Consider the following 72,089-nt stretch of genomic DNA (forward strand, 5'->3'; position numbering starts at 1 on the left):
ACAGACATTTGTAGTAATAAAATGCATTGCATTTGTCATTCCAACAGATGGCACTTCACAAACATTGATACTATTTTTAGGAAAACCATACCAAATGAGGTATAACAGAGACACATGCATTGCATTTGTCATTCCAACAAACGGCGCATCACAAACATTTGTAGTAATAACAGGAATTGCATTTTTCATTCCAACAGATGGCGCATCACAAGCATTAACACTGCTTTTATGGACACCAGGTCCAAATGACATATAACAGAGATATATGATTGTATTTGTCATTCTAACTGATGTAGCATCACAAACATTTGTAGTAATACAATGCAATGCATTTGTCATTTCCACAGATGGTGCATCACAAACATTAACTCTGATTTTATGAATACTGTAGCAAATGGCATATAATAGAGATGCATGCATTGGAATTGTCTTTCCTACAGATGGTGCAACACAGACATTTGTAATAATAAAATGCATTGCATTTGTATTTCCAAGAGATGGCACATAACAAACATTAATACTATTTTTAGGAATACCATACTAAATGAAGTATAACAGAGAAGTATTCATTGTAATTTGTCATTCCAACAGATGGCACATCACAAACATTAATACTATTTTTAGGAAAACCATACCAGATGAGGTATAACAGAGACGTATGCATTGCATTTGTCATTCCAACAGATGGCGCATCACAAACATTTGTAGTAATAATAGGAGTTGCATTTTTCATTCTAACAGATGGCTCATCACAAACATTAACACTGCTTTTACAAACACCAATACCAAATGGTGTATAACAGAGACATATGAGTGTATTTGTCATACCAACTGATGGTGCATCACAAACATTTGTAATAATAAAATGCATTGAATTTGTCATTCCAACAAATAGCGCATCACAAACATTGACACTGCTTTTTCAAATCCCATACCAAATGAGTCGCGTATCTCTGCAGCCCAGAGCTCCAAGTAGGCGGAGTTAACTTACTCAACAGTGCTTGGCATTATTTGAGCCAGATGACCTTCCTCCCAAAACCCTAATGTTAACCATAGTATAACTGAATGGCGTGCTGGAGGTCTGCAGCTAGTCAACTCCACCTATTTGGGCCTCCCATTGGAGTAAACTCCACCTACTTGGGGCTCCAAGCTGCAGAGAAATATGCTTGTACCAAATGGCATATTACAGAGACATATGCATTGTTTTTGTCATTCCGACAGATGGTGTATCAGAAACACATGTAGTAATGCATTTTCTTACTACAAATGTTTGTGAAGCGCCATCTGTAGGAATGACAAATGAAATGCATTTTATTACTTCATGCATTACAAAATACATTCTAATAAATGGTGCAAACTGATTATTTAGATTTCAACCCATCTTAGACGGGTGTGAAGCAAAGGTGACTTGAAGTTCTTGTGGAGAATCCTGAATTGGATGGGCTGCATGGCCTGTTCTCATGTCAATGATCCTAATGGGCTGATATCCCACAGGCTCATGAAAGTTCGACGTTTACCCGTCGACGTGAACGACATTCTGCCATTCATGTCCAATTGTGAACGTCACTCACCCTCCCCTGATCTTTAAATTTTGTGAGCAGTTTAGAACAAACTGTCTGAGTCAGAAGGAGAGGTGTAGCCATTAAAGAGGACCTGCACCTCGAGGGTTCCCACCTGTCATGGTTTTCAAGGACAATGAATGTGGGGCAGAGACCTGCTTGAGGGGTCTGGTCTAAAAATGACAGAAACACCTTTTAGATCTGCAGTGGATTTGAAGTATATGTTTAGGGGGTCTCATGTAGTGCCTTTTAGAGTGGTCACAATGCCAATCATGACGTCCATTCATTCTCTACAGTAGTCTGGTAGCTGGCACCTTAGCCCTCAGTACTGGGCACACCAAAAACAATCGTTCATCATATAGGCTACAACATTATTGTGAATATCGGCTCTCAGCTAAATTAACAGCAGTGAGTAATAGCCTTCCCAAAAAGTTGTTTTGTTATTTAAAACGTATTCAGCATGAGCCTTGGCCGAGCGCCTTGGGAAAGCCATTTCATTTCATGTAAATAATTCAGTGACTGGAGTCGGTTAGGACCCGCTAAACTCGTAGAGATCGATGTCTCCTGTCTATCCACCTGCCTTCAAGATGTAATTTGCTGTAAGCGTTACACGAGGCTTCAATAAATGATGGGCCTTACTGAAACACGGAGGGGAGCTGGGCCCCCACATCGAGAGGAACAGAAGTGAAATACAGCGGCCGGACCACCTCACTCACACGTATGTACTCTGTTTGTGTTGCGGTCACTTCTGGCACTTGGACCCCTCGGAAACCACAATTTGTGTTCATAAACCCTTCGAGAAAGGATCGAGGAAGCATTCAGAGCCCTTCTGTATCCAATAATGAAACATAACCCTTTGTTAATTGTGATTTGTGAGCCTGATTGTGTTAGCGGGTGATTTAAGGACAGTCCTTTCAGGCAGGGACTTCAGTTCATTAACAAAGGCCTGACCCGTCACTTTCTGGCTGTAGCCGTGAGAGATTAGAGAAGCTTCACTGGGCACAGATAGGGAAGAAGATGCTATTTGGGTCTTAGAGGTGCACAGAACATACGGTACATATAACCATAACTGGTAAGTTTAATAAACAGTTCACTGAATATACAAGACGTGTGGGTATTTATAATGGCGAGGGACCTTTTAGAAGCCGTCTGCAAGAAGAATGGTGGCAGCACTCCGCCGAGCCGGACGTACACTCGTCAGCATTCGCCACTGAAGAACTGGGTGATAGATAGATAGATAGATAGATAGATAGATAGATAGATAGATAGATAGATAGATAGATAGATAGATAGATATGTGAAAGGCATTATATAATAGATGGGCGGCATGGTGGCGCAGTGGGTAGCGCTGCTGCCTCGCAGTTGGGACACCTAGGGACCTGTGTTCGCTTCCTGGGTCCTCCCTGCGTGGAGTTTGCATGTTCTCCCCATGTCTGCGTGGGTTTCCTCCAGGCGCTCCGGTTTCCTCCCACATTCCAAAGACATGCACGTTAGGTGGATTGGCGATTCTAAATTGGCCCTAGTGTGTGCTTGGTGTGTGGGTGTGTTTGTGTGTGTCCTGTGGTGGGTTGGCACCCTGCCCAGGATTGGTTCCTGCCTTGTGCCCTGTGTTGGCTGGGATTGGCTCCAGCAGACCCCCGTGACCCTGTCTTCGGATTCAGCGGGTTGGACAATGGATGGATGGATTATATAATAGATAGATAGATAGATAGATAGATAGATAGATAGATAGATAGATAGATAGATAGATAGATAGATAGATAGATAGATAGATACTTTATTAATCCCAATGGGAAATTCACATTCTTCAGCAGCAGCATACTGATACAATAAATAATATTAAGTTAAAGAATGATAATAATGCAGATGAAAAACAGACAGTAACTATGTATAATGTTAAATGTTAACGTTTACCCCCCCCCCCCCCCCGGGTGGAATTAAAGAGTCGCATAGTTTGGGGGAGGAACAATCTCCTCAGTGTGCCAGTGGAGCAGGACGGTGACAACAGTCTGTCACTGAAGCTGCTCTTCTGTCTGGAGATGATCCTGTTCAGTGGATGCAGTGGATTCTCCATGATTGACAGGAGTCTGCTCAGCACCCGTCGCTCTGCCACAAATGTCAGACTGTCCAGCTCCATGCATACAATAGAGCCTGCCTTCCTCACCAGTTTGTCCAGGCGTGAGGCGTCTTTCCTCTTAATGCTGCCTCCCCAGCACACCACCGTGTAGAAGAGGGCGCTCGCCACAACCGTCTGATAGAACATCTGCAGCATCTTATTGCAGATGTTGAAGGACGCCAGCCTTCTAAGGAAGTATAGTCGGCTCTGTCCTTTCTTGCACAGAACATCAGTATTGGCAGTCCAGTCTAATTTATCATCCAGCTGCACTCCCAGATATTTATAGGTCTGCACCATCTGCACACAGTCACCTTTGATGATCACTGGGTCCATGAGGGGTCTGGGCCTCCTAAAATCCACCACCAGCTCCTTGGTTTTGCTGGTGTTCAGGTGTAGGTGGTTTGAGTCGCACCATTTAACAAAGTCATTGATTAGGTCCCTATACTCCTCCTCCTGCCCATTCCTGATGCAGCCCATGATAGCAGTGTCATCAGCGAATTTTTGCACATGGCAGGACTCCGAGTTGTTTTGGAAGTCTGATGTATATAGGCTGAACAGGACCGGAGAAAGTACAGTCCCCTGTGCTGCTGACCACAATGTCAGACCTGCAGTTCCCGAGACGCACATACTGAGGTCTGTCTTTAAAATAGTCCACGATCCATGCCACTAGGTATGAATCTAATCCCATCTCTGTCAGCTTGTCCCTAAGGAGCAGAGGTTGGATGGTGTTGAAGGCGCTAGAGAAGTCTAGAAACATAATTCTTACTGCACCACTGCCTCTGTCCAAGTGAGAGAGGGATCGGTGTAGCATATAGATGATGGCTCAAGTGTTTCGACTAAATGGCATACTGGGAGTGAAAGCTGCACTTTAAAGCACGTTATGTACGAGGTGTGATCAACAAGTACGGTGAATGTTGATGCAGAGCCCATCCAAGAGCAACGCCAAACAATTCAATGCCGGTTCTGAAAGGTCCATCCTAGAGCGGAGTTTGTGACCAGTGTCATCTCAGTTTCACCAGTGTGTCCATGGAAATGCTTCACAATATCTTAAAGAACTCCTTATATTACAATCCACTACAACACTGTCGGGCAACCGGTGCGCGCCGTGGAATTTTGTAGGGGCGCCGCGAAAATTTTTGTAAAATATTTTAAATTGCTAGTGTTTTTGACCTTTTGGTTGATTAAAAAGATAATGTTTAAAAATATATATTTTATGTTGGAAAAACAGATAACGGTTAATCAGATTGTTGAATAAACGAATGTATTTATTTTGAATGCAAGTTAAAATTTTCGCTGTTCAACATTCATCATAATATCAACACCAGCGGTGTCAAAAACACATCTCGTGAGACTTAAGAAGTCTCGTTGTTAGAAGATCTCGCTCACTGTACGGATAGAAGAAGGCGGAGCAAATATAGAACGAGAAAATACGAGCGCTACGTTTCGGCTGTTGCCGACGAGAGAGTACCGCTGTAGCTGCAGCTCTCACCACTTAATCGTCTAAGTATTACTATGGAAAAGTTAACCTTATTTTCGCTCTGACACCGCTGATCAACACAGTAAACTTTGTAAACTCAGTGACCTTTTCCAGTTTACCATTTGGAAGCTCTTATCTCTGTGAGCAAGGTTTTTCAACACTTATGGAAATGAAGTCTAAGAAATGCGAGAGACTTCAAACGATCGACAAGGAAATGCGCGCCTGTCTTTCGAAAATTGTTTTTCAGCACATATGAGATTGATGCGAGGATCAATCTCAACGTTCACATTGATTAAATTTAAGATTTATCCTTTGATTCCTTTATTAATAAAATGTCTTTCAAACTTGTAAAAGTAACTGTTTTTATTGGCGATTGTCCGTATATTGTGTTGTCACGACTTTATTTATGGGCAGCCCCTCAGGTGCGCCGATAAAGAAAAGTTTTGGACTTAGTGCGCCGCAACTCGAAAAAGGTTGCCTTTCGCTGCACTACAAGAAACCTCCGTTTTACAAATACCTACCGCCTTCACCCCCCTGTGACCAAACTTCATACAATGGGTGACCGCTGCTCCACGGCTCTGGAATGTCCTACCAGAGAGCCTGAGAACACAGCAGATTGTGGGCTGTTTTAAAAAACAGCTAAAGACTTTTCTGTTTAGGGTTATGCTATAATTATTGTTGCTTCATCTCTGTTTTTATTTTGCCTTACCTTTGTTTAATGTTTTTATGTTGCACTTTGAAATTTACTGCTAATGTAAAGTGCCCCTATAAATAAAGTGCATTATTATTATCTCGTTTGATTCTGTCAGTCGTTTGTGAGCCACTGTTGAGTTCAAGTTTGTCGTTAATAACGGATATCGAGCAACGCATTAACATGAAATTTTGTTTCAAATCGCAAAAAAAGTGCTCAGGAAACCCATCAGATGTTAAAATCGGTTTGCACCGACAGTTAAAACTGTTTACAAGTGGTTTGACCGATTTCGTAATGGATCTGACTCGGTTGAAGACGAGAAAAGATCAGCGCGCCCTTCAACTTCAATAACCGAGGGAAATGTTGAAACGGTTTCATTCTTCATCGCGACATCGCTCCTTGTCACACATCCCTTCCAGTACGACAATTTCTGTCGAATAAAAAAAACATTACGCTGTGTCCTCATCCACCTTATTCGCCGGATCTGTCACCGTGTGACTTCTGGCTGTTCCCTAAATTGAAAAATGACCATGAAAGGCAAACGATTTCAATCCACTGAGGCAGGCCCGGTTCTGCCGGTCGTGCAAAGGGTGCATGCACTAAGGCGGCCGAACAACAAAACGCAGGCCCGGCACGGGGCTCGTCTTTTCCCGTCAAATGTCAGTAAGTTGCTTCAAAGAAAAACTGACAAGTCACAACACGTGAATGGTGGCAGCTCAAGTACGCAGCACGTCAATCAAAAGTTTTTGTAGTGTTAATCGGAATTTTACTGATGAATTAATTAAACTTGTCGCCGATTCGTTAAATACGTAAGTCAAGTTTTATTCTACCTACGAAGAAATTTTCTTTAATTTTTTTTGGCATTAAGGAAATTGCGAATTTTTTAAATTTTAAATACACTGGTATAAAAAACGAGTGAAGGTATTATAGGGTGAGGGGGCGGCTGAAATTAAATGGCACGATGGCGGCTTCGCCTCTAGAACCGGGCCTGCACTGAGGACATCCAGGCAGCCACGACAGCCCAACTAAAGACACTCTCGAAAGAAAACTTCCAGAACGGCTTCGCAAAGTGACAGGAGCGTTGGGAGAAGTGGAGGAGAGTATTCTGAGGGCGACTAATAGTTGGACATCTTTTACCGCAATAAACGATTCTTTTTTAAAACATTCACCGTATTTTTTGATCACACCTCGTATACTGTCACTGAACCGGGGTGCCCTTCGGGTGTACATACTGCGAAATTTAAGGAGTGCGCAACCCCTTCACTTTTATAAACTAAAGTCCTTTGGCTGGCAGCATGTGGGCAGTATTATTAGACTTTGATGACCAAGGTGAGGGTGGTTCCCCCTTGGTGGCCTTTCAGCAACATACCACAAAACCTCAAAATTCACCAAGTGTGCGCCCCTTCCTTAGCATAAACTGGCCCCTCAGGTGATGGCACGTGGACAGTATTACTAGGTTTCGACAACCGTGGTTGAGGTGGTTCCCCCACTGTGTCAAGAGTGTCTGCCCCTTTAGCAACATAGCACTGAATGTATGGAGTTTGTGCCCCTTCACTTTCATAAATTGAGCCACTCAGGTGATGGTGCAAAGTTTATTATTAAACTTCCAAGACCAGGGTTCAGGCTGTTCTCCCTCAGAGGCAGAAGAGTGCGCCCTTCCGAGCACATACTGCCCACTTTATGGAGTGCGTGCCCTTTTACTTTCCTATTTGTTGGTTTGGCCGCCCCTCTGTGTACATACTGCATACTACATGCAGGGGCGCGTGGGCAGTATTATTAGACTATGATGACCAGGGTGGGGGTGGTTCCCCCCTCAGTGTCAGGGGCACGTGGCCTTTTAGCAACATACCACCATATTTATGGAGTGTGCACTCCTTCATTTTCATAAACTGTGCCCCACCCCAGGTGATGGCATGTGGACAGTTTCTTAGACTTCGATAACCAGAGTTGGGGTGGTTCCCCCACTGTGTCCGGAGTGTGTGCCCCATCAGCAACATACCACCATATTTATGGAGTGTACACTCCTTCACTTTCATAAACTGTGCCCCCCCCCCCCCCCAGGTGATGGCATGTGGACAGTATTATTAGACTATGATGACCAGGGTGGGGGTGGTTCCCCCCTCGGTGTCAGGGGCGCGTGGCCTTTCAGCAACATACCACCATATTAATGGAGTGTGCACTCCTTCACTTTCATAGACTGTGCCCCCCCCCCCCCCAGGTGGTTCTATTCAATAAGAGCACGCACAAAAAGGCGAGCTTCACAAGGGCGACCTCAATTGGGCGCGGTGAATAAGGCAAACGCAACTATGTGCAATGCCACGTAGATATTTTATTATTATCTATCTATTATTATCTAAATTATCTACGAACGCCTTTATTCGCCACGCCCAACTGAGGTCGCCCTTTTGAAGCTCGCCTTTTTGTGCGCGCCCTTATTGAAGGATACCCCCCCAGGTGATGGCATGTGGACAGTATTATTAGACTATGATGACCAGGGTGGGGGTGGTTCCCCCCTTGGTGTCAGGGGCACGTGGCCTTTTAGCAAACATACCACCATATTTATGGAGTGTGCACTCCTTCACTTTCATAAACTGTGCCCCCCCCCAGGTGATGGCATGTGGACAGTATTGTTAGACTTTGATGACCAGGGTGGGGGTGGTTCCCCCCTTGGTGTCAGGGGCTGTGGCCTTTCAGCAATATACTGCATAACCACGAAACTTATGGAGTGCACGCCCCTTTGTTTTCATAAATGGTGCCCCTCAGATGATGGCACGCACACAGTATTGTTAGACTTTCATGACTGTGGTGGGGGCAGGCCCCCCCCCCCTCAGTGTCAGGAGACCACCCCTCTGTGTATATACAGCTTACTTAATTTAATTCTCTGTTTTGTTTTGGTTTTTTTTTTGATTCAGGTGCCCTTTACCATCTCTGACAAGATGCCGCCCTGGATGGTTGCCCACGTCAACCATAACTAAATTTACCACTGCAAACCCACTGAACCAATGCCAGCATTTTCTTTTTCTTTTTAACTAAACTGACCTGATAATTTATTTCAATTTGTGCGGCCTTCAGAGTTTTTGGCTGAGCTTTTTTCTTTATCACATCAGCCAATCGATAAAGCACATAGGCGTAACGCTAACTAGGCTACTTTTATAAAGTTTAAATAAAGTCTGTATGATAAACGGGGCGGCACGGTGGCGCAGTGGGTAGTGCTGCTGCCTCACAGTTGGGAGATCTGGGGACCTGGGTTCGCTTCCTGGGTCCTCCCTGCGTGGAGTTTGCATGTTCTCCCCGTGTCTGCGTGGGTTTCCTCCCACAGTCCAAAGACATGCAGGTTAGGTGGATTGGCGATTCTAAATTGGCCCGGGTGTGTGTGCTTGGTGTGTGGGTGTGTTTGTGTGTGTCCTGCGGTGGGTTGGCACCCTGCCCAGGATTGGTTCCTGTGTTGGCTGGGATTGGCTCCAGCAGACCCCCGTGACCCTGTGTTCGGATTCAGCGGGTTGGAAAATGGATGGATGGATGTATGATAAACTTTATTTAAACATTACACAAAAATTTGAAACAAATATGTATTTCGAGCGGCACGGTGGCGCAGTGGGTAGCGCTGCTGCCTCACAGTTAGGAGACCTGAGGTTCGCTTCCCGGGTCCTCCCTGTGTGGAGTCTGCATGTTCTCCCCGTGTCTGCGTGGGTTTCCTCCCACAGTCCAAAGACATGCCGGTTAGGTGGATTGGAGATTCTAAATTGGCCCTAGTGTGTTGGGTGTGTGTGTGTGTGACCTGCGGTGGGTTGGCACCCTGCCCGGGATTGGTTGCTGCCCTGTGCCCTGTGTTGGCTGGGATTGGCTCCAGCAGACCCCCGTGACCCTGTGTTCGGATTCAGTGGGTTGGAAAATGGATGGATGTATTTCGAGGTCCCGGAATGCAGGGGGGTGGGGGTGGGGTGCTCAAAATCTGAGGTAGCGGAGCAACTCCGGTACAAGTTTAGTGCTGGGCATCAGTGGCATAAGGTGGTCTGGTGTCCCACCCTGGCTTGGCTCCTGCCTTACACTCGGTGCTTGATGAACCAGTGATGGAATTCAGATATTGGGAGGTCTCAAGGACTTTAATGACGGGCACACAAGTGGCCTCCTTCGGTAATAAACTGAAGAGACGTGCGGGGCGCTCGTCTCACTCTCGCCATGCTAATTGCTTATTGAAAAAGAAGTCTGAATCGATGCGCTATTTCCTGCAGTCAATTTAACTCCGACACTAAGGGAGCCTAACTTAATTAAGCTCTTTTGTTTTGCGTGCCCTTTTACTTTCCTATTTGTTGGTTTGGCCACCCCTCTGTATACATACTGCATACTACATGCGGGGGCGCGTGGGCAGTATTATTAGACTATGATGACCAGGGTGGGGGTGGTTCCCCCCTCGTTTTTTTTTTTTTTTTTTTTAGCATTGAAAACAGAATATTTGCGGATGGATTATTGGAATTTTGGTCCAAAACGAGCAAAGCCAAACACATTGAAGGCACCTAAGGAGGCCTTGATAATCATGTAGTTTACAGGCTGATAGGTGACAAATGGCATTGCAGATCACGAAATGGTGGGGAGAGACTTGCCAGCTCTCCGTCCCTCTGCCTGTAATTTCCTGATCGCTCCATCAAGGACGATTTACTGGTCCTACCCTCAGCTGTGGTGAAGAGCTATTGATGGTGCAGAAAGCAGATTAGGCAGCACGGGCACCCTCAGCCCCAAAGAAGGCACTCGGAGTCTCAGGACAGGCAGCAGAATCAGGCCTTACTGTCCAGCGCCACAGACAGACTCAATTCAGATGATCGGAGCGATTAGCAGATACGGCGATCTCGTATTTATTACAATTCTTATCACATGTTTCACCTCAATCAACACTCCTATCAGACTCCAATGGCTGAACCAGCTGAAAGTTCAGTTCACACCGATTAAAATGAATAAAATTTGAACTCGTTCCTGTCTAGCTCAGTCAATGCTCCCCATTTGTGTTACAACTTCCATCATTTCTGCTCAGAGTGCGCCCATCACACTACTGCAAGGTGAGGAAAGGCTGGAGGCCTGATTTTATGGTCGATTTTTCGGGTTTCAAGACCCAACTTATACCGCGAGCATATTCGGTAACTCATTCCCAGGGAGCGAGCGCCCCCTAGTGGCCACAGTGTCTCAGCTTCTCTTGGCCGTCGTCTCCTCTCTCGGTTGTGTTCCTGTAAAATCGGCTTCTCAGACTCTTGTCATGTTGAGCCACGTTGCTCGGCATCTGTCTGATTTTTGACTACCAGCAAATGTTAGATGGGCCCCCATTACCTGCTGTGAAAACATCTTCTATATTCTTGCAGCTACCGTCTACGTTTGAAGGTGACTCTCAGCGTTCCTCCTACGGTATCCTCGTGTGTTTCAACCTGCCTCGTCTGGCGCTTCTTGTTTTGATCTCATTTGACCAAGGAAACCAACCAATCAAACCAAAGCCGAACTGACCAATCGGATTGTTTGGTAGTACTGGACACACAGACGCACACAAACAGACATTAGTGTTTTATTATATAGATTGTGGCGAGTGGCTGGGGGTGGTACCCACCCGGGACGCCCAGGAGGACCAGAAGAGGGACTACACCTCTTCCGGACCATGAGAGGGCAGCCGCCCTGGATGATATGAGGCCTGTGGTCACCGCCAGGGGGCGCCCGGATGCCTGAAGAGCCCTGGCCTTCAGCACTTCTGCCACACCCGGAAGTGCTGGGGGCAAGAAGACCAGGGACACCCAGAGTGCTTCAGGGTGCGCAGCCGGCACTTCCGCCACACTGGGGAGTGCCGGCGAAAAGCTTATCAGGAGGCACCTGGAGCACATCAGGGTGGGGATAAAAGAGCTGGAGTCGGAGTGCAGAGGACAAAGTCTTGGTAGAGAGGAGTGGAGGCGGCCTAAAGTAGGAAGAGGCATTGTGCGAGGGCCTGGACTTTTGGGGGTTGTTTACACCTTGTAAATAGAGTATGGAGAATAAACGTGCGTTGGTGTTTGTACCATCGGTGTCCGCCTGTCTGTGTCCGGGCAAGATATTGAATTACAGGGAATGATACAGTACATCCAGAAAGTATTCACAGCGTGTCACTTTTTCCACATTTTGTTATGTTACAGCCTTATTCCAAAATGGATTAAATTCATTTTTTTCCTCAGAATTCTGCACACAACACCCCATAATGACAACGTGAAAAAAGTTTACTTGAGATTTTTGCAAATTTATTAAAAATAAAAAAACTGAGAAATCCCATGTCCATAAGTATTCACAGCCTTTGCTCAATACTTTGTCGATGCCCCTTTGGCAGCAATTCCAGCCTCAAGTCTTTTTGAATATGATGCCACAAGCTTGGCACACCTATCCTTGGCCAGTTTCGCCCATTCCTCTTTGCAGCACCTCTCAAGCTCCATCAGGTTGGATGGGAAGCGTCGGTGCACAGCCATCTTAAGATCTCTCCAGAGATGTTCAATCGGATTCAAGTCTGGGCTCTGGCTGGGCCACTCAAGGACAATCACAGAGTTGTCCTGAAGCCACTCCTTTGATATCTTGGCTGTGTGCTTAGGGTCGTTGTCCTGCTGAAAGACGAACCGTCGCCCCAGTCTGAGGTCAAGAGCGCTCTGGAGCAGGTTTTCATCCAGGATGTCTCTGTACATTGCTGCAGTCATCTTTCCCTTTATCCTGACTAGTCTCCCAGTCCCTCCCATCCCCACAGCATGATGCTGCCACCACCATGCTTCACTGTAGGGATGGTATTGGCCTGGTGATGAGCGGTGCCTGGTTTCCTCCAAACGTGACGCCTGGCATTCACACCAAAGAGTTCAATCTTTGTCTCATCAGACCAGAGAATTTTCTTTCTCATGGTCTGAGAGTCCTTCAGATGCCTTTTGGCAAACTCCAGGCGGGCTGCCATGTGCCTTTTACTAAGGAGTGGCTTCTGTCTGGTCACTCTACCATACAGGCCTGATTGGTGGATTGCTGCAGAGATGGTTGTCCTTCTGGAAGGTTCTCCTCTCTCCACAGAGGACCTCTGGAACTCTGACAGAGTGACCATCGGGTTCTTGGTCACCTCCCTGACTAAGGCCCTTCTCCCCCGATCGCTCAGTTTAGATGGCCGGCCAGCTCTAGGTAGAGTCCAGGTGGTTTCGAACTTCTTCCACTTACGGATGATGGAGGCCACTGTGCTCATTGGGACCTTCAAAGCAGCAGTAATTTTTCTGTAACCTTCCCCAGATTTGTGCCTCGAGACAATCCTGTCTCGGAGGTCTACAGACAATTCCTTTGACTTCATGCTTGGTTTGTGCTCTGACATGAACTGTCAACTGTGGGACCTTCTATAGACAGGTGTGTGCCTTTCCAAATCAGGTCCAGTCAACTGAATTTTTCACAGGTGGACTCCAATGAAGCTGCAGAAACATCTCAAGGATGATCAGGGGAAACAGGAGGCACCTGAGCTCAATTTAGAGCTTCATGGCAAAGGCTGTGAATACTTATGTACATGTGCTTTCTCAATTTTTTTATTTTTAATAAATTTGCAAAAATCTCAAGTAAACTTTTTTCACATTGTCATTATGGGGTGTTGTGTGTAGAATTCTGAGGAAAGAAATGAATTTAATCCATTTTGGAATAAGGCTGTAACATAACAAAATGTGGAAAAAGTGATGTGCTGTGAATACTTTCCGGATGCACTGTATGTCATTAATAGAGACCAGAGAGGGTAGGACTTCAATCAGAAAGCGGCAGGCATCTGAAGGAAATCAGAAGTCAAACTGAGGTGGGCTTGCAGGACACGAAAAGTTCAGGCGTTGCTGAATCAGAATCCAGCGGGCAGGAGTTCAGACGACTGATTTGTAGAATGCTGTGAGTGAAGAAGCCTTACTAAAGTGGCTTAGACTTCAGTCGTAAAGCCCCCCCACATGCTCACCGGTTTGATGGCAGTTGTTGTGCAATTACCGAGCAAGGGGCAGGTGGCTGGAAGGTGTAAGCAACAGCTGATCATAAAAATCAGAGGAAACCGGACTCAATAAAGGAAACATCCGCAATGGAAGCTGCTGACAAGGCGGCATCGAGTCAACGTCGCTTAACTTTATGGCTTCAATTTGCTGCTGATTACATGGCAAAGATGCAATTACAATACATTTTTAAAGTTACTGTACCGGTAAGGCAGAAGGCCCCTCCACGCCCCCACAGCCTTTTACAGAGATGCTTGATAAGCACAAACAAGGAAATCACGACCGAGGATTTTTAGGGCTTCACGGTTAGGGTTAGGGTTAGGGTGTCCTTTCAAGGCCCACGTACCCTGCTGGAGCTTAACGGTTAGTAGCCGGCGAACAAATATGAAAAAGTTAAAATGTTCCAGCGTTCTAAATTTCCAGTGAAGTGTTTTGCAGGGAAAGTATGACTGACGTCATCCCTGCTCACCATTTTGTGGGTTGCGAGGTGATCGCTGCGTCTCCAGAATGAGGGATTTTAACTGTGGTGATCAGAGTACTGAAGAGAAGGTGACATCAGTGTTGTGAGCGCAGATTCTCCACACCTGTGTTGTCTTTGCCTTGTCCTGTTAGGAGGTGAAACCTTCGGCCAAGTGTGAGGTCTGAGTCTTTGTTAAGGAGATCTCTGTAGTTCACTCCGTGTCTGCTTTCCCTCAACTCTGTCTAGTCCACCAATCACTGATACCGCCGCCACCATGCTTCACCACTGGAATGGTATTGTGTAGGTGAAGAACATTCCATGGTTTCCCAGAACTGAGGTCAAACAGTTCGATCTTGGAGTCATCAGACCAGAAAGTCTTATTTGTCATAGTCGGCGAGACTTCCAGGTGCCTTCTGATTTTTTTGTCAGCTCTGAGTGGGTTTCACTTGTCGTCTGTCCACACTGCCATAAAGCTCAGATTTAGCGGTGGTGGTTGTCCTTCTAGATGTTTCTCCCATCTCCACACAGCTTCTGTGAAGTTCAGCCAGAGTGCCCACTGGGTCTCTTGGTAGGCGGGTCCTCCCTACAATTGGTCAGTTAGGCCTGGCAGCCACTTCTAGATTGTTGTTCTTCCATCTAGGACTTATGGAGGCCACAGTGCTATTTGGAACCATCAGTGCTGTAGGCTTTCCCAGCTCTGTGCCTCAACAGAATACTCTCCCTAAGGAAGGGGGGTACGCAGCTCTACTCTCGGAGGTCCGCAGTGGCTGCAGGTTTTCATTCCAACCAGTTTTGTTATCACAAGTCAAACCCTAAAGAAACTTGAAGTTTATTTATCATATATACTCGCGTTTAAGTTCTCCCGTGGCTTGATTTTATCTTATAATTTCCGGAATTTTATAATGTCTGTCGTATAAGTCGAATGCGGAAAACTCACGCTAGAGATAATGGAAGTACGAAAATTCGAAAGCCGCAAAAAAAGAGGATAGTAAAGATCGCATTAGAGCAAACAAACGGAAATTATTACTCGGTGAAATAATGAAACAGCGAAAAGAGATTGAATATATTGTTTGGATTTAAACTTTAAGTCGGAGACTTGTAGATCGTCTAATTTGTGTTGCCATTGGGGAAAAGTAGTGTTTCTACCCAATAAAGAGGCGTATCTGCGAGAAATAAAAGATTTGTTATTTGGTGAAAGTGAAATCCACAAACACTACAGGCAAAATATCCGAATCTACAATAATCTGGTCGCATCACTCAATGCTCAAAACACAGATTTACACGATTCAGAACCGTACGCTATGAGAATCCATGGTCCCGCAACAAATAAAGCTACGGCAAGTTTAATTTCAAAGAAACCACAATTTGGTCAGGTTTATGTTTATGATCACGGAGAAGCAATGCAACATGGGATTGAAAGATTTAAATGATCAGACGTGTTAGAAATTCTACAGCCAATAATGGATATAAATCCATACGTCCAAAAGTATCGCACTTTACACGAAATTTATCTGAGAAACACGAACAAATAAGTTTTCTTGGATTTTTATATGAATCCGAAAGATCACGCTCACATATATAATAAGCCAACATGTGACAAATTGTCCGCGATAATAGTTTTGAAAGACGGAGATATCAAAGACAGAGTTGATGTTCGTGTTTATCCAAAAGCACAGCACGATTCGTCGCAAGTGGCAGATCTGGGAAATGACTAACGTGTAGGGCTCACATGGGTGTTGGCGAGCAAAGCGAGCAGGGGGCAGAGCCCCCTAGTATGTTATAAAATATAATCCATCCTTCACAGCCTTCAAGAATCCGCCCCTTTGAGGGCGATGGGGCAAAAGTAGCCCCGCCTCTTCCTGTCCAACCTTCATAAACAGGGAGGAGCTCTAAGAAGGTGGCCATCATCTCGCCAGAGAAAGGCCGTCTTTGTGAATGCCAAGTGGCTAATTTAAAGGTCGACTGGCATGTTGATATGGCGCCATCAAGCACATATTTTTGTTTGAATAGACAGGGTTTTTTGCCCAGTTGGCACCCCAGTTATTTTGGACTCATCTCGCCTTGTCATTCTCCACCCACATAAGGAAAAGCTGAGGCAAGAAAAAGCAGGCTGGGCTGTCATTGCTTTCTTCCGCAGGGCATCCTATTGCATCTTGGTGCAGTAAATTAGATAGATAGATAGATAGATAGATAGATAGATAGATAGATAGATAGATAGATAGATAGATAGATAGATAGATAGATAGATAGATAGATAGATATGAAAGGCACTATATAATAGATAGATAGATAGATACTTTATTAATCCCAAAAGGGAAATTCACATTCATCAGAGACATGAATGGACCCGATCGGTCAGATACTTCTATTCCACGTTAACCACCGGTTATTTCTTTGGTGGTTTATTTGCCACCGGTTTTATTTTGATTGGCCTCCAGAGCGCCACCCGCTGACTGTGTTAAGCCAAACCGTAGGATGCCACAGAATAACCTGAAATAAAACAAAGTAACAGGGAGACGTGCTCCGTCACCCGCAGCACAGATTCATTATCCAGAATTAGCACCCAAGACCCTGATTCATTTGCTCACTGAAGGGTTGACGAACGCTGGCGGAATTCAATCAGGCCCCCTGCTTTTTTATTAACAACAGAATTCATCTTTATTACTGAGAGATCCTCCGAGTCCTAATTGGCTTTCCCAGTTTTATTGCTCTGCCCTCGATATTTATTTGTTATCATGATGAGCATCGACGGGAGGGAAGGGAGCATCTTGGGACTCGATCAATCAGAGCGTTGCTCCCAAAGATGTCCTCTGAGGAGCCCGAGTGCCACTTTCGTTCAGGTAATAACAGTTCTTTAGACTTTTTAATTATCACAATATGAGCCCCTTCCTTCCGCACGGTCAGGTAAATAAATCACGACTCGCAAAGCAGGAGGAATGTAGCCAGAGTGGGGCCGCCTGCTTGGATTTAACCTCAGCAATAAATTCCCCGACACCGATGTGCTTTTCTCCTTAATGTCACGCTCCATGGGGACCTCTTCTGCGCTTCTAATTTTTCATTTTTCTTTTAAATGCAATGTGTTTGTCTTGCAGAGTGGGTGCACAAAATATAACAAGTCACATCAATACACGTCCAGCCCGGCCGGAGACAAACAAAACACGCTTTCAAAGCAGAAGGTGAACAAAACACCTCATCACGCCTGTGCATCTGAGGGCCAGACTCCACTAACCACTCCCTGACACCAGGGGGCGCGCTGACTAACGGTCAAATCTGTCTTATTACCCACACCTTGGAGGAGATGCCCACTGAAGGCAACTGGCCACGCCCCTTTGGCTCATTCATTTGCGACCTTGTGACTGGACCGCTTCCCAGAGCGTATCTTTTGGAAGTCAACGGCTAAACATATTTTTACCCTTCATTGACCCTTTGTGTTACCCAGGCTTATTATTTTCAGTTCTTGTCCTGCTTTGCAACTAAACTAAACATTTCTTTCAAGTTATATGCCATTTGGTATGGGATTAATAAACATAATGTTAATGTTTGTGATGCACCATCTGTTGGAACGACAAATGTAATATATTTTATTACTACAAATGGTTATTAAACTGTATACATTGGAATGACAAATGCAATGCACATGTGTCTGTAAGATGTCATTTGGTATGGGATTTGTAACAGTAGTGTTAATGTTTGTCATGCACCAGCTGTTGGAATGACAAAGGCAATGCATATGTTTCTGTTATATGGCATTTGGTATTGGATTCATAAAAGCAGTTTTAATGTTTGTGATGCACCATCTGTTGGAATGACAAATGCAACACATTTTATTACTAAAAATGTTTGCGATGCAAAATGTATTGGAATGACAAATGCAATGCATACATCTCTGTTATATACCATTTGGTATGGGATTTGTAACAGCAGATGTTAATGCCTGCTATGCACCATCTGTTGGAATGACAAATGCAATGCATTTTATTACTAAAAATGATTGTAATTACCAATCCATTGGAATAACAAATATAATGCATATGTCTCTGTTATATGCCATTTGGGATGGGATTCATAAAAGCAGTTTTAATGTTTGTGATGCACCATCAGTTGGAATGACAAATGCAATACATTTTATTACTAAAAATGTTAGTGATGTTTGGAATGATAAATGCAATTCATGTCTTTGTTATTGTATTTGTAAAAGCAGTGTTAATGTTTGCGAGAATAACATACGCAACATATTGTATTACTACAAAAGCCAGTTGCCCAGAGCTGTGAGCCACCCGAAGTGGAAGCGCAGATGATATTCCAATGGTATGTTGGATGCTCAGACACCTCATGATTTTCTGGTGCCATTTGTTAGTTTTCAACATGGAGGATCCAGGGACAACAAGAGTTTACAACTGCAACACTGGACACAAGTCAGTAACCAGCCAAACCAGTTCATCAGAAAGCCCTCTCTTTTCCTCTCATTCAAGACCAGTTTTTAGTTGTCAAATAACCTATCAAGTACATCTTTATGGTGGCAGCAATGTGGAGTAAGGCTTTGGGATTCAAACCCTGAAAATGTGGGTTCAAATCCCACTTGTGGTTCATGTGCTCCAACTGGAACAACAAAAGTAACCAGCGATATCTCAAATGTTGTAAATCACCTTGGAAAAAGACGTCAGCCAAATCATTCAAATGTAATGTAAATGCGCTAATCACTGCCTCTAAAAACAAATGATCAGCACTTCCAAAACTCCTTAATAGCAGCAGATGTTTGATGGGCACCCTAAAACGTAATGCCTCACAGTGGTTGACAAGAAACCATAGAAAATAAATACTAAATAAATAAAATAAAAAAGTAGCAAAGCAAGCTCTCCAAACGTCAGCTTTCCTCTCCATCGTGCGAGACGGAGACCCCGGCGTTCATTTCTAATGTCAGTGAAGCCAGCTGTGGAGCTGATAATGAATGACTCGTCGCTGACATTCCAAATAATTCAAACAAGATGAGATGGATGAAATGCGCACGCTCACCGGGAGAGCGGCTGCAGCCGCCGGCGCCGAGAATTAAATCGCAATGGAAACGCGGTAGTTTTCACGCCAGGTTTGTCTTCTGGCGCCTGGAGGCCTTCCAGACAATTATGAATTGTCAGAGTAAAGGATCCATCTTGTTCTCGACGGCGAGCCGCATCTCCATTTGCCTTTCAAACATCGGCATGGCCGTCAGCTTTTGCGCGCAGACGCTTAAGCAAATAACCAAAGGCCATTGAGCATCACGGGTCTCAAGCACTTACTTGCCTTATTTTTTTAGTTTTAATTTTTCATTTGGGTCTGGAAGATGTGTGGCAGCAAATGCCACCGAGTCTGGACTGGGTGCATCAGTTGTCAACCGGCCACAGCTCAATTCTAACTTTAAATGGACACGCATATTGCTAGAATCTACTTGTGTCAATATGCGGTGTGTTTAAATGAATCTGTACTTTTATGTATGTGCTTTATGTAATTACATTTTACCTCTAAACCTGTTACGGTGACATCAGTGAGGAGCGCTATACAATAACCAAAGGAACTGCACAATATGTTAATGCTGCCACTACTGAGAACATGTCTACTCAACAAAGATCATATTTACCAAGCAAAGAATTGAAGAAAAATAAAAAAAACAACAAAACACAGGCGCTACGTTTACTAAAAGAAGATTAGAAAAATTGTGACAAGAGGCCATTCAGTCCAACACAGTCGTCCAGCCTGCAGCTCTGAAGGTCCCGAAAGTCCAACTCTCCACCACAATAACAGATGGTAATGTAATGTACTCCACGTGGCTGAGGTTCTGCCCTTAACACGTCGTTTCCAAACGAGTGTATTTTAAAGTAAGAACTGGGATCAACCACACTAACTCCTTTAACAATTTTAAACACTTCAGTCATGTCACCTCTTCACCTCCGTTTGCTTAAAATGAAAACGTTCAATTCCTTCAGTCTCTCCACATAACTCGGACCTATTAATGCCAGAATCAGCCCATTTGACAGAAGCTTATACAGTACTTTGATTTAAATCAGCCTTTAGCAGTAAAGTCTAGGGTTGCAGTCCTGGTGTCGTGTTAATCATTTAGTCTTATTTTGTTGCATCTGTGTCTCCTGTGCCATGTCAATTTGAGGATTATCACCATTATAACTATTATTGCTAGATAATCATCTACTAGCAGTGCTACCCATCTAAGACAGGTTGAAATCGAAGTAATCAATACAGGCCTCAGTGTTAACATTTGCAGTGCACCACACAATACGTGTCTGTTATATGCCACTTGGTATGGGATCCATAAACACTGTGTTAATGTTGACGATGCCCCATCTGTTGGAATGACAAATGCAATGTAGATGTCTCTGTTACATGCCATTTAGTATGGGATTCATAAAAGCCGTGATATTTATGATGCACTATATGTTGGAATGGAAAATTCAATGCATTTTATTATTATAGATGTTTATTATGTTGGACATTTTGGAATGATAAATGCAGCACATATGTCTCTGTTATATACTATTTGGCATGTGACCGTAATAGCAGTGGTAATGTTTGTGATGTACCATCTGTTGGAATGGCAAATGCAAAGGAATGCCATTTTTTTTTTTTTTTCGTCTTATGCGATTTCTCGTATTAGAAATTTGTTAGTTTTCGCATACCCCTTGGGGTCAGAGCGCAGGGTCAGCCATTGTACTTAAATTACAGGTTAAGGGTCTTGCTCAAGGGCCCAGCAGAGTAGGATCTCTTTTGGCAGTGACGGGGATTCGAACCGGCAACCTTCAGGATACCAGCGCAGATCCTTAGCCTCAGAGCCACCACTCCACCCCGTTTGGTATGGGATCTGTAAAAGCAGTGTTAATGCTTGTTATGTACCATCCATTGGAATGAGAAATGAAAGGCATTTTACTAGAAAAAATGTTTTGTGTTATGCAACTTCTTGGAAATGACAGAGACATAGCAACTGGATATACACACACACACACACCTTTCATTAAAGTGGATACTGTGGCCCATAATTTTTTTTTCTTCCACCAATATTTACAGTATTAATGTTGACACATGTACAGAGTACTGGTAAAATCGCACTTGCAACCTTTACACATCTCCACTCTCTGGCAGCATGACAAACCAAGAATCTATTATAATACAGAACTCAATTTTACCACTCCAATAAAATGAAATCATCTCTGATCACTACTTAATATTCACTCGACTCTCCTGAGCGGACATTTACTGAACACTTTCAGACGGTACGGCAAGCACTCTTGGCGAAAAACAGCTGGGTTAAAGTTTTGGTTTCCGCAGTTTGTTAAGAAGTAGACTCCCTCAGCTCATGTGCACAGTGCCTCCTACTGACGACTCACTTGTCGTTTGTCATTCCATAAAAATATCAGGTCAATGTAACAAAATCCAAGGTAGTCTAATATCTAATTTTTTCCACTAGTTTTATTAAGATAAGAAGCCACCTACTTCACAACTTTATATATCTATATATTTACGTCCATGTAGGAAATACTGCCCCCCCCCCCCCCCCCCACTTCTCTGCAAGTGTTTCAAAAGGTGAGACTTTCCCAAATTCTCCATGTGTGTAACATTACTGTCAGAAAAGCATCCTAGTAAAAGTCAGTCAGCTCTTTGACCCCATCAGCCCCCCAAACCTGACATAACTCTCTTTCAAACTCCACCCACCTTAACTTCTGTACAACCCCTCCTCTGTGACTTCAAGGCTGAAACTCACCATTTTGATAATCTTCAGGTTTTCTGCTTTGTTTCTCCCACAAGGGCCATTCAACCTGGAAGAAAACTTCTAGAAATCGGATCTTCTTTCTTTGGTTATCAGAGGCTGGCAGTGAATATCATGTCCCTTGCCAGCACTTTTTATTTTTATTATACAGAAGGGCATCCCAGTGAACGGCCCACCATGTTACAGACCTGTGGCACTTGATGGCTTCATTAATAAAACAATGATTAATCAAAATACATTCATTGCATTCCCTGCCTTAGGCTCACCATTTGAAGAACACCAGCCTGGACTGCATCCTCAGCACTAAATTTAACTACACTGTGCGTTATAGATAACCAACTCCCAGAACCTGCAGTTGTACTTCTTTTAACTGCAGTCTATTTTATTTTCTTCTCCAAGACCTTCTCAGTCATTTTTGGTATAAATAACTGCAAGAAATGGAAGAAATCCTGGAAAAGGCCACTGGCATCCTGGACTGGAGCAATAACTGCCAAAGTTCTTGTGCTTTCTGTGCCACCAACTACTTCCAAATGAAGTGTGAAATTGAGGAGGGGCTCGGACGTATTGCCAGCTGCACGCTCCTGCTGTGCTACCGCCTCTGACACTCTGGTCTCCAGATCAATATCACCACCATCATCATCTGTCCTTGGTGCCTTTAGACCCCGCAAAATGTCCCGTCTCATTTTTCTCCGTCCAACCCACACCTTGTGCCAGAGTGTGCAATACCAACTGGCATTACCTGCCATATTTTCTGGTTCAAACCTTAGCTTCTTGCAGCTGGATGAACCTTCGTCAGAACAGCGATGTCGTTTTCCTGAATTAAGAGATTCACCAGCCGTGCTGGCCGTCGTGTCACTTTCATTGCTGTTCACTTCTGGAGGATTTTTTCCATCTAGTACCTCATCTGAAGGTTCGTTGTGATCAGCAACTCTGGTCGAGAGCTCCGGGAGCTGTGTGTGGGGGTCTTCACCAGATTCCAGTTCTGCACAGTGCTCTGCGGTCGTTGAATACTGAAGGGTAGCAGGTGTAATGCAACAAGTGCACTTCAACATGTCCTCCAGCACGCTCAGCACGGCCACAGATACCCAGCCAAACCATAGCTGTCGAAAGTCATCAGAGTTGCAAAGCTTTTTCCTGGTCTCCTCTGAGAGGGAAGCCAACTTGAAGGGGATATCAATGACCATCCTCTCCTGGCTCACCTCACCAGGCACACCAGGTGAGCCCTCAGCTGAAACACTGTCTTCTTTGAAGAGTCGCACCAAGCCCCAGATTTTGCCTTTGGCCGACTTGCGTTGATACTGCAGACTTCGGCAGTACTTGGCGGCTTCCAGGCACTGCTTCTGGAAACGCTGCTCGCTCCTCTCGTTCAGGTTGGCGGCTACATTGTGACACAGCTCAAAGGGGTCCAGAATGTTGAGGGGCCCAAGGCGTGGGCTCTTGCCTTCTTTGTTGGAAAGAAAGGCAGTCACAGGGAGAGCCTTCCCATCTCGAAGGCAAATCACAGAACTCACAAAGTCAAACTGGCCATAAAAATTAAAAAACTCGGAGAGCAGGGTGCCTAGAGAAGATAAAGAGGAAAAAGTGAATTTGGCTCACTGCAAGGAAACCATACATCTAAAAAGTGCACTTTGACCAGTTTCTGTGGCTTAAAAAAAACATCAGTTTTTAGATCCATTTAATAATGCTCTGACAAAGTGTATAAAGAAAAGTGAGACTAAATAATTGGCTGCTTGTTCTTCAGAGTTACCTACTGTATATATAATACTCGCCAGATAAGTTCTCCCGCGAATAAGTCGGGACTTGATTTTACAGTACAATTTCTCACGCTATTGGTCCAACAAATTATGATATGCTAACGCTTACCCGAGAGAGTAACCACAGGGCACACGGCCTTTTTTTTTCTATGTGGGTGTGGCAATGCGCTGTATCAGCACGTGCTCGTAACCTCTCTCTCTATTGTGCCACGCAACCACACAGTAATACCCGCACGATTCCGATGCGGCGTTTGCACTGATTTGTGTTTTTTGTATCTCACACCCTCATACACCTTTATTGTAAGGGCATCCCTTATCTACGATGGAGTGTTCGATCAGAAGAAAATATGAAGCAGGTTCTAAATTAAAAGTCGTTGAAGTAGCGAAAGAAATTGGTAACTGCACTGCTGAAACAAAATCATTTGTGAGAAACTGGTGCGAGGTTGGAGGAGGCAAGAAGATGTAAAAAATAAAATAAAATAAAAATAAGTGTCGCATTTTTGAACGGGCGTATAAGTCAGGGTCTGATTTTATGATCGATTTTTCGGGTTTAAAGACCCGACTTATACATGAGCATATACGGTAATTAACACAGGCAGGATAACAGCAAAGGATTCTGGGCCTGATGACTGCATACATCAACATCAGCTTTTCTTCACTGTAGTACTCCCAACCACCCCCAAACTCCCCCCCCTCCCCCCAATTGACCGCTCAGTCAATGCTCCCCATTTGTGTTATATCTTCCACCATTTCTGCTCAGTGTGTGCCCATCACACTACTGCAAGGTGAGCAAAGGCTGGATGCTTTGCAGGGTGGGTTAGTTGATGTGCTAACAAGGTACCACAATGGCACACAGACTTATCTTGATAAAATGGAAGAATGATAAGGCCGGGTTTATACTTCAGGCGATGCGACACATGCTCCAGCAGACGCTCCTGCTACACAAGTGTTTTACTGTTTATACTTGCATTGGTATTTTACGTAAATCTGGAGGAATCCACCAGGTGGCAGTGCGAGATATCACGGTGAGAACAGGTTCGGTGTCGCTGTGTTGTGAATTACCTGGAACACCAATTAAATTCAGATGACACCTTACCGCAATATGTCTGAAAAGGATGTTCAATGATTAAATCCAGGGATGTGCCCATTCCAGCAAGCATTGGGCACGAGGCAGAAACAATCCCTAGATGGGGCATCAGCTCATCGCAAGGTGAATACAAGCACTCACACACACACTGGCGTCATTTTAGTGCTACCAAATCTGCATATCTTTGGAAGGAAACCAGAACACACTGTGGAAACCAACCAGGAAAACATGCAAACTGCCAGCGACGTGACTCCCTGCGAGATAGCAACGCTACCGCTCCGCCACCGTGTCACCCCCATGTGTGTAATTATTAACAGTATTCATTATTTAAACGGAATTAACGATTTATCTGTAAAATGTAACATACATACTTTAATGCATTTCATCATGAAAGTGATATCAAGTATAAATCTAAGGATTCTAAATGTGCAGAGAGTTGGAATATCATACATTTAATGTGTTCTGTGTGGTGATCTATTGATGTTTGCTGCTCCTGTCAGGTCAGGAGGAAGCCCCAGAAAAAAAAGACGGCACAGAAAATGGTATGCGAGACTTTTAAAATGTAGTGTGTCATTACGATCAGGAATATGCAACGCTTGAATATAAAAGCACCACGAATGCATTTGTATGTCAGCATTTTGCTTCACCACATCGATCCATTCATTAAACATCGAAGTGCGCACATCAATCCCGTAAGATTCGCATAGCGGCTTTCTGTCACATGTAGATAGTAAACAGAGACCTGACGTCACATTCCAACTTTTATCACACTGCGCCCCCCGACTTTTTGCTGGTACTGCAACTCACGCATCGCGTAAATTTCTGAGGACCTGCTCAGAGGATGCGTCGAATGAACGCTGGGAACGCGTGGCAGCCATGATGCGTGCGTGTATGCGTTCTGAGAGTGAAGTATAAACGAGCCCTAACTCACCTCTTTTAAGTCATTGGGTAACTGACTTACCCAATTATGATGATACTATTGTTATATACATATATACTACTATATGAAACTGGAAAAAATCTAATTCTCACTTAGAGGATCTGTACAGAACTCTTTTAAAAGCTTGGCAGGATATAATCAATAACATTTTAGAATAAATTGAGGAAGTGGATTCTCTTCACTTTTTTTATTCCATTAATTTTTTTATTAATTTATTTATCCACTTAATTTTTCCTAAAGTTTTACTCTGTTGGCCTAGCTCTCTTTTTCATGGGTGGGGGTTAATTTGATTTGAACCTAGTTTTGTAAAATTTGACTTGCTTGTATGGAATGTTATTTGATTTTAATAAATTTAATATTTTTTTTTCTTCAACAAAAGGTACTACAATGGTTGAAAGAGGTCCTGTGGCTACCGTTTCTTCCCCAATTTCAATTTCAAGATGGTTAATTGAAAGAAGACAAAGAGTACAGATAAGAGGAGAATGTGCCATGTGGAATGAGATCATGAGTGGAGTCCCTCACTGTCTGTCCTTGGACCGTTTCTTTTCCCGATTTATATTAATTACACTAGGGGGCTTGCCCCCTGCTCTCTTCGCTCGCCAACCCCTGGGGAGGCGCTACACACAAGCCACTTTGCGATTCTGCCGCTCACGTATGGGAATGTGGATATGCTATTTAAATAGATTGTTATTTTCATGAGAATTGTTACATATGCATAATAGAACTATTTTACATTACAGTGAGTAATTAACCATATTAAAAAATAGTAAAACGTAATAATTTTAAAATAAATTATGTTTCATGTTGCGTTTGAGTTTGTTGCGTTATATGATTTCATTCTGTTTAGCTTTGAATTTAACACGCAAATACTTTTTAAACTTACACTTTTACTGTAAAACTTCAGTAAAAACAATCTTTTGAATTACATATGAATGGCATATCAAGATCTCCTTTGATGTGTAATGTTATCCGCGGAAGATGTACTACATTTACCTTTCTTGGATACATCCTTCTTTCAACAGTAATTTGGCCGGTAGAAGACCGGACGTTGTTTACGGTTGTAGATATTCTTTGTGATATTGTAAATTGATGTTTTCATCTTCCGCACCATCACCACCAACTATTTCAGCAGAGTCTATTGAAACCGATCAACAATTTTCGCGTTAATTCGTTTGACTTCGTTTCTCTGTTCTAGGATTGCCCGTGTACTCATTTTTACTGTTGATAACACACAGGTGGCGCAGTGGTAGTGCTGCTGCTTTGCAGTAAGGGGACTGTGGAAGATTGTGGGTTCGCTTCCCGGTTCCTCCGTGTGGATAGCGCTTTGAGTACTGACAAAAGCTCTATATAAATGTAATGAATTATTATTTTATTATTATTATTGTGATGTAATTCAACAATAAGATTTGGACATAATATGTCTTCTTTAATTGGGAACTTAAAGTGAGGAAAAAGTAAAAATTTATAAGAGCAGAGAGAACAGGAAATGTGTCTGTCAAAAGCATTCACACAAATGAGAGGCGAGAGGACCGTGAGCGCGTTTGAATATGGTTGAAAGGAGGATGGGACTTGAAACAATCTCATGTCAAAAGTTTCGTCTCGCAGGACTTGAAAAGATCTTCCAAAAAGTCTTGTCACAGGATTTTTTTTTTATATAATAGAGAGATAGATAACTGGCACAGTTAGCAAACTTGAGAAATTCATAGACAATACTAAAATTGGAAGAGAGGCAGACACTGAGGAGACAGCAAAAACATTTCAAAAAGGACTTGTATAAGCTTCAAAACTGGCAAACACTTAGAAAATGCAGTTTAATGTAGAAAAGTGCAACAGGCTACACGTGGGTTAAAGGAACGTCAATTACAAACACAAGCTGGGAGACACTGTCCTATGGGAAGCAACATCTAAAAAGATTTAGGGAAAAAAGTTGATAACATTTTCATCATCTAAGCAATGTACAGAAGCTTTCGAAAAGGCAGGTAAAATGTTAGATTACATCTTAAAAACTGTTGAATTTAAATAAAGGGACATTACACTCAGACTATATAATGCACTAGTTGGAGCACATCAGGTGTACTATACGCAGTTGTCATCACCACACTGCAAGACAGACAGAGTGCACATGAAGTTGTACAGAGAAGACCAACCAAGTGCATTTCCAAGATTTATGGACATGTACTTTGACAGGTTCAGAGAATGAAACTTGAGGAGACTATTTGGGAACCTTACTCAGGACTTGAGAATTCTCAAAGGCATCGATAAAGTAGATCCAGCAGAATTCTTTCATTAAATCGCATACTTGAGGGCACCCGTGGAAATTAAAGGGAAGTGCATTTAGGATTGAACCCAGGAAGCACTTCTTTACATAAAGAGTTGTGGGAATCTGGAACAAACTACCGAGACGTGGAGTTGAAGCAGATACCTTTAAGAATCTGGAGGAGATATTGAGACAGTTCAGCTATTGACTAAACAAAAAAACTTGATGGACTGCATGGTCCTCTCTCATTTGTCAAAATTTGTATGTTTTTATGTGAATGAGGCAGATGTGGTATAGTAAATTACATGTAGGGCTACAAAAAATTAACTTGTCCCCACCCTGATAACCTCCATTTTTGTACATCTGTCACAATGAATGGTTTCAGCTATTTAGGCAAAATGTAGTATTAGATAAAAGGAACCAGAGTAAACCAACAGCATCATTTCTAAATTAGTACTTAAATACATTTAAGCAACAAGCTTATCCAATACCTGTACTGTAAATACATTTTTATTGTGAGTTTTACTCAATAACAAAATGCATTAAATTAGTGTATTAAAGTGTATGTCAGGAACAAACTTTCACTATAGCAGTCAACATGTTAAGTATGAAGGCAACAAACCCCAAAGAAAACAGTTAAAAAATAAAAATGTGGCCGCACACCACCTAGCAATGGTCAGCAAAGGCCATTAGAGACTCACTTTAAGCAGAGAAAAATAAACAAAAATATACTTCAGAAGACAGTTTAAAAACTACCACTTTCTTACTAGATATGAGGCACGAGTTGCATCCCTGCATTCTGCATTGAAAAATAAAAAAAAAGCATTCAGCTGTTTAATAAACATGGAATTATCAGGCTTCCCTTTACGTTTCACAGCAGACAGGTCCTCCGTATCAAGAGCTCATTTTCATAAACCATCTTTGACAGTACAAAATGCGCTCGCCAAAAAAAGACTGTTGCACATTTCGCCAACGACCACCTAAAATGACGACAATATGACTAACAAGTTCCTACTGTATTTTGCAAGAAAACAGAAATGATGTCAAAAAGGCAAGTCATAAATGTGATTTTCAGACGTCAATATCTAGAGGCAGAAATGAAAGAGAATATTTATTTTACTAAGATGCCCTTTAAAGGCAGGTTCTAGATGTCAAATGAGTAAATAATCAAGCGTGCTGCAATAAAGTGCACTTTATATTAAACCTTTGAATGGTTTTGTCATGGGGCAGCAAGCTACATCAGCAATAGCTTCAAGATGAGTGTTTGTTGTTAAAAAAAAAAAAAATATTATATATATATATATATATATATATATATATATATATATATATATATATATAATAAACAAGATCTAGCTTGAAATAGCAGAGGGGACCTTGTGGTGATGCTGAAAAGTCCCTAGCTGTGCATGCATAAAAAAATGAAGACATATTCTATTATGCTTTCAATCAGTAAAGCCTATCTTACAACTGGAAAAATCACTCATCTAGTCAAGAAGACTAAAGGTTCTAAATAAGCAGAAAATCTTTAGTCTTTTGTGGGTGATCTTTTAGAAGTGAGTGGAAAGAAAACATTACTTACATAGACTTTCACAGTTTTTGCTTGATGGCAGTGTCGAGGCGTCACTGGGAAATGAACAATCCCAGCCTTCGATTATACACTGATCATCTTCTCCTAAAATTACAAAACATCAATATCAGAAATTAAGACATAGTTGAATATGATTGGCAACAAGTCCTTTGTTATTTAAATGTGCTGAAAATTCTTACTGATAAGATGATAGGATCAAGAATAGATGCAAGAGGTACTTTGAAAAGCTTTTGAATGAAGAAAATCCAAGGGTAGTATTTGAGGACGGAGTCCCAAATAAAGGGCTACTACCAAGAATATGCAGGGAGGAAGAAATGGAGGCACTGAAAAGAATAAAAATGGAAAGGAAACAGGACTGGAAGAAATACCAACAAAAGTGTGGAAGTGTTTAGGAAAAGAGGGTGTAGAAATGTGTGGATCTAATGCAGAGGATGTATGAACAGGATAGAATACAAGAGGAGTGGAGGAAGAGCGAGATTGTACCCATTTATAAGGAGAAGGATGATATCCAGGATTGTGGAAACTACAGTGGGAGAAAACTGATGTCACACACAATGAAAATTTGGGAATAGGTTATAGAGAGAATGCTTAAAAGAAGAGACCACCATTTGGGTGGATCAGTTTGGTTTTATGCCAGGGAGACTGACACCTGATGCCGTCTTTGCATTGAGGCAGGTGATAGAGAAGCATCAAGAAAAACAGAAAAGGTTGCCAATGGTGTTTATTGCTTTGGAGAAGGCTTATGATAGAAGGTCACATCGAGAGATCTGGAGGTTCATGAGAGAGAAACAGGGACTATAGAAGTATGTGAGGATTGTCCAGGATACATATGAGGCAGAGAAGACTCAGGTTAAAAGCAGGGCTGGTATAACAGACAAGATCCCAGGTAGATGAGGTCACCATCAGGGATCTTCTTTAAGTTCTTATCTCTTTGATCTAGTTATGGATGTGTTGACTCGTGGGATAAAAGACCAATCTTTTGCAGGCTTTTTGCTGATGACATTGTGTTGTGTAAAACCAGAAAACAGGAAGTGGAGAGGAATTTGGAAGAATGGGGAAGCGCTTTGGAAGATAGAAGACTGAAGATAAATATGAAGAAGACAGAATACAGGACATTCAATGATGATCAGGATTCATAAGTCAGCTTGCAGGGAAACTGGTAAGAGTGGATACATTTAAGTATCTAGGATCAGTGGTCACCCGAGATAGAAAACTAGATGCAAAAATAACCCACAGAGTGCAGTGTGAATGGAACAACTGGAAGAAGGAATTGTGTGATCGAAGAATTAATGTAAGGTGTTCAAGACAGTAGTAAGACCAGCAATACTGTCTGGATCTGAGACATGGACAGTCTCAGGGAGCACAGGAGAAGAAGTTAGATGTGGCAGAAATGAGAATGTTGAGATGGAGGTGTTGAGTTACAAAAAAAGGACAGGATGAGATACGAGGCAATCAGAGGTACAAAAAAATTAGATATCTAGGTAAGTAGGTTGAAAAATGGTACAGACATGTGATGAGGAGAGACCATGAATATGTGGGCAGAGAGTGATGGGAACGGAAGTACAGGAGAAGCAAAAGTGATGGAAGGCCACAGCAGGGGTGGACACATAAAGTAAAAGAAGATCAGAAGGAAATGGACTTGTCTGGCAATGAGGTGCAGGACCAAGCTCTTTGGAGAAGGTTGATCAGGCACTTTGACCCCACATAAAAGTGGTAAAAGATGAAGAGGTAAAAAGTAGAAGTACCAGCATGTCCTTAATGGGCAACTCTGCATTTGCAGAATTAAGAAATACATTTTGTTCAATAGGCAGTCTAGTATGTTTAAAAATTGAGCTTTTGTTATATATGGAAGAAAATAAGATAAACTACAGTGAGTTATATATAAAAAAAATAAATATAAAAAAAAAATATACGAATTCCTACCAGCAAGTTCTTTAAGATGGTTGACTGATGGAATGACTGGAATCTCCCTATTCTGAAGAAAAAAAATTACCAGTAAAGTTAAGGCGTAGTTATTCAGTGTTGGACCTCTACCAGAAGATTGTCCTAGAAAAAAAAAGAATGATAACAAATGTATTAATAATTTCAGCATTCTACTTTTATCCAGTAATATGGTTAAATTAAATTTATCAGCATTCTAGTTTATAATCTCTCTCACTTTCCTTAAGTTTTAATAGGATTTTGTTTTATAGATTCAGTCAACTCAAAATCTTATCTGATGGAGTGTTTTTCCCAACACATAACAAGGCAATATGTACTGCACTGCAGTAGTTAGCCCTACTGCCTCACAAATCTAACATCCATCCATCCATCCATTTTCCAACCCGCTGAATCCGAACACAGGGTCACGGGGGTCTGCTGGAGCCAATCTCAGTCAACACAGGGCACAAGGCAGGAACCAATCCCAGGCAGGGTGCCAACCCACCACAGGACACACACACAAACACACCCACACACCAAGCACACACTAGGGCCAATTTAGAATCGCCAATCCACCTAACCAGCATGTCTTTGGACTGTGGGAGGAAACCAGAGCGCCCGGAGGAAACCCACGCAGACACGGGGAGAACATGCAAACTCCACGCAGGCAGGACCCGGGAAGCGAACCCGGGTCCCCAGGTCTCCCAACTGCGAGGCAGCAGCGCTACCCACTGCGCCACCGTGCCGCCCCCAAATCTAACATCCTGGGTTCAAAATGTCACAGCCGCTCATTGTCTTTATGGAGTTAGCATATTCTTTCTGTCTCAGTGGGGTTGTTCCTTCAGAATCTTCCTCTGACAGCCATAAAGACATGCGCATCAGGTTAATGATTCTAAATTGGCTCCTACTGAGCCCTGAAATGGACTGGGACACTATATACAGGGTTGATTACATAAAAGACACTGAACAGGGTTAACTAGATTTGAAAATATTAATGTTATTTATATACAGTACTAGCCATCCCCTATGGCTCCGCCCATGTAGTAGTGAAAAAGGACAGTGAGGAGGGCCCTGCCCGGCTCCCTACTCCTCACATCACGCTTCCCCCTCCCCTAGGTCCACAGTCTCTGTCTCAGATTAGCACAAATATATCACTCCTGAAAGCGAACTATGATTCTTAGCGCGATGAGAGAAGTCAAAAAAATCCACTGGAATGTTCAAGCAAATTACAGAAAAAAACCCAAATTAAATCTGTTATGTAGTTATATATAGCTGTAAATCACTTTGTAAGATTGTTCACTAATCAAAACACTATATAAAAGCGGTCGGGATTGTCCTTCCGTCCTGTGAGTGCAAAGCGTAGCGGTATTCCGCTTATCAGACTTACTACTTGCGGTACGAAGCGACGCGATGTGAGCAGAGTTCTGATGTTTCCATCGTTCCCTTGCTTTTGTGCATGATGCGCTGGAAAGATAGACAAAATTATGTCTCTGGAAAGAATTAATGTTGATGGAGTACAAATGCCTCACCGCGTAGTAAATATCAGGGGAGATGGTGCTTGCTTATTCTCATCTATAGCTTATTTAGTGCATGAAACTCCGTCTTTAGCGGTACAGATTCGGGCTGACATTGTACGACATGTTTTAAGTAATTGGTCAAGGTTTCAGCCATTTACAATGATGCCGGCAGGAATCTCTTATACAAATGAGCTTCAGTATCTCACTGAAATGTCAAAGTCTCAAACTTAAGGTACCATTTCTGAGCTAATGGCAACGAGAGAGTTGTTCCCCTATGAGTTTCAAGTATATTATTATGGAGTCCTACACTCCAAGTTTGGACAGGCACTCGAGGAGATAAAAAAACTTAGGTTTTCGGGAGATGTTATGAATGGGCACTTTGATGTTCTCACTCCCTACACTTACATGCCTGATGTACACATGGAGCGCACACAAATTAAGGATAAAAGTCGGTCGCCTTAAAAGGCGGGTGAGCCTAGTAAATACTATTTGATGCTGAACAAGTGTATACATTCAGTGGCCACTTCATTGGGTTTACCTATCCAATACCAGTTTGAACTTCCTGTTGTCTCCAGAACAATTTGAACTCTTCCAGGATTGAATTCAACAGGGTGCTGTAAAAAAAAAATCCTTCATAATTTTGGTCCGTAATGAATCAATAATATCATCCAGTTATCTAAGATTTTTCGGTCACAGATTCATGGTGCAGACCTCCTGCTTCACCTCATCAAAAAGATGTTCAAATTGATTTGAGATCTGGAGTCTGTGTAAGCCACTGGAGTGAACTGCAGGTACTGTCACATTTGTGGAACCACATTGACGTGATTCATGTTTCATTAGCCATTTAACAAGGGCAGACTGTGGCCAAACATGTATGCACATGGTCATAAACTATGCTTAGGGACGTTGTGGAATTTAAATGATACTAAAACTAATAGTACAAGGTCGAATGTGCCAAGAAAACAAACATTCTCAAAATTATTACAGTACCAGTGATGCAAAGTTGGATGGATCCATTCATTCATGTTACTCATTCAACAAAACTCGTAACTTGTTAGACCAGGAGAAATTATCTCCAAAATTGCGCAACTGAAAATGGTGGAAAAATGAGTCCATTATTGCCTCGTCTTCCGATCCATAGATGACAGAAATTGAATCCCTGAGCAACCTTTTGCTTCTGCTGCTTATCACCAAAAAAGTCCAACATATTGTGTGCTCAGAAATGCTCTACTGCATGCTCCATTGAGAGCTGTTATTTGAGTGTCTGAGGAATTTATTAGTTTGAATGATTCTGGAAATTCTTCTCTACCCTTTCTCATTGTCCAAAGAGCTCCTGCTTGGTTAATTGACCAAGTCTCTGTAAACTCCAAGGACTGTAGTGTGTAAATTCCAGGAGGGCAAATGTTTGTGAAATGCTGGAACCACCATATCTAGCACCAACAATCATACTGTATTCAAAGTTTATTAGAAAACACATCCTGACCAATAAAGTATTTGCTCAAACGACAACTAAATCTCTAGACGATGTTTCCACGAGTTTTTGTCATAAATTGGTGTTTTGTGAAACAGGGCATTGGCATTAATAAGCAGGAGTACCTATTAAAGTGGCCGCTGAGGGCATAAATACAAAATGACTGAAGGCCTATAAGATGAAGTACACAGTAAATTCTACACTTTTATGCTAATAACCCCACTCACACTGCACAGTATTAAAAGTGTAACTGATAGTTAAGAATTTATATTTTGTGATTTGGACTGGCAGAGCAATCAGAGCCACTGCCTTTATGCTTGAGAGTCCTGATATTGAAACTTATCCTGGTCACCTCAAGTTTAACGTCGGCATCGTTTTCCCTATGTGTGCATGGATTTTTCTTCCGTGTTCAGGCTTTCCTCACACATCTCAAAGAAGCGCATGTTAGGTTTACCACCAACTGTAAAACTGGCACTGTGTGAGTATGTTTGGGGGTGTGCAAACATGTCCTGTGATGGACTAGTGCCTAATAAAAGGTTGGCTGTTGCCATAGATCCAATGCTGCCTATATGCCCCTGGGGACAAATAGTGATCTATCCATCTAAAGAGATAGCCTCTGGCTCCCAGTAAAGTGAATTTAATAGGTTTGATAAACGGTTGGATGAATGGATTTAATGATTTCCTGAATATTTATTAACAATGTGCATTATTCAATTACAATATTATGCTGTGTATGAAACTGTCCTAAGAAAGCCACAGACATGAAACACAAAACCATTATGAGTTTGAATACTCCACAAGACAAGTTTTACCGTTTATAATGTCGCATCACACACTGACGACTGGAAACAGTCTTATTTTCAAAACACTTTGGATAGCACTTGGCATGTAAAGATGCATCACAATATAATGTGTACAAACATTCCATTCTCACCCACTTTAACTGTACCTGTTCTCCCTAGTTTTTGGGGAAAAAAACGTTAAAATGGAAAACAGAAATAACAAAAAAAAAAAAATACAAGAATGTACAATTCTGAAGTACATAGACATGAAATATAAAGCTTTCGGCACCACCTACTGGCTGCAAGGCCAGCTTCATCTAGTCCAACATTTTTTTTTTCTTCCTCCATCTTTCTCAGATTTCCCCACCCACTTTATTCTTGTTTACCAGTAAACCCCCGATTCTCTAAAGAATCACAAATGCAAGAATGGCAATCAGTTTCTATTCCCTCCGATCTGTGGAGGAAAGAAAAATGGGTGGGATACTGAATTACCGTTATGTGATTGAAATATGCCACACTGACTGCTAGCACAGTGGATTAGAGCAAGTTTAGTTTACAGGTTGTGTTGTTTGGGCGCACCGTACTGACTCTGGGATGTACGGGCTCGTTTTTGTATTACAAATCGTTGAGCTCTTTCCATTTGGAGCCGTGACTCCTTTGCCTCTGCTGTGTCAGAAGCGCGTTGTGGGCGCCTTCGTTTATTGTGTTTATCCATACGGGCTCATTTTGTATTTCCGTTAGTTGAGCTCTTTCATTGTGGAGCCATGACGGCTTTGCTTCTGGTGTTTCTGAAGTGTGTTGTAGGAGCCGCCGTGTATTGTTTTTATCCATGCGGTCTCGTCTTTGTTGTTCTGTGGCTGTGTCGTTGGGTAGAAGTCGTTTACTGTTCGGAATCATAATTCAACTTACTTTTAATACTGAATTACCGTTATGTGATTCAAATATGCCACACTGACTGCTGGCACAGTGGATTAGAGCAAGTTTAGTTTCCAGGTTGTGTTGTTTGGGCGCATCTATGCGGTCTCGTACAGGTTGTGTTGTTTGGGCGCCACCTACCGACTCTTGGAAGCCGCTGGGTTTGACTCTGGGGCGCCTCGGTGCTCTGGCGCATGCGCCTCGGTGCGTCCTGCATCCGCCGTCCGTGCATATATTAAACTGTCGTTTAGTACTATAGATATGCTTACCATAGAGAAGAGAACATTTAAAAAGTATTTATTGGGGTTTTAAAACAAGCTGACACTGTAGCATCTAAAACAGAAGCCTGAAGAAATTAGTTTTTTAACTGTGAAACAGAACTTTCAGAGTACTTACCAGCTAGATGCTTTTGCTTTGCCCAGTACCTGACAGCATAGACGAGTGGTCGAAGCCTCTTATCAAGAGCAGAGCACAACTTAAGAAAGCTCGTATTTCTAACTGCTAACCTAAAATTCAAAAAAATAAAAAGGAAATGGGGTGAGATTGATGAGCTCTAATAATCACAAAGTTCACCTCCAGCTTCACATTGTATTTAAAGTATAACCCCCACCCCTGTAAACCTTTTACATGTTTTGTGCTAAGCCTCTTATTCAAGACACATTAAAATGTGGCACTTCATAAAAGTAAGAATGCTGACCTGTTATTGACCGAAATGTCCCCATGGAGCCCAGAGTCTTTGTGGATGAACTTGACAACTGGTCGGCGAGCAGTTGTCACAGCCTGCACTTTATGAACTCCTGGCACGCACTTCCGAAGCACCATTGCCACCAGCTCCAGCACCTCAGCCTCAGAGGCAGTCTCTAAGTCAATGTCAGACAGGATTGAGTCTTCTGACTGTGTGTCTTCAATGACTCCTGTCTGGATGAAATATTTTATTTGATAAACCAGTTTTCATTATGAAGAGTATCAGACTACCTAAAGCAAACAGCTTTACAGTGCAAGATGATTTATTCAATGTATTGTATTGGGGAACTTTAGCAAACCTTAAGTACACACACTGTGCAAATCTTTGTGTAGCTGTTTAATAAAGATCATGTCATGTGCTATATTTTCTGTCTCTAACAAGTATTGGAGTATTTGTAAGTTTGCTTTAGCAAGTGTTGAGCAAGCACAAGATGTAAAGATATAAAGTTACTGGTCACTTACTTACAACCCTCTTTCTCGGCATACCCTGTAGCCTTGTAGACATCAAAGTGTAATATTTGTAAAACTTTACACTACTTTTTCACCTGAATGGTATACATGTTAATAGTCCGGTCCTGGAGGACCACCGTGGCTGCAGGTTTTCATTCTAGCCCTTTTTTTTTTTAAATGAGTGCCCTGTTTTTGTGATGCTAATTAACTTCTTGTGAATTCATTTTAATTGAATTGCTTTTTTAAGATTTGCTCCCCTGAATTTCTTCATTGTTCCTCTGAATTGCTTCATTTCTTTCCTTAAATGGCACCCAAACAGAAATGAAATGTGAAGTGAGTGAGCCAACAGAAGACAAACTAAGCGAAGGCGTCAAATTCCAACCAATTTCACTCCAACCAGCTACTTAATGAGGTGCCAATTCTTGTCGTTAATTAAACCAGTTCTTTAATTCCGTGGCTTGTTGCTGCTCTTGTGGTGCATTAGCAGACTTGTCCGACATTGTGGATTTTCTCTTTTCTAAGAGTTCTGATAAAATGTTTTGGGGACCTGAGAAGATCAACATTCCTGAGACCTTCATCTTTCTTTATTTTCAGATATTGTATGTTGGACACCAGTTGTTTTGGCTCATTTTGTATCTCATTATTGTTTGGCTGCTAATTAAGGAAAAATAAACAATAAGAGGTCTGAGTCTTCAAGAGCAAGTCAATTAAAATTAGTTCAGAAGAAGTTAATTAGCAGCAAAAACAGGTCACTCATTAAGAGAAGGGTTAGAATGAAAACCTGCAGCCACAGTACTCCTCCAGGATTGGAGTTGGTGACCCCTAGGAAGGCCATCTAAAATGCAATAGTGACATCTCTCACTGCCCCAGTGATGCTTGAATCTCTCAAGAGTTAAAACAGCATTTCAAAAGACTGTGCAAGGTTACCTGCTCATTTGAACTTTTGGATTTAGCCTGAAATATTTTGGTGTGTTCCAGATCTAAAAAGAGGTCCAAGTCACAGCAATGGATGTTGAAACTATTAACAGAAGAGCCAAACGGAATGATCTTGCACTCTGTAAGAGACACAGAGATTATTTATATGCATCAAAGTTTTAGGGTTTCTTTTACATTAATATTTCAAGTATTTGGCACACTAGTGCCAGTGGTTCCTCGGCTTTACTGATGGTCTACCATTAATAATAAATACTTAAGAAAAGCCTAAACATCAGAGTTTGGAAGAAGCCAGAATTACAATGCGTACCTGGAAAGAATTCTGAGAACACTTCTTGCATGAGAGAGATGACAAGCTCTCGAAGCCTTTCCTCACTCTCTGAAAACCCAAAGAGCTGCACCAACTTTTCCATCTGCTCGTCCACCTGAGAAAATATAAAACAGAGAAATACTAACAAAAAAAAAAAAAGAAAAAGAAAAAACAGCCATAACCAGTGACTGCTTCAAACTATTACCTGGCAAGTATTAAAGGATATGAAGACAAAAGATATGCTGCCTTGCAAGTAGGTAAGTAAACATAAAATACTTAAGTTTCCTTTATATTTACTGTTTTCTACAGAGTTTGCTCCTTTAGTTGAATGAAAATACTGACAGCACGGAATGCTAAAGTGTAGCAATTACTTGACCGCCATATTTATTTATAAGCTCATTTGTCAGAAATGTTTCTTAATGAGCAAACAGTGCAGCATGATACAGAAGCGCTGTGACAAAGGCAAGCAGGAAAAATACAGGGAAATGACAAACGAGTGCAATTAGTAACACTTTCCTGGGGTTAGTTTTAGTCACTACTGTAGAAAGATATATGTTTTTTATATACAGTTCTCTAAATGTTTTAAATCACAGACATGATGTTTTTGCATCTCAGGAACAAATTACACATTAAATTTAACTTCCCAGCAAGACGATTTTTCCTCTACTTTCAAATCAGAAATTCTGAGTAAAGAAACCTACCCAATTTTCTACACCTCTCACCTATTTCTAACCGATCAGTATTGAAGACCCAGCCAGCATCTCAACAATATATAAGAAAGTCCCATCCTTTCAAAGATCTTTGGGTACGGTTGGAAAAGGATCTTTCAATTAATATCTCTGGAAAGGAGATGAAGGCACCTATGCATAGAATACAATCTAGCTACATATGCACAAAGCAATCAATCAACTTAGAATTTTACGCCAATCACATTTATCTTGTTTAAAATTGTCCAAAATATATCCTGAGCAAGATCCAACATGCTGGCATGGCAACTGATCTCCAGTTTCACTGGGCTACATGTTTTGGAAGGGCACCATATTAACATAATTATGGGCAAAAATCATTAAATGTTTATCAGACATCCCTGGTGCCACAATCACTCCCATTAAGAGCTGGGTTTGGTGGGCCCCCAGATGTGCTTCAAGTGGGGAAGGACAAATTGGTTGTAATTGCCTACACCACACTTCTAGCACATAGTCTTGTTTTGCTTAACTGGAAGAATCCCAACCCACCTTTCAGAAGGCAGTGGGTAACTAATGTTTTAAACTATTTGAAATTGGAAAAAATCAGATCTCGGTTAGAGAATCTGTTCAAAACTTTTTGAAAATATGGCAAGATTTACTTGATACAATTTTAGAATAAGCATTTATATCGGGGGGGACATTTTCCCTTCTTTGCTTTTTTCTCTAATTATATTTACCGTATATACTCGCATATAAGTTGGGTCTTGAAACCCGAAAAATCATTCATAAAATCAGACTCTAACTTATACGCCCATTCAAAAATATGACACTTTATTTTTTTTTTACATCTTCTTGCTTCCTCCAGTCTCGCATCAGTTTCTCAAACACACAGATATTTTGTTGCAGCATCGCAGTTATCAATTTCTGTTGCCACTTCAATGACTTTTAAATTAAAACCAGCTTCATATTTTCTTCTGCTCTTACAATAAAGGTGTATGAGGGTGTGAGATACAAAAAACACAAAACATTGCAAACGGTATTTCAGAATAGTATATTAGGGACACTGAGAAGAAAAAAAAAAAAATATGGACACAGTATAGGAAAAAAAAGTATATGTCGAGAATAAAGTCAAGGAGAGACAGAGAGAAAGTGAGTTTAAGAAGCATGTAATAATAATAATACTTTGCATTTATATAGTGCTTTTCTCAATACTCAAAGCGCTTAGCATTTTCTCAATACTCAAAGCGCTTAGCAATTGCAGGTTAAGGGCCTTGCTCAAGGGCCCAACAGGGCAGAGTCCCTTTTGGCACTTTACGGGATTCGAACCGGCAACCTTTCGATTGCTAATGCAGATCCCTAGTCTCAGAGCCACCACTCCGAGTAACACGGGTCAGGGAACACTTAACACAAAGCATTTAATGTGCTACATTACTTATGACAGGGTTTGAGAAAATCTAGTAAACTAAAGATTGATTTTAAAATAACGCTTACGATGTTCTACTTTAATGACAAAATAAACTATGAGAATAATGTCAGCATGTCGACTTTATTCTCAACATACACTTTTTTTTTCTTCAGTGTCCGTATTTTTTTTTTTCTTCTCCGTGGCCCTAATACGCTTCAGTACTCAGGTGGGTGATAGCACTTAATCTCTTGGACCAATAGTGCGAGTTTTCCACATTCGACTTATATTACCGATATTCGAAAATACTGGAAATTACATGGTAAAATCAAGCCCTAACTTGTCCGCGGGAGAATTTAAATGGGAGTACAGTATATACGGTACCCATGCCGTCAGCTCTCCTCCCTTTGTTTAACTTTCCAATATATATATATTTTTCTTTTCATTTTTGTTCTAGTTTTATGAAGTAATTTGTTGTATAAGTTTGACTTGATTGTATGCAGTGTCATCTTCAAATAAAATAAAATCTATATTTTTAAATACTATACATGAAATGTACTGTATATCATAGCATAACCAAACATATAACACAACAAGGAACACTATACACTGTATATAAATAAAGGGGTACCTGTACTGTGTAATCCTCAACAGCAAGTCTAAAAGTGGCAACCACCCATATGTAAGTATTATGTGTCGTGGAAGGCAATTAAACTGGGCGTATATTAATCTGAATGTAGCAATGGCCAGTATGGCTAAAAATCAAAGTTAGGCTATAATTAAAAATCTGCCTGGTTTCAATATGTACCAATATCACAATGTATTAATTAGAACTTAAAGCTTACAATATTTTAATATGCAAAAGATTAATAATATTTGTTAACTGAATAAAATTCCTGCAGGTGTCTGAGATGAAAAGAGCAGCACACATTTTCCCTGTGCACATTTGTCAGCATATTGAAGCCAGCTTCCCTTTAAAATGTTATGCTGTTATTTACCAATGTCTGCATTGCTCATTGCTAATCATTGGAATCTGGAAACAATTAAGGGAACAAACTCTACAGAACAGGGTAAATTAAAATGAAAATGGCAAACAAAACCTAACTCTTTAAAGCTATGGCAAGAAAATAAATATTAATGAATTCATTAGAAAAATGTGTCGCTCAGATAGCTAAAGAATGGGATAACTTAAAGGTAAGAATGAGCAACTGAAACTGGCTGGATTGAAAACCTGAAGCCAGGCCTGAACTTGAAAACACCACATTTAGAAAACAAAAGACTGGAATTATAAAGTGGATTTCTATTAAGGTCAGTTAGGATTGTGTTCAAAAGCAGGATGTTAGATTTAGAAGTGCAGCCAACTCACGTCATTAGCCTGACACAGAACAGGAGACAGCAGCTCAAGGCTGGGCAGTAGGCTGTTCGAAGGGGCCTGCTTCTTCTTAGGGGTATACTTGAATTCCTTCCTCTCTCGAGGCTTCACTTTAAGGCGTTTGCCATTCATTATGTGCTCTGGTTCTGCGAGGGCCACCTGTAGGCTCTCGGTAGAGCCATACTCTACAAAAGCATATACACCCTTATGGAACAGAAAAAAAAATTAGTCATAACAGCCACTTCACGGATTATTGGTAGAACACCACCAACCTCCGGAGTCGCTAACCTGATTCTTGTCCATAATAACACTTGACACAAGGCCAAAGCGCTGGAAGTGATCTGTGATTTCAAGTTCTGATGTGCCATGCTGGAACCCACTCACAAACAGGCTGTGTTCTTCTTGGACCTTTCTAGTTTCACGGATGCTGGATAGTTTTTGGTGCTTTTTTCCTTTCTTGTGGTCTTCCAAACTTGCCCCTAGGTACAAACAGATGATCCAAATCAGTTGAATATACATGACCCCAAAATATTACCTAAGCAGATTTGTATGGTCATTCCATAAAATGAAGTCCATCTGGCATCAGACATTGGCAACACACTGTGTTTTGGACTTTCCTACCCCACCATCCTGCTATCTGATACAGTTGCACTAAGATTTTTTTTTTTTTTAAACACTTCTCTAGCAGCCTAAAGATATCGTTCTGCTTCTGATCCTGTTCCAACTCACTCTTAACCAGGAAATACACAACTTGTGCTGCTTTTGCTCTGCCTCTTAAGCATCCATTGTGGGGGGGGGGGGAGGGGGGGGAAATGAGAGGCACAAAATAAGGTAAGACAAGGAAAAAGTTAAGATTACTGACAGTTCTGTTTCCCTTTCATGTTTTCCTTTACTAAATTCTATGTATTATAGTGTATATAGCAGTTTAATTATAGGGGAATTTATGAAAGTTTTTTTTTCATTTTTTACGAATATTTAATATTTTTCACATCTTAATTTTTGTTATTACAGAACACTGTTTAGTTTCTTTACGGGCATCACCATTTTGTGGAACCTTTCCATCCTGTTGTTAATACTGAGAAGACCAGAAGTGAACGGTGCATGACAGTAAAAGGGCAGCATCATGCACTACCTGTTATCCAAGATTGTGGATTCCAACTAAGTTCTCTGTGCATTTCTCGATTTTTTGAGGAAGGTTAAGAACTTCCAGCAAAAAATTCTGACTTTGAATTCTGTTTTGGACAGCGTTTCACAGTTGTGTGGACCGGCGTCCCAGCCAGATTTAACCTGGGAACCATACCTAGCAGAGATGTCAATATAATGGAAGGACAGGGGAAAGCACTGTATTCAGCTTACTGTCTTTCCCATATGCTAAGTGGCAGCATCCCTGGGCTCCGGAACCCATTTACACACCCGCAAGGAATGCTGGGAACTGTAGTCAGGGGACAGAGCCCTGCTGGGGCCCATGGGTGCTGCAGGGAATTACACTCACTGTTCTTGGGGACTTCCATATGGCCTGGATGCGCTTCAAGTGGGTGAAGCTCTGGCACTGGAAGTAATCCCTGGACTCCAATAAAAGAGCTCACAGGAGAGTCAGAGCTGGGAATGGAGATGGGCAATACTCGCCTTGAAGGAGTAGTAACACAGTGAAAAAGAGAGAAAGGAGACCTGTATGATTATTATAAAAAAGTATTGTGTAATAAATCCCCCCTTTTATTTAAACCCGGGTCTTTTTTGTGTATTGCGTTTGGAGCTCAGTGGCACCCCCTACCTTTCACATTTTGTTTCCGAACTTACGGTTTTGACCTCTGCCTGCTGCTTCAACTACGTTTTATCCCGTAGTCCTTACTAATATCATACTCTGTAAATTGGTCATATTTTTGATGGAACCAAAACAGGAAAGGTACACAAAACGAGGATATGCAACTCAATGATAGTGCAGCAAAATTGAACAGAAACTGAACAACCTGGCAACAGAGATCACTAAAATGAAGTCCAGTATTTTAGAATATTATAGTGCTGACTTGCCTAATGTTAGTCAAACAGGCAAGGGAGAAGTTTATTGTACTGTGTACACGTGACAGCATTAATACTACAGCCTCAAGTGTCTTTGACATGTGACAGTGCCATCCAATGCCTGGTGTGATTAACGGCTGAACGTCTGGCTGAGCAGACGCCTACTTGTGTCAGTGTTATTCAGTGCAGCCATCTTTTGCTTCAATGCTTTATTCTCTGATGCAGTTAAGATGACAGTGTGAAATAAGTGACACCTTTGAAAACTGACTTGGCAGTTACAGTTATGGTTAGGCACTATACAGATGTTCTGAAGTTGATATAAAGGAGCCACAGTTGCATTTCTTGACATACTTCTGCTGAATGACTCAATGGTTGAAAGTCCTTAGTGTTGGTGTGTCAGAGAGAGGAAGTGCAGCATTGATCACAATAGTACTTGTTTAAATTCCCTCCTTTGCTACGACCTTCGGGAGGTGGTCCACAGTGTGTCCCCTAACATAGTCTCCGCCTTTAATTAGCTTGTTGATTCAGTAAGCCTCTCTTGAAGTGATGTAACTTGCCCAGCACACCACACTGGCCATCTCAGAGTTGTAAAAGCTGTGGAAGATGTCACTATCTACAATAAAGGAACATGGCATCCTAAGAAGAAGAGGAAGGAAGAAAGAAAAAGAGTCTGCTTTGCCCTTCCTTCTATAGTTCTTCTGTGTTATGAGACCAATCCAACCTGTCATTGATGTGGGCCCCCAAGTACTTGTAGGAGTAGGACATGGCAATCCCAGCCAAAAGCGACTATCCACCTGCACCAATTTCCACAGCACAGGCTCAAAGTGAGCCATCGCTTATTCCTGACAGTTGTGTAAAGGCTAAGGTGTCAAGATTTTCAAATTTGAGAATTGGCTGATCAAATTCTCATAGTTCAAAAATGGACACAACTTTCATTAATCCAGCAAGTGTGACAGACACAGATAAAATTAAAGACCCATTTGGAATGGTGAAAAAAATTTACAAGAAATCAGAGTCCCTATGGTATGGGGACTTGATGCATAAAATTGGAAAAAAACTTAATGCCTGATCAGCCAAATCCAAGTACAGTGCTTATGTCTGCAGTATGAAACATCCATCCTGGAGCTTCAAAGATATGGAGCAAGAGTCTTGGTTTAGACCTCTAGAGCTCTGCCTGGCTACACTAAGGTTAAGATTACGGCTGAAGGAGGAGGTTTATCTGAATCAAATAATGCCAAACACCCCACGAGATGCCTCCCAAGTACTGCTGTGTAAGTTTACTCCACCTACTGGGAGTAAGTGCTTGAAATATGGGACTGTCCAAGATGTCATCGACCTGTAGAGCCACAGCATCACACGTCACCACGGGTCTGCGCCAGCGGTTTCAGGGCTGAAGTGACGTCACCGCACGTCTAGCCCAGCAGCTTGGTAATAAAAGTTAACAGGTCGTCACAAATCAAATTGATTGACATGCTAACCACACCAAAATAACCCCAAGTATTAACAAGTTATCCATCACGCTAACCTCTAAATTTAACATCCTTCTCCTAACTGTTGGCGTAGACCTGCGGTGACGTATAGTGCTCTGGCTCTGCAGTTCGCTCAAAGCAGGACGTCTGATCACCCTAGAGAGTCAGGACCGCTATTCTATCATAATGAACACTCAGACAAAACAGAGGAATTACTCGTTAACACACGATACACATGGCCAGCATGGCGGTCAGCACTGCTGTCTCTAGATTCCTTTCTACTTGGACTGGTTGACTTTAAACGTTGGTTCGAAACCCACTTCGAGACGCATCCAACATAAAACCTAGGGTTAGGATATCAGCGTCGTGCAATGAACATGCTCTGCCGCCACACTCTTAGCAAGACTTTCAAAAGAAACTTTCTGTACGTGCGCAACACCTCTCGACACACAAACTGCACTCACGGTTAGGGACGCTCACGTCACACAAGCGGCACATAAACGTCCCCCGGGGGAGTAACTGGACGTCCGGGTCCTGTTCCGATTCCATCCGCAAGTCTGGCAGAGTACCGCGTTTAGAAATAACGAAACGAAACAGGCGCGCAAAGAGGATGTGCAACACTAAATTAAACCCCCCTCTCCTCCTCTTCCTCCGCTGCACGGAGCGAGCGCTAGAAGTTCGCGCAAAAAGACCTTCCGTGCGGCTCGTCAGTCCCCACCCCTCAAGTTCCGGTTTCCCTGTAAAAATTAAGCTTGAATGAAAAAAAAGAGAATGAAAGAGCGCTACTATATAAATAGGCAAATAAATTAATGTATTGTGAAATGAGACAATAATTAACAAAACACAGTGTGGCAGCACCATTCGAAGTATTTAATTAATTTAATTATATTTTTCAACTCATACTGTATGTATTTTAGTTTATTTATAATAATAATTAAAAATAGTAATAATAATGATTCATTTACAGTATGTTAATACTACTTATACTCTTTTTTATTTATTCCCCACACCAAACACGCATACAAATTTTTGGTTTGGAAATTTTTGTGTGTGTGATGGGTTGTTTGTACCAGTGCATGCTCCCCAACCTGACCTGACCTGTGGTTCTGCTTTAGACCATTTCATTTTATGAATATGATATCATCCAAGAATTATGAACAGATTTATCAGATATATAGATAGATGTCTGATATATATGTTATCTTGGGATTAACATAATTATTTTTGAAACATAAAAATATCATATCATTTAAGTTTAATACAAAATTAACAGAATAATTCAACAAGTTTTGTAAATTCACCCAGAACATCTTACAGTACTGACATTCCCAAAAAAGATGAGATAATGTTTCTGGCAGTGGCGTAGCCATCTTGCTGAAGGCCCCTGTGCAGCGCCCTGAGGTGAGCCCCCATAGACATATATAGATAGACGCCACATTCACTGTGTTATCCAGTCGAAATGATACGTCAGCGCGTACGCCGTATTGCGCATACGCCGTATTGCGCGTACGCCATATTGCGAGTGGCAAAAGTGCCATTTAAACTAATACAGGTAAACATGGAAACCGGTTTTCTGATGAAAAAACAATAACGTTTAAAACAGTGTTGTTTACATACAACAGATTTTGGCAAATCGTTTAAATGCAATTATTTATATCCATTTATACACTAATAATGGCAATTATTTAATAATAATAATTATTATTATTATTAAATAATTCCTTCCATATAAGTAACATTTCTTGGACTGCCTTCTTCCATCTCTGATACATTTCTAGACTTTGTCTTGTTCTTATGTTCTTAGTACTGAAGTATTGGTTAATGCCCGAGTCACCTCACGTATAGATCACTGTAATGCTATTCTATCTGGCATCCCACAAAAACTTATCCATTGCTTACAACTTCTTCAAAATTCTGCTGCCAGGATAATAACCTGCTGTTCTAAATCCACTGAACATATTACACCGATTCTCTCTCAACTTCACTGGCTCCCTGTTAACTACCGATTACAATACTAAATACCACTCTTAACATTTAAAGCTCTCCACAGTCTCACTGATCTCCTCCAGACTTACACTCCTCTCACTCACTCAGATCCTCATCTACAGCTCGACTTTCTGTACCGCACATCAAACTCAGTTCTACGGGAGTTCCAGCGTCTCTCATTGAGCTCCTCAACTCGGGAATTCTCTTCCCTCTCATATCCGTCAGCTTGATTCAATAACACATTTTAAAACTACCCTCAAAACTTATCTTTTCAAACTGGCATACCAATTGTGAATTTTGCACTGTTACTGCCAGTTATCTTTGTTTGTCCTTCTTTTAAAAGTGACATGATACATTCAATGACACAAATAAAGAATTTTATTGTATACAAATTGGCTTAATAATTTCTGAAAACATCTCACTCATTCCTCTCTCAATCTCTCTCTCACACACACACACACGCAATGTGGTTACTTAAATATATACAGGATAGGATCTAAAATCCTTGAAACAGAACTGTCTTCCATAGCTTTTTTCCATGTGTTGCCACTCTGTAATTTGAGAGTATTCAGTCTGGCAATATGGTGCAGCCTTAGTTTGTGGAAGACAGACACAACTAAAGACATGAGCATGAAATGATGGTTGTCGATTTCAAACTGTGTTTCCTCGATGTGCTCCTTGAGAAAAAACACATCATCTGAACCAATCTCAGCCCGAACAAACTGACTGATCAAAGATCCACTGAGAGCTTGTCCTAATGTCGACTGTCAGGTAACACGCTCAGCTACTTCGACCACCTTGACTGGACCCTCAGAAGGAATCCTCAAACCTCCTTTGTTTTTTAATGTCAGCGAGTGGTAGCTTTGATCATGTGATGCCGGTACAGCATCTGTTACCAAACTAGCATGGCACACATCACAGGACAGCTTTCTCAAAATCCCGTCTAAGGGCTACCTGACCTCCCACTGCTTCCTGAGGTGGATTTCTTTGGGAAGCTTTCAAAGTTTGAGAAATGTTGACAGCTAACAACAATCTACATAGTTAGTGACTAAATACGGAGTGGTGGCTCTGAGGCTAGGGATATGCACTGGCAATCGGAAGGTTGCCGGTTCGAATCCCGTAAATGCCAAAAGGGACTTTGCTCTGTTGGGCCCTTCAGCAAGGCCCTTAACCTACAATTGCTGAGCGCTTTGAGTAGTGAGAAAAGCGCTATATAAATGCAATGAATTATTATTATTAAATACGTTTAGCCAAAACGTTGTTTGGAGGCTCACTTGAGCACATAAATGTATAGCTTTGCTAGCTTAGTCTGTCATAGCTAAAGTTAAGATTGTAAAATGGGATTTTCTAACGGCCAAATATAACCAAAACAATTGTTCATCTTTACCTATGAAATGTAATCCCTATGATCTGGTTTGGAGCGTACAGCAGTTTGTACAATCCCAAGCAGCACATGCGTGAGGCATCTTTATCCATTACTTCACTCCACAGCAGTGCCACTCACAATATGGCAGCGACGTTGACGTACGATGCTGCTGGTCATGAGGCGTCTAGTAATTCTATGTCTATGTGAGCCCCTCCTGTCTAGCATAACTGCTAGTAAATTTATTCGCAAGGGGCCTAGGGGCCGGCTGGGCAGTGGCGTCCGTGACCGTGACACTATCAGATCACACGCTGGTGACAAACAAACCGGCTCTCCAAATGGAATTTGTAATAACTTTTTTAATCGCTTTATTACAGCAGCTGTAAGTTAGCAAAAAATAAAGTAATTTGTGGGAATGGAATGTGGGAGGTGTGGGTAGTAGTTGTAGCACTTAAATATATGTAAGATGTGAACCCCCTTACTTTTCCAAGACAACTTTGTGAAGGAAGATGATTAAAATGTAACGTAAGCTAGAAATTAGAAAGTGTTCTATGCTATAAAATGAAGCCATTTCAATTTGTAACAAATTATAACGACAACACCAGCTGACAGGATACTTCTACACCATCGACCTGTTTTACACAAGTTCTGAGAAAACTGACATCATAAAGTGAGGTGTCAATGGTTACAAGAAATTTGCCTTGTTGGTAGGGAATTGCTTGGACATATACAGTATATTGCTTGTTTCAGCAGACAGCACCTGATCTGAACCCGTTGTGTCGCTACTTCCAGACTCGGTAGTGTCAACCATTTCACTCACTACACTGTCTGCATAACCTGCTTGTGACCATTGCGATGACTCACCAGCATCGGCATTGTCAGTTAATACCGCTGGCCCTAACTCAGTTATGAGAAAGGTGGAAATCTTGGTAAGCTTAGCGTTTTTCAATTCCTGTTACAGGCGTGCCTTACGTGTAGCAGCACCACTCTTATAATGTTTGTCAGATCCGCTGCTACTGGCCGACATGGTGTCATATGGCAAGAGTATAAAAGCGTCTGACTGTTCAAATAATCGTCATTTGCGATTAATCGTCTGCGTGGGATTCCTCTGGGTGCTCCGGTTTCCTCCCACAGTCCAAAGACATGCAGGTTAGGTGCATTTGTGATCCTAAATTTGTCCCTAGTGTGTGCCTGGTGTGTGTGTGTGTGTCCTGCGGTGGGTTGGCATTCTGCCCAGAACTGGTTTCTGCCTTGCTCCCTGTGTTGGCTGAGATTGGCACCAGCAGACCCCCGTGACCCTGTGTTCGGATTCAGCGGCTTGGAAAATGGATGGATGTAAATATGTTTGGTGAACCATTTGTTGGAATGACAAATGCAATGCATATGTCTCTTATACGCCATTTGATATAGGATTTGCTAAAGCAGCGTTAATGTTTGTGATGTGCCATTCGTTGGAATGACAAATGCAATGCATTTTATTAATACAAATATGTGTGGTAAACCATTTGTTGGAATTAAAAATGTAATGCATATGCCTGTTATGTGCCATTTGGTATGGGATTCGTAAAAGCAATGTTAATGTTTGTGATGTACCATCTGTTAGAATGACAAATGCAATGCATTTTATTACTACAAATGTTTTTGATGTGCCATATGTTGGAACTGCAAATGGAATGCATGTTATTATTACAAATATGTGTGGTGAACCATTTGTTGGAATTCCAAATGCAATGCATATGTCTCTATTATATGCCATTTAGTAAGGGATTCGTAACAGCAGTGTTAATGTTTGTGATGTGCTAACCGTTGGAATGACAAATGCAATGCATTTTATTACTACAAATGTTTGTCATGCGCCATCTGATGGAATGACAGGGACATAGCAACCAGGCGTACAAACAGACTCTTATCTTTCTAATTAGGTGGATTGGTAGAAGATTGGTAGCCTTACAATAAAAACACTTAAAGGGGTGCCAGTCCATCAAATCTTTTCAAGCAGAGAATATAAACTGAACACATATAAACATTTGTAATGTGTATATTTGTCTTAATGTGATATGTTCCTGTACACCCATATCTCTACAGATTTGTAATTTATTGTTTTTTGATCTTATTGTGTTCTGTATTTTTCGTTTCTGCGTCACATAGGCATTTCTGCTACTGTATGCATTTGAATTTCCCCACGAGATTAATAAAATTTATCTAACACAACTTATTTATACGGAGGATACCAAGAACAGACTTGAAATGCAATTTGTTTATATTCAGTTGCTGGCTATTAAATTAAACCAAGAGAATAAATCATTCCTGTGGAATACCAGTAGAGGGAGTAGTGAGACACGCTTAGTGCTCGGTTGCCGCGCTGATGCCTCATTCAAATAAGCGCGGCTTCTCAGAAGGGCCACCCGTTTCACTGACTCCATTATTTTCCAGGCTACAGGTGGGTAATATAGGGTTTTACCATCGTAATCGTCATGAAATAACACTTTATATTAAATTTATTAGTAGTTATAGAGCAAGAATACCCATTTTGTATTATCAACGAGTTACAATGTTAAAGACGCAAACTTTGCCTGTGTTTGCACGTCTACAGATAGTATTGCACAATTGTATTAATGTGATATGCGACAGTAAACCTAAATCTCGACACATTAATAACTTAATGCTTTTTTAACTTATTGGGTTCTGTAGTTTACGTTTCTCCGTTACATAAGATGTTAACAAGTGGGAAAGTTCATGTTAATGGCTAACGATGAAACGTTTCGTTAAACTATTAAACCGCGTGTATAGACACACTATATCAGAGGTTCCCAACCTGGGGAGCCTGCACCCCCAAAAATGACATGGCATTTCTGTCAGGGCGACAAAGAGGAAAGCTGCGTCGTGATTCACCAAAACTGAGTGAGATGCGTTGTCCGACTTTATCGTGACGCCGTCATTTGTCAGTCACTTCTTACTTGGTGTTTCTGTTCTGTGATAAGAAAACACCCGAGCATTGCGCACAGCATCGTCACCTATGAATGAGCCGCAGAAATGCGCGTTCTCGCGGTTTCCTTGCTGCGGGGGCGGAGTGTTCGTAAAGGCGAATAAACGTTTTTGGAAGGGAATGGAATTTGGACCTTGCAATGATCAGTAGAAGGTTGCAGAGCGAAGTCTGGTATAAATTTCTGTGCAAACCCCAATCGGGAAATGTCATTGATTTTGAGGTTTGATTGACATTTTCGCTGAGACGTGGAGGATAAGGGGGGACTGTTTTGGATGAAACACTTTCAATGCTATCCATCTCTCCTGCTCGGCCGTCCTGGCAGTAGCGCCGCAATTTGAACTGTGCAGTGCATCAGTTTTTGAGCTGAAGTGCAGGTGTATTCAGGGGACAAAGCTTGTCGGCTGTGTTTCATTGCTTAGTGGCGCGTCGGCACCCTTTGCTTCACGGGGGTCTCCAATTCCCCAAATCCCTTCGATTGATGATTGTGTGTCATTTCCTCGCGGCACTTTGATGCTTCGCGGGACACCCCAATCTTCCAAATCGTCAATGGAGTGTCTTAAACTTCAATGGGGAACAAATTTACAAGATAATTGAGATTTATTAACTTCCATCCATCCATTTTCCAACCCGCTGAATCCGAACACAGGGTCACGGGGATCTGCTGGAGCCAATCCCAGCCAACACAGGGCACAAGGCAGGGACCAATCCTGGGCAGGGTGCCAACCCACCGCAAGACACACACAAACACACCCACACACCAAGCACACACTAGGGCCAATTTAGAATCGCCAATCCACCTAACTGGCATGTCTTCGGGATGTGGGAGGAAACCGGAGCGCCTGGAGGAAACCCACGCAGGCACGGGGAGAACATGCAAACTCCACGCAGGGAGGACCCGGGAATCGAACCCAGGTCCCCAGATCTCTCAACTGCGAGGCAGCAGCGCTACCCACTGCGCCACCGTGCCGCCCACTGATTTATTAACTTAAATCGCTCAATTTATATTTCAATTTTATGCACTGAGTTAAAAGCTTATTTTTTTAGTTCAATTTATTCACCCACAGTACAGTATGCATTTCAATTTGTGGTTCAAAAATTACAAAATCATTTATTTTGACATTTGGAAATCTATTGTTCCAGCATAAGAGTTCACATTAAAGTACTGAATGAATAAATATGTGTACAGTTCTTTTGCCATTAAGAAAATCATGAAGACTTTAAAGGGGATTGAATACTTTTGCCACCATGGTATATATTAAAAATAACAGTGGGCCCAGCACTGGCCCCTGCTGGTAGCCACTCTTAACATCACCCAACTCTGATGAGGTTCCTCGCACCATCACCCTCTGCTTCCTGTGTCTGAGCCAATTCTGCACCCACCTACATAGTCAGTGAGATAATCAGATAGTCAGTGAGACTACATACCCTGAATTGCCACTTCTTTTAGTTTGACGCCCAACCTCTCATGTGGCACCTTATCAGATGCTTTCTGAAGGTCAAGATGAATGCTGTGACGGTGAAGACAGACACACGTGTAGACCACCACAACTGCTTGGCTCCACACATTAGAGACATGCCTCTGTCTGCTATGATATCTCTCTGTCATTTTAGCTACCGAATCACTAGATGACATAACAACAGCACACAGAGTTTGGATGGGCATTGTGGTCTGTGGGTATTCAACGTGTTAAAACATTGCGGCTATTTCATCACGGCCTGTTTGCATTTCCAATTTACTTTTCTCGAGTAATTTGTTTAGTTGTGCAGTCAGAAGGTGAATGTTGTGGAGCATCATCTGAGAGCCGTCTAATTGTACCCACTCTGTTTGAAGCAAAATTCACTCCTGGTTGTCTCCAGATGTATACCTTCATTGTATTACAGATATGGCTTCAGTGAGACTACTCTTCTGTTAAACCAAAACAGGAAGATAGATAGATAGATAGATAGATAGATAGATAGATAGATAGATAGATAGATAGATAGATAGATAGATAGATAGATAGATAGATAGATAGATAGATAGATGTGAAAAGCACTATATAATAGATAGATAGATAGATTGATACTTTATTAATCCCCAAGGGGAAATTCACAATATATAATAATAGCAGATGCTCCACTCTAGTTGTATCCTTTTGTTGCTTCCTCATTATATTTCCAGCATGTTGGTAAAAGATAACCTCCCTCTTCTGAAGCCATGCTGTCTGTTCAATAAAAAATCAATACACAAAAATAAATTGACTTAAGTATTTCCCTCCAACCATTTATTATCCAGTGACCTGAGACAAAAACTGGACTCCTTCATGTGTGTCTCTTCAGAGAATCCTTGAGTCCCACTGGTTTGACTTTGTGTCAAATGAGCAGTTACTCATGGATAAAAACCAAGAGCCAGGCATTTAATGACCTCTTGGGCACGGCCATGAGCAGTGTTTCTGTCTGCGGAGAGAATGTCGACCTCATCTCTGTCGCTCTGATGTCACATGTGATGAAGACCATGGAGCGGCTGCTGCTTCACCACCTGAGGCCACAGGTCCGCCACGCCCTTGACCCTCTGCAGTTCGCATACCAGGAGAAGGTGGGAGTGGAGGATGCCATCATCTACATGCTACACTGATCCCTCTCCCACTTGGACAGAGGCAGTGGTGCAGTAAGAATTATGTTTCTAGACTTCTCTAGCACCTTCAACACCATCCAACCTCTGCTCCTTAGGGACAAGCTGACAGAGATGGGAGTAGATTCATACCTGGTGGCATGGATCATGGACTATCTTACAGACAGACCTCAGTATGTGTGTCTCGGGAACTGCAGGTCTGACATTGAGGTCAGCAGCACAGGAGTGCTGCAGGGGACTGTAGGCTGGCATCCTTCAACATCTGCAATAAGATGCTGCAGATGTTCTATCAGACGGTTGTGGCGAGCGCCCTCTTCTACGCAGTGGTGTGCTGGGGAAGCAGTATAAAGAACAAAGACGCCTCACGCCTGGACAAACTGGTAAGGAAGGCAGGCTCTATTGTAGGCACGGAGGTGGACAGTTTGACATCTGTGGCAGAGCAATGGGCGCTCAGCAGGCTCCTATCAATTATGGAAAATCCACTGCATCCACTAAACAGTGTCATCTCCAGCCTGCTGTCACCGTCCTGCTCCACTGACAGACTGAGGAGATCGTTCCTCCCCCAAACTATGCGACTCTTCAATTCCACCCCCGGGGTAAACATTAACATTATATAAAGTTATTGTCTGTTTTTACCTGCATTATTATCAATCTTTAATATTGTTTTTTGTATCAGTAAGGTGCTGCTGGAGTATGTGAATTTCCCCTTGGGATTAATAAAGTATCTATCTATCCATCCATCCATCCATCCATCCATCCATCCATCCATTGTCTCCCGCTTATCCGAGGTCGGGTTGCGGGGGCAGCAGCTTGAGCAGAGATGCCCAGACTTCCCTCTCCCCGGCCACTTCTTCTAGCTCCTCCGGGAGAATCCCAAGGCGTTCCCAGGCCAGTCGAGAGACATAGTCCCTCCAACGTGTCCTGGGTCTTCCCTGGGGCCTCCTCCCGGTTGGACGTGCCCGGAACACCTCACCAGGGAGGCGTCCAGGAGGCATCCTGATCAGATGCCCGAGCCACCTCATCTGACTCCTCTCGATGCGGAGGAGCAGCGGCTCTACTCTGAGCCCCTCCCGGATGACTGAGCTTCTCACCCTATCTTTAAGGGAAAGCCCAGACACCCTGCGGAGGAAACTCATTTCAGCCGCTTGTATTCGCGATCTCGTTCTTTCGGTCACTACCCATAGTTCATGACCATAGGTGAGGGTAGGAACATAGATCGACTGGTAAATTGAGAGCTTCGCCTTGCGGCTCAGCTCCTTTTTCACCACGACAGACCGATGCAGCGCCCGCATTACTGCGGATGCCGCACCGATCCGCCTGTCGATCTCACGTTCCATTCTTCCCTCACTCGTGAACAAGATCCCGAGATACTTGAACTCCTCCACTTGAGGCAGGATCTCGCTACCAACCCTGAGAGGGCACTCCACCCTTTTCCGGCTGAGGACCATGGTCTCGGATTTGGAGGTGCTGATTCTCATCCCAGCCGCTTCACACTCGGCTGCGAACCGATCCAGAGAGAGCTGAAGATCACGGCCTGATGAAGCAAACAGGACAACATCATCTGCAAAAAGCAGTGACCCAATCCTGAGCCCACCAAACCGGACCCCCTCAACACCCTGGCTGCGCCTAGAAATTCTGTCCATAAAAGTTATGAACAGAATCGGTGACAAAGGGCAGCCCTGGCGGAGTCCAACTCTCACTGAAAACGGGTTCGACTTACTGCCGGCAATGCGGACCAAGCTCTGGCACCGATCGTACAGGGACCGAACAGCCCTTATCAGGGGGGCCGGTACCCCATACTCTCGGAGTACCCCCCACAGGATTCCCCGAGGGACACGGTCGAATACCTTTTCCAAGTCCACAAAACACATGTAGACTGGTTGGGCAAACTCCCATGCACCCTCCAGGACCCTGCTAAGGGTATAGAGCTGGTCCACTGTTCCGCGACCAGGACGAAAAACCACACTGTTCCTCCTGAATCCGAGGCTCGACTATCCGACGGACCCTCCTCTCCAGGACCCCTGCATAGACTTTTCCAGGGAGGCTGAGGAGTGTGATCCCTCTGTAGTTGGAACACACCCTCCGATCCCCCTTCTTAAAGAGGGGGATCACCACCCCGGTCTGCCAATCCATCTATCTATCTATCTATCTATCTATCTATCTATCTATCTATCTATCTATCTATCTATCTATCTATCTATCTATCTATCTATCTACCTGATAACTGAGCGCCAAAGCTGTCAAACCAATAAAGCGCCCTATGAAGCACTGATGACGTTCGAAGCTTCAAACTTCACGAGTCACGTGACAGCGGTGTTTTTGACCCAAGCTCCAACATGGTGATTTGACTCACTGTGCTTCAGACTGACTGCTGACACAACAGTGCTCACCAGTCCTATCAACAACATTAACATTAGTTTCCTTTTTATTTTCCAGACCTTGCTCTGTACATGGGGATACCTTACTATTGGCATATTGATGTAAGTCAACAACACTTAATTTAAGGTCCAGGATAGACCTTCATTCGCATGTGATGCTGCCACTGTGAATTTATTATGATCGTCAGGGTTTCATCCAGGCCCACAGCCCACCAGCTGGGAAACACCTGTTGTAGAGGGCTCTGAAATCTTTTCTTTATTGATTTTTTGAGTAATTTGACATCAAAATATTTTACATACTTGGCCAAGCACATTCCTACACATGGACTTGGTTGTTCAATAATGCTTTTGTCGATTACTTTATGTTCAGGTATTGATTGCTATGGTCTGTGTCTTTTGGTATGTATGACATACTGAGGGAAGGGTGTGGTTTTAAAAAGCACGCTGTAGATAGATAGATAGATAGATAGATAGATAGATAGATAGATAGATAGATAGATAGATAGATAGATAGATAGATAGATAGATAGATAGATAGATAGATACTTTATTAATCCCAAGGGGATTGTATGGAGAGTTGTTTAAACAGGGTTCAAAATAAACAGCATTCAAAACGTTATTCTGAGTGTGTCGCTACTTCAACCTAAAGAACATTACAATTGGCAAACAAGGATGGCTGAAAATGTTCAGTTTGTGTTGCTTCTAACTCCCGAGCCTTTCTTGCCTCAGTCGGGCGAACCGCCCGTTCCGTGGGACAGATGGAAGTCTTCATTTCAAATGTACCTGCTTCCTGTGGGTTTGGACGCAGTTGCTAGTGCTAGGAAAAGAGCTATTCTCCTGCACTGCCTCGGCTCAGAAGGACTCCGCGTCTTCCAGACTCTCGGTGACGCTGACACATACAAAGCCGCTATTGGGCTCCTTGACGGGCACTTTACAAAAAAGCAGAGCGTCCTTTTGAAACGGCTACAGTTCCGTCAGTGGACACAACGTGCTGGTGAGTCTGTTTCGCAGTACGTGGTTGACTTAAAGGGTTTAGCCGACTCTTGTAAATTTGGCCTTCTTCGTGATGAAATGATTAGAGACCAACTGATTGAAAAAACTACTCTTCCTCTGGTGCGTGAGAGGCTTCTTTTGGAGGATGATGACTTGACCAGGGCCGTTCTTAGGTATAGGCAAAGTAGATGACCGCCTAGGGCCCCCACTGCCAAAGGGCCCAGCCCAGCCTTTTTTTTAGCTGTAACCAAATATAACTTACAGGTTCATATTTCAGAAGTACAAATTTTTGGTGGGAGATTTATCAGTATGGTTACATATGAGCAGAGAGGAAACAGTGACGACAGGCAGCATCGATGGTGACGGGGGGTTCTGGGGTAGTGGGTGGGACCCCAATGGGAGGGCAGATCCTGCTCCTCACCTGCCAGGGCGTCTGCACATCAGATCGATTATAATGGCTTAGCATTAATATCAGTTGAGCACGAAGTCATCAACTCCCTTGATTATTCATACTTAATGTAACTTATTATTATTTGTTATTAATCAAAGACTTTGCAAAAATGAAAGTATGCAAGGTATTTTTACATTAAAGGTTTGATTTACATGCTACGTTAGCTTTAGTCAGTAGGTTCCTTTGACATGTTCCTCTCAAATCTGGTATCTTAATACATAATTCGCCTGCCTCCTCACTCACTCACTCACTCACTCACTCACTCACTCACTCACTCACTCACTCACTCACGTCCGTCCGAAGCCGAATGCGCAGTCGCCTTCTGCGCAGCTGCCCGAAAAACCTTACAAGACCGACATCCAACCCCAATATCGCAGCAGGCGGCGGATTTACGGCTGCAAAAATTCAAAGAGAAAGGCGACTTCAATTAAAGCTCTAGAGGCCTGAAAGGCGATTTCGAGGCCTAATTACACATTCATTCAATACACCTATATCAGGTTTGTGGTGCTTATACTTATTACTATTCCATATTGTACTGGAACGTTCATCATTCAATATTATACTATAGGCCTGGAAAATTCATCAACTAACAGTACAAGCCTGTACAGTAATGAGTAAAGCGGACTACAATCATTACAAAACAACTTCTTTGTTACTTATCATTTGTTCTTCATACACTGCTGACACAAACTCGTGCCCGTTTCATCTTACGTTGTCGAAACAGGCTCTTTGTCTAGTATATAATATACAGTATAATCATAAAATGATAAGCCTTACCTCACTAATTGTTACACATTTATATGGATAAAATAATTATTATGCATTCATACGGATAAAATAATTATCATACATTCATACGGATAAAAACATCAAGGCCCCAACAGGTACCTTTGCCTAGGGCCCCCAAAAACCTAAGAACGGCTCTGACTTGACGCTCTGTAAAGCGTTGACTATTGCGTGCCAAATAGGATCAGCTTCTCAATGTGCACATAAAATAGCTGAAACACAGATGCCTCCTGCAAATCCCTTAACTGTTGTTCAGACAGTGAATGAGCCACAGGGCGTAGAGCGTAACTGTGCACCATGTTTAATAAGTGGTAGGACTAGGCCCCCAACAATGCCTCCTCTCCAACCCTTGGCCTGGCCTGATCAGCCTTGGCAACACATTCAAGTTGAAATCTGTGGCGAATTAAAATGTGTGCCACATCACCAGCGCTTCTTGGCAGTAGCATATGACCTCCACGCAAAGTGGCCAGAGGTCATTCCAATGGGCTCAGTCACAGCAGAGTCCCTCACAGGTTTCCTGGACACACTGTTTGCTTGCTGGGGTTTACCAAAACGCATTACAATGGATAATGGTCCACAGTTCACATCTGCTGTGTTCCCTGATTTTGTCCAAAACTGGGGTATATGCCATATTAAAACATCCTTTTATCACCCCCCCAGGCTAATGGAGCGGTTAAACGTTTTAATCGAAGCTCAGGGCTCACCTGTCGCAGGGTTTCTCTTTCAATGAAGCACTGTCACAGACCCTGCTGCATTATAGAGCTGCTCAGCATGTTACGACTGGGGTTTCCCCAGCCAAACTTATGCTAGCCCGTGAGCTGGAACTACCCTTGCATAGGCTTCTCCCCCTATATCTTTTTCACCCACCAAGTCAGTTGAGTCAAACGTGCAAAAACGACAAGCAAAGACCCAGCATGATTTCAACAGGAAGAGGAGAATACGGATTCCCAATTTCACGGTGCTGGACTGGATTAGGGTCTGCCGCCCATGTCGCTCTAGCAAGCTTCACTCCTTCTGGTCATCACCCCTTCAGATTAAGAGCCAGCTTGGATCTGCAACCTTTCAGTTAGTGGATGGGTCTCGGAGGCACGCCAGCAGGCTGCGCAAGGTGCCAGTCCCTTCAGGATCTGATAGCATCATCAAGGGCAACCTTACCTCAGATGACACAACTTGGATGTCCCAGGCTCACCTTCTTTTTCCCCAGAATACGATCTTCAACCCATTGCTACCAGTGGAACCCCAATATCTCGAGCAGCAAGACTGCGTTCAAGGCCTGCCTGCTTCCAAGACTTTCTGACCGCTTTTCACACCTAATTCAATTGGTAGGGGAGGGGGAAAATGTTGTATATGATTGTTCAATAATGCTTTTGTCGATTACTTTATGTTCAGGTATTGATTGCTATGGTCTGTGTCTTTTGGGACGTATGACATACTGAGGGAAGGGTGTGGTTTTAAAAAGCACACTGTATGGAGAGTTGGTTAAACAGGGTTCAAAATAAACAGCATTCGAAACGTTATTCTGAGTGTGTCGCTACTTCAACCTAAAGAACATTACAGGACTTACACATCTTAATACATAATTTGCCTGCCTCCTCACTCACTCACTCACTCACTCACGTCCGTCCGAAGCCGAATGCGCAGTCGCCTTCTGCGCTGCTGCCCAAAAAACCTTACGAGACCGAAATCCAACCCCAACATAGTGGCAGGCGGCAGATTTAGCCTACGCATTATGAAACTGTCTTCAACAGGTACATTCATGACTTAAACATTTCAAAGTTCGTCTCACTTCCAACTTATACAAATGCCTCCAAAGAGAAAATTTGCTTCATCCGACGAACATCCGTCCGAAGCCGAATGCGCAGTCGCCTTCTGCGCATCCAACCCCAACATCGCGGCAGGCGGCGGATTTAGCCTACGCATTATACAACTGTCTTCAACAGGTACATCCATGACTTAAACATTTCAAAGTTCGTCTCACTTCCAACTTATACAAATGCCTCTAAAGAGAAATTTTGCTTCATCGCGGCAGGCGGCGGATTTAACCTACGCATTTTGCGATTATTATTCTGAAATCCCAAATCCTTCCGCCCAGTCGTAGGATATTAGCCCCGATCACAGCCAACCCTCACACTCAAAATAATACGTAAGAACATATTATTATTAAGTACTTTCAGCGGGCAAGTGATGTGAAGGTGCAAGTTAAAGATGGGCCACATCAAGGGAAATTACTACCAAACAGTGTAGTGAACAGAGAGATTTTACAACTTTAGTTGCATACTGACAGGCCTCCAGTATACAAACAAAAAACGTTGTCATAGATAGCATGTCTTTTTTAAGTGTACAGTACAGTATTTTTTGCCGTGATAAAGTCATACATATCCCAAACCTCTTACTTTCATAATTTAGAGTTCCTCACTAGTGACTAGAATGTAGTAAGAAACAGAGAAATGTCACATAATAAAGAGCAGAACACAATATCAGACTGAAACCATCCCAGCCATAACTCAATTAGTGTTAACCAAACCTCCCCAGAATGTGTATTGTGGGTTATTGAGTGTAGGGTGGGGGGCAAAAATGGTAAATTATCCATTTAAAATGAAACATACCACACGGAAGTCTTTTTGAATCCGCTGTATGGTCATGCACTGCTTGAAAGCCCACCCCAGACACTGTAGCCCCTCGAGAGATCCTCTGTGTTGCTGCTTAACCCAACTTCCAGCACTCGCTCGAATGTTTCTCCTCGGGGCGCTGAGGTTGTAATGTGTGGTAAAGTAAGCAAGCAAACACCAGCTCAGTGGTTTAGGGGGGCTCTTGTGAAGGCAGCCAGTGCGAATTTTCTCCTGACTGCTCCGATGCGGTTTTCTCATTTTCGCTGCCGTGTGTGGGATCCATTTGTTCTTATTAGCTGCTCTCAAGAGGAGGTGCTGACATTTGTGTCATGAGCTCTGAGAGAATTCTTTATAAACCTGACTCATTTCTTTCGATGGGGTCGATGACTCATTGCAGGCTCTGTTTAGAGTGGGGGGTCCCATCCCCACAGGAAAATCCAGAGCCTGTAGGCACCTGATGGAAGCAAACCGAGTGAACATGGTGATGCAAATGTCATGCTTTTCTTTTACGTCTTGCACCTTTCAACAGAACACAAATTAATAAAATGCAGATCAAGTGAGATCTGTAATGTGAGGTTGACATGTCAGGTGAAGCAGGCCTGTGGTACTCAGCAAGGTGAGTCTTATGATCTGTTTTTTTTTTTTTCTGGTGTTCTTGCACAATTTGTAGGTTCAATGAGACAGAGTGACAATGGTATTAGTACAGTACACCGAGATGGCCCAGGCTGAAAGTTATTTCCTTATTGGTTTTCTTTTTTGCACTGCGTTTGCACAAATAATTTGCACATATTATAGCAGATGCTCCTGTGGTCTTCAAGCTCTCGTAAGATGATGGCAATTCAAAGGACTCATTCACAGTCTACTGGAGACATTGCCATTCACCCAGCACGGTCACATCTGGCCGCATGGGAGGCAGCTAAATGGCTCAAATAGGGTAATTCCATGCCAGACCAGGGGGTGGCGGAGTGCACTAATCCTTTCTCTTTTTCCACTGCAGACCAGTTAAGGGAAATTCCATAGACATAGAATTACTAGACGCCTCATGACCAGCAGCATCGTACGTCAACGTCACTGCCGTATTGCGAGTGGCACTGCTGTGGAGGGAAGTAATGGATAAAGATGACTCACGCATGTGCTGCTTAGGATTGTACAAACCGCTGTACGCTCCAAACCAGATCACAGGGATTACATTTCATAGATAAAGCTGAACAATTGTTTTGGTTATATCTGGCCATTAGAAAATCCCGTTTTATAATCTTAACTTTAGCTACGCCAGGCTAAGCTAATAAAGCTATACATTTATGTGCTCAAGTGAGCCTCCAAACAACGTTTTGGCTAAACGTATTTAGTCACTAACTATGTAGATTGTTGTTAGCTGTTAATATTTCTCAAACTTTGAAAGTTTCCCAAAGAAATCCACCTCAGGAAGCAGTGGGAGGTCAGGTAGCCCTTAGACAGGATTTTGAGAAAGCTGTCCTGTGATGTGTGCCGTGCTAGTTTGGTAACAGATGCTGTACCGGCATCATATGATCAAAGCTACCACTCGCTCACATTAAAAAACAAAGGAGGTTTGATGATTCCTTCTGAGGGTCCAGTCAAGGTGGTCGAAGTAGCTGAGCGTGTTATCTGACAGTCGACATTAGGACAAGCTGTCAGTGGATCTTTGATCAGTCAGTTTGTTCGGGCTGAGATTGGTTCAGATGATGTGTTTTTTCTCAAGGAGCACATCGAGGAAACACAGTTTGAAATCGACAACCATCATTTCATGCTCATGTCTTTAGTTGTGTCTGTCTTCCACAAACTAAGGCTGCACCATATTGCCAGACTGAATACTCTCACATTACAGGATCTTAGTGAGCGACTGGAGCAACTTAAGTCTGGAGGAGATCAGTGAGGTAGTGGGGAGCAAGACTGTGGGGAGCTTTAAATGTTAAGAGCGGTATTTAGTATTGTAATCGGTAGTTAACAGGGAGCCAGTGAAGTTGAGAGAGAATCGGTGTAATATGTCCAGTGGATTTAGAACAGCAGGTTATTATCCTGGCAGCAGAATTTTGAATAAGTTGTAAGCGATGGATACGTTTTTGTGGGATGCCAGGTAGAATAGCATTACAGTAATCTATACGTGAGGTGACTCGGGCATTAACCGATATACTGTGCTGCATAAGAACAGGACAAAGTCTAGAAATGTTTCGGAGATGAAAGAAGTCAGTCCGAGAAATGTTACTTATATGGAAGGAATTATTTAATAATAATTATTATTATTTAATAATTAACATTATTAGTGTATAAATGGATATAAATAATTGCATTTAAACGGTTCGCCAAAACTTGTTGTATGTAAACAATACTGTTTTAAACGTTATTGTTTTTTCATCAGAAAACCCGGTTTCCACGTCTACCTGTATTAGTTTAAATGGCACTTTTGCCACTCGCAATATGACGGACTCACTGACGTATCGTGTCGACGGGGCAACACAATGAATGCGGCGTCTATCTATATATGTCTATGGGAAATTCCACCTGCCCAGATGACATCACTTCCGGCCCCACGGGCCTGGTGACCTCACTTCCGGTCACGGTGACCTCACTTCCTCTGCCTTGCTTTAAAGCCACCATCTCTACCTGCCCCAAGCAGTTCTGTTTTGGACTCCAGTCTGTACGCCACTGTACTATCTATTTATCAGCCTTTTTGCAGCCAGGGTCAAGTATATGGGGGGCTGCCCCAAACCTTTTTGTGTCTCTTTTGTTGTTCTTTGACACTACTCTCATCCTTTGGACAGTAACGAGCCATCGACCACTACTGGGGTCTGCTGCTTCCTTGCAGTTCTTGTGCTATTTGTATGGTAAACGAAGCTCCTTTCTAATGTTTTGTGGTTAAGTGAGGGACGACAAGTCCGAGCAAATAAGTGTTGGGGGTGCCTCATTTAATCAAAGGTGTACATACACAAAAGGGGCAGTCTGTGGCACAAAAGAGAACTCCGAGGTGGCAAAATAAAGAGCCGCTAGGCTTTGTTGCAGTGTTCCTTCCAGTGGTCACATCATGGGAGCTCCGTCCTGCAGTGTGCTCTGCTCACAGAGTGGCGCCTCCTGCTGGCAATCCCATGATTTATGGGGGTGGGGTGGGGTGGGAATGTCTTATGACTAAGAGAGAGATGATAACTGCTGGCAAGTGCAACACCCTAAAAACCTTTTTTATTGTTTTCTTTTTTCTTTACGCTACTCAGACCAAAGCAATCAAACTCATCTCACAAAAAGCAGACCTACAGCACATGGCTGCATAATCGAACCTATAATTCAGTAATAACACAGTGCACATATATATAACAGAATGGAAGAGGACATGATTAGCACCAGCGCCCCCTCTCGTCCAGGAGTGGTATTACATACCTCAGATGAGCCCGGAGGGTGAACCTCTGATGTGCAGGAGTGACACCATGCAGTACTTAATAGTAAACTTTGCTTTTACTTTCGATGAAGTTTTGCTATCATCACACTATTCATGTTTATTATGGGTCTGTCATTTTGTGTACTTACATTTCCATGGTATTGTTAATAAGGGATGACGTGTGTGTGGCGTAATGCAATCCATACAACTAAATACAGACTGATGCATTTCCTTGTTGTTTGTCGTATATTAGGGTCTTAAGTTGACCCTGTTCTCCCCTTTATACTCTATCTTGTAGACGTTTACTAAATATCCCCAATCCCTCTGTAGCTGTCATATGTTACTCATCCTTTTAAATCTATGACCTGAGCAACAAAATAGAATACCAGAACAAGCAGGGGAAATTGTCACAATTAATTTTTCCACTAGCTGTACTATCACATTGTAAACAGAGACAGTAGAGCCATGCTGCTATTTGACATCTTTTAAAAACAGCTCAAGTCTTAATGGGACACTAGCCGTGCTGCTCATCTGAGACAGGTTGAAATCTAAATAATCAGCGTAGACCTCAGCATTAATATTTGCAGTGTACTGTGTATTGGAATTGTATTTTTAATGCATGTAGTAATAAACTGCATTGTGTTTGACATTCCAACAGATGGCGCATCACAAACATTTGTAGTGATAAAATACCATTAATTCAAATGTTTGAGATGTGTCATCTGTCTTGAATGACAAATGCAATACATATATCCCTGTTATATGCCATATGCCATTTGGTATGGGGTTCATAAAAGCAGTGTTAATGTTTGTGATGTGCCTTCTGTTGGAATGACAAATGCAATGCATTTTATTAATACAAGTGTTTGTGATGTTCAGAGACATAGTGCCCAACAGACATACAGATACATGGACTCTTATTCTTTTATTAAGTTGGATACCATATCATTTTCTAAGCCCACGTAGTCTGAGCAGGGTCTCTGGGGGCTAGAACCTATACCAGCAAGCATAGTGGAAAAGGCAGGAAAAATCTCTGGGCAGGCACACAGATACATAAGCACTTACACTTTAACCAAGGTGGGTGCCATCCCATGGCCTAAGCCTGCTTAATCTGAGCAGGGTCTCTGGGGGCTGGAACCTATCCCAGCAAGTATAGGGCACAAAACAGGAACAATCTCTGGACAGGGTGCCAGTCCATCACGATGTGAACATGTGCACAACACGCACTCACTAGGGCCAATTTAGCATCAACAACTCACCTAACCTGCATGTCTTTGGACAGTGGGAGGAAACTGGAGCCCCTGGAGGAAAACCCACACAGACATGGGGAGAACATACAGACTCCACACAGGGAGGACCTGAGTTATAAACCCAGGTTTGCTTACTGCAATGCAGGAGCGCTACCACTGCACTACCCTCATTTATTTATTATTGTGATGCCCCCCTGGTGCACACAGCCTTAGCATCTTCCTGTTCCTGGGACATCCATATTCATGTACAGTGAAGGACTAGTGTAGTGAGGACACAAACAACAAGCTGATGCGAAAAGTGCAATGTGCAGTTTACTCATGGTGTGAGACACGGACCTTATACTGCAAAGACATCTGACTGCTTCAGAGTTTCCAACAGCAGAAACTTCAAACGATCTTTGGTATTCGATAGATAGATAGATAGATAGATAGATAGATAGATAGATAGATAGATAGATAGATAGATAGATAGATAGATAGATAGATAGATAGATAGATAGATAGATAGATAGATAGATAGATAGTCAGTATTCCTCAATCCGAAGATTTCTTTCTCTGTTTTGGCCTCATTGATGACTTTTCTTGTGTGTGGTCAAGCCAGTTCTGGAGGCATTGCGCCAGCTACATACTCAGTGTCATATGTCAGTGCTAAGGTTAGCAGCTCTACATTTACGTCACTCTGTTTTCTCCTCATCGATTGCCTGTTGAGTGATCTCAAAGGCAAGTCATCCACAATGCATATGCTTATGCCACTCTAATCTATCAGAAGTTAACATTCTCCAGTTCCCAATGGAACGGCAAATTTGCAGCAGGACTTTCTTCATTTGATCTTTGAATCTCTTTTGGAGCACCAATGCTTTGTGTTTCACTTCCAAGTTCTCCATGGAGTACTTGCTTCGGGTTGCAGGTTTCATAGAGCAGAATGACATGGCCAAGCCAGAACAGCTGATGAGAGCAGACATGAGACTCTGTGCTGGCACAGTTGGCTCTCTCCAGGACTGTGTTGTTGGTTATTCAACTTCGTTGTTCCTTTTTAAAAGTGACAATGATAATAAAGATCTATCTATCTATCTATCTATCTATCTATCTATCTATCTATCTATCTATCTATCTATCTATCTATCTATCTATCTATCTATCTATCTATCTATCATATAGTGTCTTTCCTATCTATCTATCTATCTATCTATCTATCTATCTATCTATCTATCTATCTATCTATCTATCTATCTATCTATCTATCTATCTATCTATCTATCTATCTATCTATCTTCCTTGAGTTCTGAAGTCCCATGATGACCAACTTTGTGGCGTCCTCTGTCACCTGCTCAGTTTGTCCCCAAGGCTGCAGAAAATCCCCTTACTGTGGTAAACATCCTGCATTGTAAGTCAGTCTAATGACTACAGACCAGTGGCCCTTACATCTCACATTATGAAGATCTTTGAGAGGCTGGTCCTGAACTATATGGTCCTTCTTGTGGTAGACCACCTGGACCCACTGCAGTTTGCCTGTCGGACAAAGATTGTAGCGGAGGATGCAATTATCTAACTGCTCAACAAGGCTTTTTCTCTGCAGAATTGACTGTAAATGGGTACAGTGTGGTTGTGACGTTGCACAGAAAAGGTGTGGGCTGACAGAGAAAGCTCAGCTGACGTCACCCAGAAGTGCTTGGCTTGCAGTGTTCAGAAATGGTCTCTACGCGGCCGACTAAAAAAGTTCTCTCATCGGTTCACGTTACAAGGAGGCTGCTGCAGGTCTGTACCTGAGACTGACATTGTGTGTTCGTGACTGACCACCAGCAATTCAGCAAAGTGCAAATCTTTGAAGTGAGATGCTTTGTGATGTGAGTCCAAAGCAATACAGAGGGGCTTTCAAGAAATGGTCACCTGGAGTCTGCCTAATGGACTTGTCTGTTTGTGAAGCCATTATTGTAGCAGCTTCCACAGCTGATGTCCTCTCCAACAGCCATGTGATGGAAGTCACCATTGGGGTCTGAACTGGCAATATTGTGGATTCTAGTCCCACTCTCTTCCTATTTGATTAAATGGATATGTATGTTTAAGCAACCATTGTTATAGCATCTTCCTCATGTAGCATCCTCTCATAGATCATTTTAAGGGCACTGCATGTTCTCATATCCGAGTCTAGGATGTCAACCCACAGTGCTGTGGATTAATGTCCACCTTCTTACCCACCAAATAACTGTACCTGCCTAACTGTCATATATGCATGTGTGAAATCTTTTTAAAGTGCCTTTCACAGATGGGATCCTCCCTGAGAAACACTGGAATGTATGTCCTCGTATCTGGGGTTAAGCATAATATATGTGGTTGGCTGAAAGCCACAACGTGTGACACCACTGAGATCTGATTCCACGAGATCACAGGTTCTGTTTAGTGGACGTGTTTGTGTGTCTCAGCCATGGCCCACTGACACATACAGTATATCTGCAGCCACAGAGGACTGACTATGTAACATACTGGAGTCAGTAGTGGGATGTTAGCTTCTCATGTCACTTTCAATCACGAAGGCCATTGCTAGATGATAGTTGTATGTGGTTGCTTTTCAACATATCCAACTTGACTTTAATGTTTAAAAGTATCCTCTAGGATTGTGAGCTCCATTTTGCATAGTCGTTTTGGTGTTTTATGGTCTTTTCTGCCACCTAGTGGACATTTATGTTAATGACAGGTATTATCTATACTAATAAAAGGCAAAGCCCTCACTGACTCGCTCATCACTAATTCTCCAACTTCCCGTGTAGGTAGAAGGCTGAAATTTGGCAGGCTCATTCCTTATAGCAGTTAAGCAGGTTTCATTTCGAAATTCTACGTGTAACGGTCATAACGGTCGACAACGTCCGCCATGTTAAACTTTGGTATTTATGGCCCCATCTTCACGAAATTTGGTAGGCGGCTTCCCTGCGCTAACCGAAACCGATGTACGTACTTATTTTGGAAGCTGTGAGAAAACAGTAAAAAGGAGGTGTGTCAGACGTCGTGGTGCAGCTAGACAGAAACAACTTTGTGACGTTGTCGCTAAATACTCGCAGGCACATCCACAAGTTAATAGAGCTTCTGTTTCTTAGGTACGATCCCAATAATGAAAAGCGGCTCATACGAAAACAACAAAACAGTACACATTGGATCCATGGAGGTTGACTGTGAGTATTGTCAAGCTCATAGGTGGAAATGCGAGTCGGCTGTAACGGTGGTAAAGTCTCTCTCACTCCTTTACATAGGCTTCCTGACCTTCTTGAGGGCCTGTTAAATGGCGAACATCCTCAAAGTGAGCATTTCTTGAACAACAGTCGAAAGTACAACAGCGCATTTCAAATGACGTCATTTGGTGCTAACCAAATCGTTGAGGGAAATTTTATGCCTTCATTTAAAGTCCAGGGACAAGTGTATCACTTGATTGGCAGTCTTTTACCTATGCCAACTGAGGAACACAAATTTTTTGCAACTTTATTTCGTCCGGGATGATTAAAAGGAAGCACAAATGCGGTGCGCTAATAGGCTGTCCGTCGCTCCGGTCTCTTTATTCCCTTCCTTGCTTCGCCACGGTATTCACGTCTCCCTGCTGATAACTGCGGCCTTTTTATTTAATCCACGGCTTTTCTGCTGTTTTATTGTTCGCTTCGCTCGCCAACCCCTGTGTTTGGTTTTCCGGATACACACTTTTAAGATTTTTTTTTCTTTGAATTGTTGCTATTTCATTAGTTTCACTTTTATTTCAGAACTTCTGTAAAAACAATATTTGTAATCTTGCGAGTCCCAATATGCTGAATCTTTTTAATGAGGTCAGGATAGGTTTCTCTGTTTGGAATTTCAGCACAGACAAAACGATCGACATCATCAGCATTTAATAATTTTTTTTTTACAAAGTAACAAAGTAAGTAGAGTTCTGCATTGGACTCCTGTCTGTAAAGTCGTGCTATTTTCCTCTCACAGTTCCAAAAGTACATGGGGTTTCCAAGGTGATACCCCAGCTTTTGTCTAGGTTTTTGTACAAGGGCTAGACAGAACGTTTTTGACTCCTGGGGTAAATGTAGCTTTTTAAATAAGCAGACAGATAAATATATATATACATGAACAAAGTAACCAATAAATGCATGTGCGGTAAACTCTGTTTTTGAAATTCTCAAGATTCTTTATTTGTCACATGCATAGTTATACAGCTGCGGTGGGTTGGCACCCTGCCCGTGATTGGTTCCTGCCTTGTGCCCTGTGTTGGCTGGGATTGGCTCCAGCAGACCCCCGTGACCCTGTGTTCGGATTCAGCGGGTTGGAAAATGGATAGTTATACAGGACAACACGCAGTGAAATGCATCCTGATCCACTTATCAAAAACTGTGCAAAGTTAGAAGAATCCATATTACTAACCGAGAATGGTAAACCGGATGGCATGGACGCAGGTACACGGCGATGGGACCATGAGACGTACTGCGCAGGCGCGTACAGCTCAACTAATGGAAATAGCAAATAAAACAACTGCCATATTGTGAGTGGCACTACTGCGGAGTGAAGTTAGGAATAATGTGCTGCTTGGGATTGTACAAACCGCTGAACGCTTTACACCAAATTCAAACACAATACAGCTCAACGATACAAACACGAGCCCACCTGGATAAGATCAATGAACGCAGGCGCCTACAACGCGCGTCTGAAACTGCGGAAGCAAAGCAGGCACGGGTTAAGACACTACGGGGTCCGCAAAGGTCCACAAAGATAGTACGGAATATATAACAGCACACCGATCAAAAAAAAATCAATCGTGTAAAAGCACATAGTACACACAAATCATGCGCTCTCAGCGCATAGAAAGCGTATAAGGACAATACGGAGAATAGAGACCCAAAGGCATTGGAGAGAAAAAAAGGCAGATAAGAGATTATGAAAACAGTGGAATTCGAAAGGCTCAAACAAACGATGGCGCGATACACATGCAGACAAAGGTACAGAATATGAAAGCAGTAAAATTCGAAAGTATTGTAGTGTCCCAGCCAGGTTGAGGGCTTTTTGGTTTTAAGTGACTGTTAGGTCCAATTGAGGGAAGGCGGAGTACAGCACGGAGGACTGATAGCGGGGTATTGATTTCATGCGGTAAGGGGGGGTGTTGGAGAGGGTGCTAGAAAGTTGTGTTTGGGGTTAGGAAGTCAGCGATTGTTCAGGTAAAACTTTTGTGACACTTTGTCATGTCAGTCACTACAGTATCAAAGAAAAGATAGAAATGATTGCATTACCGCAAAGAAAAGGTGATTAATCATCAGAACCAGGTGTAACTGAAAAAATACCAGGACAAATTGAGGTCTGAAAAAAAGAGTAGACAACAAAGTCTTTTCGCATTCGCATCATTCAATGGACAAAACGTGGATTTACACAATAATGGACCATATGCTATGAGAATCTGTGGTCCCACAACAGTTAAAGGAACGACAAGTTAAATTTCAAAGAGTACACAATTCAGTCGGGTGTATATTGATGATCTCGGAGAAGCGATGCACATTTTAACAGGCAAAAAGAAAGGTGATGTATATATTCCGCGAGTAACCTTACACACCAAAGGAGATCGTGATATGCCATTCGTAGTAAAATGTTTACAGTTTACCGTGACAATAACTTTTGCTATGACGATCAATAAATCACAGGGAC

The 72,089-nt window shown here is 42.5% G+C and overlaps 1 protein-coding gene across 1 annotated transcript; it reads right to left on the reverse strand.

Moving 5' to 3' along the window:
• Window positions 1–21,870: 21,870 nt before the first annotated feature.
• Window positions 21,871–46,267, reverse strand: tut1 (terminal uridylyl transferase 1, U6 snRNA-specific). The gene is made up of 10 exons (XM_028819082.2): window positions 46,101–46,267; window positions 42,440–42,630; window positions 42,146–42,355; window positions 38,692–38,806; window positions 38,376–38,503; window positions 36,952–37,172; window positions 36,651–36,760; window positions 31,573–31,695; window positions 29,641–29,733; window positions 21,871–23,578 (listed from the first exon to the last, which is right to left on the reverse strand). The coding sequence occupies exons 1-10, from the start codon at window positions 46,183–46,185 to the stop codon at window positions 22,398–22,400; spliced, it is 2,457 nt and encodes an 818-aa protein (XP_028674915.2). The 5' UTR covers window positions 46,186–46,267; the 3' UTR covers window positions 21,871–22,397.
• Between the last annotated feature and the right edge of the window lie 25,822 nt (window positions 46,268–72,089).

Source organism: Erpetoichthys calabaricus, chromosome 14 (genome assembly GCF_900747795.2).
Source record: "Erpetoichthys calabaricus chromosome 14, fErpCal1.3, whole genome shotgun sequence".
Lineage (NCBI taxonomy): Eukaryota > Metazoa > Chordata > Cladistia > Polypteriformes > Polypteridae > Erpetoichthys > Erpetoichthys calabaricus.

What these genes read in the sequence shown, in the direction of transcription:
- tut1 (XM_028819082.2), bottom strand. Translation starts at nt 46,185, where the DNA reads ATGGAATCGGAACAGGACCCGGACGTCCAGTTACTCCCCCGGGGGACG. An exon ending in GACATTTCGGTCAATAACAG is followed by an intron (nt 36,761 to 36,951) that starts GTCAGCATTCTT and finishes TTTGAATTTTAG; the next exon opens with GTTAGCAGTTAGAAATACGA. An exon ending in CAAAAACTGTGAAAGTCTAT is followed by an intron (nt 23,579 to 29,640) that starts GTAAGTAATGTT and finishes TATCTTCTCTAG; the next exon opens with GCACCCTGCTCTCCGAGTTT.